At 43.4% G+C, this 72,089-nt stretch overlaps 1 protein-coding gene across 2 annotated transcripts; it reads left to right on the top strand.

The window, feature by feature from the left end:
- The first annotated feature begins 34,843 nt into the window (after positions 1-34,843).
- On the top strand, positions 34,844-56,439 carry LRPAP1 (LDL receptor related protein associated protein 1). Of its 2 annotated transcripts, none has more exons than XM_030564277.1 (8): positions 34,844-35,120; positions 44,782-44,926; positions 47,056-47,180; positions 48,613-48,733; positions 49,774-49,932; positions 51,282-51,370; positions 54,158-54,334; positions 55,648-56,439. In XM_030564277.1, the coding sequence occupies exons 1-8, from the start codon at positions 34,941-34,943 to the stop codon at positions 55,711-55,713; spliced, it is 1,062 nt and encodes a 353-aa protein (XP_030420137.1). In that variant the 5' UTR covers positions 34,844-34,940; the 3' UTR covers positions 55,714-56,439. The 2 variants fall into 2 exon arrangements, with proteins under 2 accessions (XP_030420137.1, XP_030420138.1); XM_030564278.1 differs by having other exon boundaries at positions 34,845-35,120; positions 51,288-51,370.
- The last annotated feature ends 15,650 nt before the right edge of the window (positions 56,440-72,089 follow it).

Genomic DNA, 72,089 nt, shown 5'->3' with positions numbered 1-72,089 from the left:
GAGATATTATACAATAACATTGTCACTAGTTACTCATATCGTGTAAAACTACAGGCCATTTACCAACCAGATCAGGATAGTGTGCTAATATGAACAGATAGTTTTCAGAAGTGTCAATACAAAGCTGATCCAAAGCCAACAGCTCCAAAAATAATGCTGCAAAAGCGCAAATGAACCCGAACACCTTTAGCCAAAATCAGCATCAATTCATTGCCATCATGTGCAACAATATAAGTAGTCACATCATTAATGAATGTTTGTGACTGATCAAAGTCTACATTTGAAGAAAAAAATGCTTGCCTAAAATCTCAATACTGATAATTTATCTAATTAATTAATCTTATGCCATCTAGGAGTGGGTGAAAGAATTTTTCTTATGTTTGTTGCTTTGTGTTTGTCTCGTAGTTTTGTGAGCTGGAAGTAAATGTTCATTCTAACAAATTTCAGCAATTCAATTTTCAGTGGCTTTTCAAAATTTTGGCCAAGATGTATATTTACTTTAATATGTTCTGCCAAGTGATGATCAGTTTAGTAGTTATTTCACTCTTTGCCCATTCAGTACATTAAAGTGAGACTTTTACAGCAGGGTAACCAACAAACATACATATATCCACATATACACATAGTATTATGCACACTTAATCCTCCATATATGTATTTTCCAGTTTTGCATTCCTCTTTCCCGTAATTATTAAAAGACACATATGATTCAGAAGTGCTTTCCTTCTTGCAGCCGATTTTCTCTTCCTCTGAAGTCCTGCAGGGATTACAGAGAACAACAATAATGATTAAAGGCCTTGTTAAGAAAGATTTAAAAACATAATTCAATCAATATACCTAGGTATACCAAAAGATGACTAAGGAGGATGTAACTGTCTGCAAGCTTGTCAGGCCCACTGACGGGCAGGTCAAAGGAGGCAAATGCCCTGGGGCGCTGGTGATTTAAAAGGGCCCAAGGGCCCTCGGCTGCTGCCGCTGCCACAGTAGCAGCTGGGAGCCCTGGGCCCTTTTAAATCTCCCGGGCAGGCAGCAGAGAACCTAGGCATGCAAGACCACTCCGGCCCCCGTGCACTGGCATGGATGGTCCCAGAAGTAATGGATTCGTCACTTCCGCCCCAGGACCCTCTTCCCCACCCCCTCTTCCCCCCAGGGATGGCCCTGGCCCTGACCCCGACCCCAGGGCCTGGAATTTCTGTCAGTGGGCCTGAAGGTTGTAAACACCAAGGAGAAAGTGTAATTATGTAGGGTGATCCCAGGGGTATAACTCAGAGTAAAGTAGGGAAATTAAGTAAAAGAAACTATAGGATGAAAATGGAGAAATTTTTCCAAAAGTAAATAATGGACTGTTTGAATAGCCCCCAAAAAAAGTGATAGAAAGCCCATCACTTAATGTCTCTCACAGGGATGTTGTGAGGATAAATAAATTAAAGATTGTTAGGTGCTTAGATACTACAGGAATGGGGGCCATATAAGTACCTAAGATAAATCATTGTTAAAGTTGTCAACTTGTCAACTGGGCCCATAAACAACATGACCAGCATGTCAGATAAGCTCCATACTCAACATCTTCCATTGTCCTCTTTCCTGGCATGTGGGCAGGACAAAATATCTACAGAATCATATGCTAGTTCCTTTCTCTTTCTAAAATTAAGAATTTGCTCTCTGTTGTAGCATTGCACCCCAGAATCAATGAGAGCTGAAGGTGTTCATCATCTTGTGGAATTAAATCGAGAAGCAAAAGACACAGGAGGAGAAGTTATTGGAGACAATAAATGAAAGCACTTGAAGATAGAGATGGGTCCAAGCTGCAAAGTTACAATCTAAATCTGAACATCCTCAAAGTTGCAAGATCTGGACTGAATTCAGAGTCACAGGGTATATCTACATTGCAGTGTAAACTCCGGGTTAGTGGAACTCAAGTTCTCTGACACTAGATTTATAAGCCCAGGTTTGAGTGTCTACATTCATTGGTGACCCTAAGTTTAGAAATTCTGGATCTAGGCCCCAAACCCAGGCTCCAGAGTCCACACTGCATTACACAGACCTGAGTCAAATCACCATATCCCAGTCTTCTTAGGCCTTCCCCAGCTGCAGCCACTCTAGCCCAAAATTTTAGGTACAGTGTGGGAAAACTGGACTGTCCACCCCACATGTTACAGAAGTGTGCAGCCCTCCAACACATCCTGCCAGACCATCTCTTGGGTCTGCACACTCCCAGCAACTGGAGCCAACAACATTAGGAGTCACCATTTGAAGAGCTTCTCCTGCTTGGCCTTTCACTCCTGTTTCAGGAAAAGGGAAGAGCATCCATGAGACATGGGTGGACATTTCGGCAGCTTTTTCTGACCTACTGAAGGAGACTGATGGAGGAGGAGGAGAATACAGACATGGAAGACTCAAACCGGCTGATGCCGTTCACAACTCTCGGTATAGCTACTGATGCCTACTACCTAGACCAGCACTTCAGGAGCAGGGCCAGAAGCACAAACTGGTGGGAACACATCATCATGCAGACCTGGAATGACCAGCAGTGGGTCCAGAACTTTTGCATGAAGAAAGCTGCATTTCTGGATCTTTGTGAGCAGTTGGCCCTGAACCTCCAGTGTCATGACACATTTATGAGTATGAACATGTCAGTCCAGAAGCAGGTGGTCACAACCATTTGAAAGCAGGCTACTCCAGACTGCTACAGCTCCGCTGCTAACCAGTTTGGTGTTGGAAAGTCAGCTGTAGGTAAATGGTGGCAGCAGGTTCTGAAGCAATGAGGTGTATGATTTCCCCTAAGGTGGTGAGTATAAAAATTTTCCTGAAATAATTGCTGGCTTTGAGAGAATTGGGTTTCCAGACTACCACAGCCATTGATGGGACTCATGTGCCCGTAATTCACCCTCCTCAAGGAGTAGATGAGTACATGAACAGCAAAGCTTACTACTGCATTGTTATGCAGGCCCTTGTTCATCACAAAGGCTGATTTATGGATGCCAATGTGGACTGAACTGGAAAAGAGTATGATGCCAGGGTTTTCCACTGATCAGGAGTCTACATTCATGGGTAGGCTGGGACACTATTCCCACTGAATGACATTGTTATAAATGGAGTTACTGTCCCCACCATTATTATCCCTAATTTCAGAGGGGCTGGCAAAAGAAGGTTTAATTCTACTCTTAGCAGGTATAGAATGATGGTTAAATGTGCATTAGATAGATTGGAATCACGCTGGCACGGTCTACAGACCCGTTTGGATGCTAGCAGCCACAGTGCTGCCTGCATTACTGTGGCTTCCAGTGCTCTTTTCAATCTCTCTGAAGCCTAACGTGAGTAATTTGCCCTTGAATGGACCTATGACAGTAATAGATGCTGAACTGGTACACGCATCCAGCTGGGGCAGGATGCACCTAGGGAACAGAAATCAGAGATGTTCTGTGCTTCCACATTATGGGCTTGTACGGGGCATGGAAGAGGGATAATATTACGTTTATAGATGTGTCCGTGCAACATTGACTGTAAATGAGGTTCTGTCATATCATGCATTGAAATGAAATGGGGTGTGGTTGATGAATTTTAATTATGGATGAGATGATTGCTTACGTACGGGGTGTTGAGGGAATAATAGTCATGCATTGTACTTATGGATGACATAACTGCTTCTGACATGGGGAAGGAGGCAGGTGGCAAGAGCTGTGGATTTACAAAATGGATTGATGTAGATAAAAAATTGAGTTTGGATACAACTTCCCAGTTGTCCCCTATCATGTGTATTTCTTTATTATTTGAAATACACAGTGTATGATGTGATGCAGGGATGGTAATAAACTTTCTTAATAAAATAAAAGCCTTTATTTGCAAGCATGGATCTATTACAAAAAACAATATTAAAGCATTGCCAGGCAGTCCAGCTGCCATTGGCACACTAAAACACCAGTAATAAACCAACATAAACACCATTAATAAAACAAAGTGCATAAACCAAACATTAAACAGTGAGACCAGTGCCAACAAATACATCCCCTAATATTGCATGTCCCCTGGTGCCCCCCCCTCTCCTTTCCCATTCTCGCATGTTTAGTGCATACTTGGCACCACTACACAGAACTGGAGACCTGCAGAGGGGGTACATCTGCCCTACCCATCTGCTGTTAAGTCCCAGCTGAATTGACCAATCAACCATGAGTGTTCCTGATCTGCATCATGTGTACCGTGGACTCCGGACACGGTGTGTGTGCAGCAGGAACCAGTGCCCTTGCAGTCCTAAGCAAAAGCAACCTCTTGAACTAGTATTGTGGCAGCACTCTAACTTCTTCCCTCAGCTGATGTTCCTGCTCCAGAAACTGCACTGCAAGTCTCTCCTCGTGCGCTGCAATTCTGTCTTCTCACTATGAAGCCTTTCTGTACCTTTCCACTTGTTGTGAATCCCTTTTCCCTCTGGTATTGCACCTGCTTGTTGGCCTTGTCCAGAGTGCCCACTATAAATGCATCACAGAAAAGCTTCCACTTGGAGTGGTCTGTGACAGATCTGAATCCCAGGAACCTCCTGGAGTGTGATCTCACTGCCAAGGTTGAAGGACTGAAAAGCAGACGTTAAACAGCTGCATATTGTCTCTGTACTTCAAAACAGGTTTAGTGCATCCGCAGAGAAAAGTGCCTTGTGGAATCTCAAGTCCAAAAACTTATACTTTATAAAATTGAGCTTCGTTATTTTGTGAGGAAATACTTCAGTCCCCAGAACTCTGTGGACACAACTGAGTCAGTCACAGTGAAAAGAGTGTGCAAATAATGGTGAGTTAAAAATTACAATTGCTTTTTCTTTAACAATTGCTGACTGTCTTGGCCTTTGATAATGAGGAGGAATGCTCCCTCAGGCATTCCACAGGCTGGAGGACATAATTCTGGAGATTTCTGAATGCCAAAGGGCCATTTTATTCCAAGCTGCTGGTTGCAAGCCAGCCATGTATGCCACATAGGTTTTTCAAACTCATAGCGACTGAGCAGCACATATATGAGTAGAGTGGGCTGATGACTTACAAAGGTGGGCCAGGAAAACACACACTTCCCCAAAACCTGACTACAATCTGGAGTTGCTATTGCAGGAAAAGTTTGCAGCACCCATTATTGGGTAAAAATTCACAGGGAAATCAACGGATGCTGCATATGATTTTGCATGGATTACTGCCTCTCTACAGCTTCTGATGCAGGCTGCTCTGACCGTACCTACCCATGGACTACATGCAAACATTCATGGTAATATGGACTCTCAAAGAACTGCACAGCTATCCCCTTCACTCCCCAGCACACTTCTGGAAACAGTATAACCCTGTTTATTCAAAACCCTATTAGCCAAACCTCCACATTGCCTGAACCCCTTTCTTGTCCCCAGTGTGAGATTCATGAGAGGCATGCTGCAGAGGGCATGGATCTCATGCTGGGGTACAAGAAAGGGATTTGGGTAATGCTGAAGTTCAGATAACAGAGAAGAGACCACCAAACCAGGACTCCAAGGACTCTGGCAGTGTGGGGAGGTCACCCTACAGCTGAATGGCTCCTGCAGCAAGCCCTCTGCAAGCCTGCTGTCAGGGGAGGGAGGGAGCAATTACATCTGCAATTATAACACTTTGAGAAGAGGTGTTCAGCAAGACACTGAGCCATATTGCATCCTTTACTGTGACCCCTTTATGCTGTTGCAGTGGTGTAAAATGGGGGAATTCTCCAAGATCAATCATCAATGTAATACACCAAAAAGAAGCATCATCTTCCTCCAAACTTACTGTGGCTGTGTTCCTGGCCCTGGAGGTTTCCGAATGGTTATGCATTGTGTTTCATGATACATTGGAGTTTAAGAGTAAACTTTCTCATACAGAGTAGGAATCTGCTGCAAAGTTACACAAATCATCTACAAAGGTCTCAGCTTTCTCCCATTCATTTCAGTGGGGCAGGAGCAGGCCTTAAGTGTATTTCATATTGCACTTCTACATTCTGACCAACAGGATAGATACTTGATGAATATAGGAGTTGTCAAATTCCAGTTATGTGACTGCATCAGTCACTGGAGTTGAATTTTCTACCAGAGATTTTGGCTGGCGCAAAGAAAACACTTCTCTTTAATTCTGACTTGATATGTTCCCTGAGGGATTCACAGTTCTTATTCCAGTCGCTTTCTTGCTCAGCACAAATGCAGTGAATAGGCACCAGATTGCCAGCAAAACTTCAGTGGCTTCAGTAAATGAGTGCTATCTACTTGGAAACTTGGTACCTAATGCCTTGGGATTAAAATTTAAACCAAGGCAAAGTAGCTGCACTTTAATTACCACGCATATTTGAATAAAACCCTTGAGTGCATGCTTAAATCAACCTGGTAATTGAACAGTAAGGAGCAGTTAAATGCATGTTTTGTAACACCACTTATCAAATAGCATGGGTTCTGAACAGCAAAAACTTCAAACTTTGGCTTAGTTTGGCTCAAATCTTCACAAGAAATTTTCTTGGAGGATGCTGAATCACTACAAATGCTAGCAATATTTTCCCAACTCCATGTGTTGGTATCTAACACTGCCTGCAAGAGAGAAGAAAATACATGCCTTCCCAACCTGCCATTGCTGTACATCTTGCACATCTGGAGCTAGTCAATTTTTGTCCCAATAAAAGTTTCTGCTGAAAAACATAACTCTGGCTCAACCAGCCAGATTGTTCTGTAATTTGAGTAAATTCATTAGTATGGTATATTGCAGTATATTATTCAGCAACTAAATTCATAGTATTCACTTTATTAAATTCAATTTATTATTCATGGTATATTGCAGTATATTATTTAGCAACTAAATGTCTCTGTGTGCTGTATTAAGTTCTAAAATGTGTGATCTCTGGTGACAAATCTGGAACCTGAGCTGTGTGGATACCAGTTTGTCTGTAGCTGTAGTTGTCTTCTATAATAAATAACCCCCATTTAAGATGGGCTGTGTGTCCACATATGATTATGAGCAGCTTTGTTTTCAATATCTTTCTTGTTTTTCTAATAGGTGATTATTCTAGCTAGAGCATTAGGTCCTATGGTGCTGACACTTGCTTTTTCAATGGATTTATGTAGCTATGTGTCACGTTCTGGGGTGCAATTCAGACCAGTGAGTGGTTGTGTCACCACCTGTTCTGTAACTCTGGGTGCCTGAAATGCTCTGTTACTGTCGCTCACAGGCTGGGCACCAACAACCAGCAGACAAGCAGGCACTGAGTGTTCATGTGTTAAGCAGCTATAGTTCAGCAATTCTGACTCCAGCAGCCTGCTTGTTTACACCCCAAACACACTCTGTTACTTCTTCCAGAGATCAGTGAGCCCCTGTTCTTTTGCACTGGGATCCTGCCAGGGTCACACTAATTGCTCAGAAATGGCTAAGCACCACAATATTAGTGAACTCATCCATAGATTCAGCAGTAGTCTTGGCTTCTGGTCTTTGATTTAGCTTACTGTAACAATGTAGCTATCAGTATGGCCAATTAGTATCTCTGAAGTATATGCAGAACACTTCCTAAGCTACTTACTGTAATTGGAGTTGGGATGTGTCTCGGGGGGTTGACCTTTTCAGGGGAGTTAGAGACTAGCCTATCTGTGACATTCTCCTGTAAGGGAGAATGAGCCAGTCGGACCCACCAGGAAGTCATTAAATTCCTATACAGTTGGTTGGCAGCTATTTAATTACTGAGCCTGATAAAGGGTTTCCAGGGCTAAGTTGAGAACAGAAAGGTGAGGAGGTTCTAGGAGAGCTCACTAGAAAGGGGCATGGAAGATATGTTCTGAGGGATGGGGAACAGAGGCAGGAAGCCTGGTCTGTCAGTAACTACATGCTGCCCCAGAGAAGACCTGCAGTGACAGATCTCAGTAGATCCCTGATAATCTCTGGAGCTAATGACACAAGGCCTGACTTATGGGAAGACTCCTGAACTCAGGGAACCCTGCTGAAGGGATGTGGTAGGCCCAGGTGGGAATGGATAAACTGAGATTAACTGTCTCCCACCTAAGAAGCTGGGGTGAAGGCTTACTTGTGTTTTCACTGGGTCTTTGGTTAATAAACTAGACCCCTCAGAAATGGCATTCCTTCCTAAGTACAACTTTGGTGAACTTCTTAATCTCAGAGTTGCTGTGTACTGTGCTCTCCCCTGAAGTCTTCTTTATTCTTTTTGTTTTCTTTAATCTGAAGTAAATCCCTTCAAATGGAAAGTGTGTGTCTACTCTGTATGGAAGGAAACAACACCACGCTGCTAAACAGTGGGACGCAGGAACCGGATTTATATAGATTATACATTATTCCTGTTCACACCATTTGCTGTAGTTCACAGTGCAGGCATACACGGGATGTGAAATCCATTGAAATAATTTTAAAGAGACTTTGCCATTTTCTGAGGGGTTTTTTCATATTTTTTAAATATTATTTTAAATATATATTGTTTTACCAGTTGATTGCTGATCCCTAGTTAGGAGACAGTGGGACAATTGATTTTTTCATACATGAAGAAACCAGCTTCTTCCTAGTGTTACACTTGCTTGTAAATTTGGGAAAACAGAGAATGCAACAAGCAGATTTGACCAATTAACTTGCTTTATTGGCTAGACAGCCTTTTATGCATGATAGTTTCCTCTGTGTTTACAATAAAAGTGATAGGATATCTTTCTTTATACCACCTTTTTATGGTCATAAACAAATTGGTCTGGTGTCTCTTAATTTGCTGAATTTTAATCAGGGGCACAAAAGAACGAACAAGATACAAGATTGCTAGTGCCTGTTGGTAATTAAATTGTGTTTTAAGAAAAAACAACTTGAAGCATTCAAAGAAGTTATAATAGGATAGCAAAGCAGCCAAGAACCAGCCCTGTGGCAGGGTATACCAGGCCCTTTGTGACCCCCTGCTGGAGGCCCTGTGGTCCTACCACACCCTGACCCAGGAAGGAGCAGCTAAGGTTGATCCTCTGGACCTGCCTAGAAAGGCCTCATGGAAGCAGCCAATCAGAGCCTAGCAGGCTCAAATAAAGGGAGCTTCGGGGCCTTAGTAGCTCAGTTCCTGGCTGGGAGCAGAAGGGTGATGTATGGTGCTCTGGTCAAAGGATCTTGGTGGGCTGCATTTACTGACCCTGGGAGAGTGAGGACCTGCCAACTGTAACCCGAAGGTAATGGATGAAGGTAAAGGGACCAGGTGTGAACAGGCCCTGGGAATGCAGAAGTAACCAATCAAAGGACTCAGTATGTGGCTGCTCTTTGTGCGTTGGAATCTGGAGTAGTGGGTGATCCTGCACTGGCAAAGTGGCCTAAGCCCCAAGAAGGAGAGAAGGCACCTTTAGATGCCTGAGTGAAGGTCTGGATTTAAACTGCCCTAGTGATGGGGCTGAAGACCCTGGAGGGGAGGCAACAGTTTGGTGAACTCTTTGATTCCATGGAAGAGGTCCAATTTTTTGGACTGTGTTTCTTGACTGAAGGGCTGAGCCACCAAAGACCATCCTAGCAAGAATGACAACCTATAGGGGTGCTAGGAGCAGGAAAAAGATTGCAGTACCATGCCCAGACACTAGGACACACTCAGGAGGTGAATGCCCCCAGTCACAAGCCCAAAGCCCAGGAGGGACAAAGTAGCTGACCTGGGATGTCCCAGGATGGGAGACAGAAGGAGTGCTGTGTCAGGAAGGAATCGCTTGAAAAGGACAAACCAGAATCAGACCCAATATCACTGTTACCCAGAACAGTATGGGGCTCTGAATACTGGGGTTTGTGACTTTGTCACAAAAGGACAAACCAGAATCAGACCCAATATCACTGTTACCCAGAACTGTATGGGGCTCTGAGTACTGGGGTTTGTGACTTTGTATGGAGAGTAACAAGGGAGGTTGAGCTAATTGAGTGGGGAGGTTGTTGATGTGTTTGTGAAGAGCAGCACAAGAGGGTTCCTGAGGGGTTTGTTGGGGAATGTATACTGGTGCCCAAGATGACCAAGAGCACTCAAGGCTTACAGACAGACTGTAACTCTGCCCAGGATTCCTGAACTCTGAGTCTAGATGCAGTGCTTCATGTTTATCCTCTTGTATTGTGGTGCCACTGGGCCTATTTGCCCTTGTGTTGGATGTAGCCCTGTTTTCCTGCTCCCCCTATTTTTCTGTCTATTCATCCCTTTGCAAATAAATATTTCTCTTTCCTTTGTTAATTGTAATATTCTGCTCTGTGTGTGTGGGTGTGGGGTTTTTACTCTGTGAAGTTTGGAACAGGTGACCCTGGAATGGAAGGCAGTTTCCAGCTGTGTTTCTGCATAGACCTTCTTCTTGCTCAGAGGCCCCCATCCCTTCCTCACAACATGGGCTCCATCTTGGCCATGAGGGTGCTACAATTACACAAAAATAGTATTCTTATTTATATTACAGTAGTGCTAAGGACCCACAATGGAGATCAGGACTCCATTGTAGTAGGTACAGTAAAATCACATGAGAGAGAGTTTATGTCCCAACAGAAAGGAAAAAGAGTGGGAGGGGAAAAAGCGGCACTGAAAGGTGAAGTGACTTGCCCATAGTCAAACAGTGCAGAGGTGGGACTGAATCCCAAGTCTTCAGAATTTTACCCCATTGCCACAGTGTCTGAATGTATTTTATGTCCACTGTATCTCATGTAATGAGGGTTCTGTGCCTTCCCTAGTAGGTTACTCCACAACCAATTGGTTCTCTCCATAAGGAAGGTCTTCCTGATCTTCAGTCTATAGTGGTTCTCTGTCATGTTACGGTGACAATGGTTGCCAACCACAGTAGCTTTGGGTATGAGCCGAGGACAAACCAAATTTATAGCTATATATATAAAACAGCAAAGTATGTAACTACTGTGTGAACGTTCAGTTTAACTACTGCTGAGATTGACATGAAGATATGAGAAGTTCTTACAAAATGTAAAATATCACAGGTTTTTGTAACATCATGAGCAAATAAAGTTGTGGCCTTCCACTGTGCTAGGGCTATGTATTTCTTGATAGCCCCATTGTTCAAACTCTCTCCCATTTCTTCTCAGGTGTGCTTTTGTGCTGAACAGTTCTCCTTCTATTCTGTCACAATGAAACTCTGCAACTAATTGGCCCTGTTCAGAAACAATATTTTCTCTAGATTCAATGTCACACTGGTTTATGTGCTGGGATTGAGCAGGTAGCAGTCATCTATCCAGACTTTAGGAGCAGCACATTGTGCTAATGGAGGTTTCTCATTACAAAGCATGACTGGAGCATGCTAGTACAAGTAAATAACAAACATGGCTATAAAATGTTAAAAATACAGAGGAAAACATTCATGAAGAAAAATGGCTTGAGGAGGGAGAAGCGAGGCCAGCATAAGTCTCTCCAGCTCAGGGCCAGAACTGGATTTCTTGGTTTAGTTTTATATAACATATTTTAAAAGGGAGCAGGGTTCTGTGTTTGACATATTAAAAGTGCAGTTGTACAAGCAACATTAAACCAAACAACCTCTCCATAATTAGAAAATAACCTGGTGGGAGTTGTGAAAACTAGCCCTGCCCCTTCATTTGTATAGTCCTTCCTGGATGAGGGGCTGCTTTTATAAAGGAAGTGCCCTCCATTTTAGATTTTCTTCTCAAACAGCCCAGAGGGCAGCCAGAGAACAGTTACGGTTTATACAGAAGAAAGAGGAAACGGGAACAAAGGAGAGATGAGGTGTTGGGACAAGACAAGGTAAATGCTGAAGCAAAGGGTTGACCATCCTTACATTAAAGGAGGGTAAGAACAGATAAAGAAGACAACATAAAATCTTTTATTCAGTGTCTCCTGAAGCAAAGTTACACTTCTAGTCTCTGTTACTTTTTTAAATAACAGCCACACATTTAGTGTTTTTAATTGAATGCATTGCTTTGGTCAAGAGAGACAATATGCTGGGCTATGTCTTTTTGGGGTCTTCAGGGCCTTAGAATGTGAGGAATTTCAGGTGCAGCTAGATAAGGGAATATCTTATGGTGTTTTCAAGCACTCTCTTCTAACCAGCCAAGAAGGTAAGATCACATCCAATACCAGGAAGCTGAAACTAGACAAATTCAGGCTAGAAATGAAGCATAAATTTTAATAGGCTAATTAATCACTGGAATGAATTACCTAGGGATGTAGTGGATTTTCTGTGACTTGACAGCTTTAAATCAAAACTGAATAGCTTTCTAGCTCGACCACAAGCTATAGAACTGATTCAGGAATCACTGGGTGAAATTCTGCAACCTGATTTGTGCAGGAGGTTAGACTAGATGATCGTAATGGTTCCTTCTGGCATTTAAATCCATGAATAATATGACTGCAAATATTTTGCATCCTTGCTCAAAAGAATAGGCTGATTTCCCTTTAAGGGGAAAAAATAAAAAGGAATGAGGGTGGACAGTTTTGTCAATAGAATCTTTCCACCAACCTCCAAAAATATTGTATCCTAAATCTTTCTTTTACAAAGAAAGATCTCTAAAAGATATTTAGAAATGGAGAAGAAACAAGTCACAATCTAAAAAAGGAAATAAAGCTGGAAAACCCTATCTGTACTTGGTCATCTAGTATATTCCTCTGCCTAAGCAGGATTATTTCCTACAGTATTTGTTGTTGTTGTTTCTTTGTCTAACTTAGTTTTAAGTCTCAAATTGAGGCTTTCATGTATTCTCTGTCAAGCTATCCCACAGTCAAATGGGTCTCATTGTAAGGGCATCTTCCCTGATATTCAACCTACATTTTCCTTTTCTTAATTTTAACCTATTATTCCCCCTTGTATCATACTAAGTAACTCCTCTCTCTCTCTCTCTCTCTCTCTCTCTCTCAAGTGTTTTATGGTTCAAATATTTGTAGAAAATAATCATTTCTCTGCCTTCTAAATCACTGCTTAGACTGCAATATGTTTAATATAGTAAACTTTCAGATCTGAGGAACTGTCCCAAACTGAGGTGTCATTAGAGGAGGGTTTGGAACAAATTCATAAACTAAACAGTAATAAGTCTCCAGGACCTGATGGTATTCACCCAAGAGTTCTGAAGGAACTCAAATGTGAAATTGCAGGACTACTAGCTGTCATCGGTAACCTATCATTTAAATAATCCTCTGTACCAAATGACTGGAGGATAGCTAATGTGACGCCAATTTTTAAAAAGGGCTCCAGAGGTGACCCTGGCAACTACAGGCCAGTAAGCCTAACGTCAGTACTGGGCAAATTGGTTGAAACTATCGTAAAGAACAAAATTGTCAGACACATAGATGAACATAATTTGTTGGGAAATAGTCAAGGTGTCTTTTGTAAAGGGAAATCATGCCTCACCAATCTACTAGAATTCTCTGAGGGGGTCAACAAGCATGTGGACAAAGGAGATCCAGTGGATATAGTGTATTTAGATTTTCAGAAATTTATATTCGACAGGGTCCCTCACCAAAGGCTCTCAAGTAAAATAATCAGTCATGGGAAAACATACTCCTAACTATACATATACAATGATGGGGTCTAAATTAGCTCTTACCACTCAAGAAAGAGATCTTGGAGTCATTGTGGATAGTTCTCCGAAATCATCCACTCAATGTGCAGTGGCAGTCAAAAAAGCAAACAGAATGTTGAGACTCATCATGAAAGGGATAGATAGTAAGGCAGAAAATATCATATTGCCTCTATATGAATCCATGGTACACCCACACCTTGAATACTGTGTGCAGATGTGGTCGCCTCATCTCAAAGATATATTGAATTTGGAAAAGGTTCAGAAAAGGGCAATAAAAATTATTAGGGGTATTAAACAGCATCTATATGAGGAGAGATTAATAAGACTAGGACTTTTCAGCTTGAAAAGAGGCAACTAAGGGGGTTTATGATAGAGGTCTATAAAATCGTGAGTGATATAGAGAAAGTAAATAAGGAAGTGTTATTTACTCCTCATAATACAAGAACAAGGGGCCACCAAATTAAATTAATAGGTAGCAGGTTTAAAACAAACACAAGAAAGTATTTTTTCATGCAATGCACTGTCAACCTCTGGAACTCCTTGCTAGAGGGTGTTGCGAAGGCCAATACCATAACAGGGCTCAAAAGGGAGCTAGATAGATTCATGGAAGATAGGTCCATCAATGGCTATTAGCCAGGATGGGCAGGAATGGTGTCCTAAGCCTCTGTTTGCCAGAAGCTGTGATTGGGTGACAGGGCATGGATCACTTGATGATAACCTGTCTGTTCATTTCCTTTGGGCACCTGCCATTGGCCACTGCCAGAGGACAGGATACTGGGCTTGATGGATCTTTGGTCTTACCCAGTATGGCCGTTCTTATGTTCTTAAGGGCATGCTACTTATTACTCTTGATAAGCAATTCCGTGCCCAGTATTTGCAGGTCTACCTAGGAGTAAGTTTTCTCTCTGAGTAAAGCTAGAAATAAAATTCAGGAAGAAATAGAACCAGAATGATTGCAGCATCAAGCGTTAGGAACCATGATACTATCAATGATGAGGAAAAGGAATGGTAATCTGGTGCCTCTAAAACTTTAAGGCAGAGCTTTCAAAGCTACATTGGGAATTTGACTATCCAAATCCCACTAATGTTAAGGAAAAAGTGGAAGGAAAGCCTGATCCAGCAGCAGTCAGAGTACATGAATGGAAGCTAGCAGCAGCGCCTGAATGGAGTCCCCACTCTAAACCTGATTGCTCCTCTGTCCTTTGCCAGATCACTTAACCTCTGGGTCTCAGTTTCCTCCTTGTTAAAAGGGAATACTATTCATGTGCCTCACCGAGATGTCATGATGATTACTTAGTTAATGTCTGTCGAAATCCATTTTGTGCCCAATATAATTATGATTGTTAATCGTAATCGATTGTATTCACCAGACAGCTCTGTGATGCACCTGTAATTTTGGTAATGAGCACCAAAATGTACACAATGCGATCAGTTCAAACTATATCCTTTCCAATGTACATGTTTATAAACCAGCTTTTAATGACTAAAGCATGTTGACTTTATTATAGAACAGTATTGCCCTCCTGTGGCCAAATACTTTTTTGTGTTCCAAAACTTGAGTGACATAGTGGTTTGCTATCCATTATTTATTTCTATTGCATGATTTTGAAGCACAATTACTCTCAAGTTCAAATGCAGGTTTTGGTTTGGACCATTCTAACCAGAGGAGCCAGAGAGAAAATTCAGATCTGGATACAATAGCATCTTTGAACCTCTTCTCCCTTAGGGTTCCCTCTCCCAACCAGATGTTAGAGGCACCAGGGTCTGATCTGGGTTCATCTTCAACTTTTCTTTTAAAAAGCTATTGTTCTATAAATATTCTTTTCAGACCATCAATTAACTACTATCTCTCTGGCTTGCCAGGCTCTCTGTTTATTAATTCAGATTTGGAGTCAGATCCTGCTCCCATTTAAAGTAATGGGAGTTTTGCCATTAAATCACTGGGAGTAGCATAGGGCCTTTCAGGCCCTATCAAAAGCCCTTTGAAGTCAGTGGGAGTCTTTCTAATGATTTCAGCTGGTTGTGAATCAGGTTAGATTCATAAAGGGACTCTAGGGGTACATCTACACTACAGGATTATTCCAATTTTACATAAACCGGTTTTGTAAAACAGACTGTATAAAGTTGAGTGCATGTGACCACAAAAGGACAATAATTCGGTGGTGTGCGTCCATGTACCGAGGCTAGTGTCGATTTTTGGAGCGTTGCACTGTGGGTAGCTATCCCATAGCTATCCCATAGTTCCCGCAGTCGCCTCCCCCCCCATTGGAATGCTGGGTTGAAATCCCAATGCACGATGGTGCAAAAACAGTGTCGCGGGTGATTCTGGGTAAATGTCATCACTCAGGACTCATGCCTATTTTTACCCAGGCGCCCCCGGACGACCTCACCTGAGGCCAGCTAGGAGCACTCACGGGCTGATGACGAGGACGGCTACCAGTCCTACTGCACTGTACCGTCTGCCACCGGGGAGGGGAGGGGAGAGGATGCTGCTGTTCATTGTCCCAGCACTGTGTTTACCAGCAGCATGCAGTAGACATATGGTGACACTGAAAAAAGTCAAGAAACGATTTTTTTCCCTTTTCTTTCATGGGGGGAAGGGGAGTAAATTGACGAGATATACCCAGAACCATCCCGGACAATGTGTTTGACCCTACAGGCACTGGAAGCTCAGCCAAGAAAGCAAATGCTTTTCGGAGACTGCGGGGACTGTGGAATAGCTGGAGTCCTCAGTCCCCCATCCCCCTCCCTTCCTCCATGAGCGTCCATTTGATTCTTTGGCTTTCCATTACGCTTGTCTCACAGCACTGTGCTGTGGACTCTGTATTATAGCCTGGAGATTTTTTTCAAATGCTTTGGCATTTTGTCTTCTGTAACGGAGTTCTGATAGAACAGATTTGTCTCTCCATACAGCGATCAGATCCAGTATCTCCCGTACGATCCATGCTGGAGCTCTTTTTGGATTTGGGACTGCATCGCAACCCGTGCTGATCAGAGCTCCACGCTGGGCAAACAGGAAATGAAATTCAAAAGTTCGCTGGACTTTTCCTGTCTACCTGGCCAGTGCATCCGAGTTCAGATTGCTTTCCAGAGCGGTCACAGTGGTGCACTGTGGGATACCACCCGGAGGCCAATACTGTCAATTTGCGGCCACACTAACCCTAATCCGATATGGTAATACCAGTTTCAGCGCAACTCCTCTCGTTGGGGAGGAGTACAGAAACCGGTTTAAAGAGCCTTTTATATAGATATAAAGGGCCTTGTTGTGTGGACGGGTGCAGCGTTAAATTGGTTTAACGCTGCTAAAATCAGTATAAACGCGTAGCGTAGACCAGGCCTAAACTTTGCAATGCCTAACTCCTGGGGTGCTCTGCTAGCCAGTGGAATTCACAGCCCTAAGTTAGGCCCCCAGATCTCCATGCATTGTATGAGGAGAGTTAGACACATAAAACAGGGATTCTCAAATCTAGTGATCTGAGTTGGGAGCTGCCTAAGCTAGTGAGGGGTGAAATGCATAGGAAAGGGGTTTAACTTGGGGCCCAGATTCACAAAGGGCCTTAAGCATCTAACTTACAGACCTGAGGGAGCTGCTTGTCTCTATTCAGGATGCTCATCCTTGAACCCTCTCCTGGAGTTAGATGCTTAAGACAGGCCAGCCTTTTCTTGTGAAAAACCAGAGAGAGAGAAGGACACCCCCACCTCAATAGCCCAGGATGTGGGAGAAGTGTTTTCAAAAAAACCTGCTCTGCCTGATTTGGAACAGGGACTTGCACCCAGGTCTTCTACCTCTCGGCTAAGTACACCAACCACCAGGCTATTGAATATCTAGGGGTGCTGTGCTGTCAATATTTCTCACTGGAGCTGTTCCACTCTGTATAAATACTCACTCTGCCAAAGACAAAGAGAGAGAGAAAGAAACAGAAAATGATTGACTCTGTTGCCCAATGGTTAGGGTATTCCCTTGGTAAGTAGTAAAGTCAGGTTCAAGGTCCTGCTCCAATAAATATTTCATTATTTATACAAACAGGAACAGCTCCAACAGGAGACCTTCACCCCAGACTACCTCATAACCCACTGATAGGGTACACAGCTGGGGTATGAGATATACCTATCTCATAGAACTTGAAGGGACCCTGAAATGCCATGAAGTTCAGTCCCCTGCCTTCACTAGCAGGACCAAGTACTGATTTTGCCCCGATCCCTAGGTGGCCCTCTTAGGGATTGAACTCACAACCCTCTGTAGAGCAGGCCAATGCTCAAACCACTGAGCTATCCCTCCAGAATAGGAATTTGAACTCAGATCTCCTGTGTCCATGCTGAGTGCCCCCAACAAGTGGGCTCTTAGGTGTGGTAGGATGCCTTCACATACATGTCCCAGAACAAAAAATTCCTGACCTGGTCACTCCCGGCTGACTTTTGTACAGGTTAGGTGTGCTACTGGATTGGGACTCAGAGAGGAAACAGACTGGGGGGACATCTATTTTGAGAATCTTACCAGGGCTTGGACATAAGTAAGGCTCCAAGCAGCTTATTAGCTGTGGGGCAGCTTTGTGCATGCCTAGTGGCAGAAACTTAGCTGCCTAATGGACTTTAGCTGGCAGTTGAGTAGTGGTTTTGAAAATGTCAGTGGAGCCTAAATGTTGAACTTACAGAGGCACCTATCACGTGCTCAGTAGGTCACAGCTGAGAACGCCAAATTTTAAGACAGACTGCTGAGAAACAGGGTAGATTCACTCCAAACTGGTGGTTATTCTATCACTAAATTATACCAAGCCAGTAACAAAAGCAAACTTCTGGCTCACCACACTGGTTAAAAAGAAGTCAAAAATGCAGTCTCCTTAGGCATCCCAGTCCTTGGCTCACCACCCAGCCATTGGACTTTATGATGAGTGGTTACCGAAAACCAATTTAATCAGATATAGGGTCCTTCTAACCCCAAAGGATCAACCACTTAGCCAGGAAAATATTACTCAGATCTTGCCTGATAATCATGCTGATGCCAGTTTTTAGTAACTAAAAACTAAAGATTTAATATAGAAAAAAGAAAAGCGTTATTGAATGGTTAAAAAAATCATATATATACAAGTGATTTTCAGTGTTCATAGATCAGGATCACAGGAATAATGGAATAAACTGCTATCTTGCAAAAGTCTCTCTGGAATCACCCAAACAGAAATGGAGGTCATTGGTCCTTGTTTAGAGCTTTCTGTTAGAAATCCAGTCCAGAGAAATGAAACAGAACATGAAGACAAAATGGAGATGTCTCTGGTGCCTTGTTATATCCTCTACCATGTGCATGGAAGTTTACAGTCCCAAACAAAGCTCACAGCCCCTCTTTGTGGAAAGTTACTGGCCCAAGATGGAGTCCAGGGACATATGACCATATCAGATCCTTACATGGTTTGTTGAATCAGAGGGAGTGGCCTTTGCCCCCCTCACTATCTGAGGCATCTTCAGGAAGCACTATCTGGACAGGATGAGTTTCTTCAATGAGAGTTAAGTGTCTTCGATGGGCCATCAACCCAAAGAATTTATTTTAGGGCTAGACAGCTATCTAGGGGATGTCACCCAGGAATACAACACAAGTTTAAGATACAAGTCCATAGCCAACATTCATAACTTCAGATACAAAGATTATCCTGTTTATATGCATGTATCATCATGCTTAGCAAATCATAACTTTCCATTGACACTTTACATGATATACTTTGTTCAAGATTTTTTGCAATTATATAACAGTGGTAGTCATCTTTCTTATACACAGCATTACAGCACCTAACTATCTTGGTGAAGCTAGCCCTTAGTGACTTACAACCACATGCAACCCAGGAGTGATCACACCCAGGTCCACTGAAGTTGTGAACACTGAAACATGGGGATAACAAGCATTGCAGTGCACTCCTCCAACCTCATCACCATACTAGCATTTCACAAAGTAAAGAACAAGGATATAATGTACTGGGAGAGAAGTATTGAACTGTTCAAAATTGGCCATACATATTGGATCAGCATATCACAATGATTCATATTGAAGGGGCAATTGATGCAATAACCATATTTGTATACAAATGGCAGTATTACATAAGGTTAAAGTGGTCTCAGTTCTTTACAGCCTTAGTCAACATTTCTAAAGACATAACTGCAGTTGAAAATAAAATCATAGCTTCTGTGCATATTGATTACATTGAACAGTCTGCGTGCAAGTTTCTAAACCTGATCAGTTTTGATTGTTGATGTTCAGCTGATGTGACTCAATTTTGTTTGCTTTCCAGTGTCAATAGCTGAACAAACATCCCTAACCTTGCAATGAGAAGTCCTTTCCTGCAAAGGGGTTAAATGCACAGACATAGTGGGGTGTTGTCTTTTACTGGTCACAGATGGTCTTTTTCTAGACCTAAGGGACAGTCTCGTACTGACAGGAAATATTCACAGAAGTAGCAAATTTTAAGTGAATATTCAAAATATTTGTGGAAAGTGAATTTTTAATTTACAAAAATGAGTATTTGTACTTGACTGAGTACCCATAGGGCCATGTGATCTATGTCCTCACTCTAGCAAACCATTTAGGGTGAAATCCTGTCCCCTGAACATCAAAGGAGCCAGGATTTCACTCTTATCATTTGATCAAGGATTAACGCTCCCACTGACTTCAGTGGTGCAGCATCACTCCCGTAATTACATGTGTGGCTATAATCACATAGGTTTAAAGTTATGTATATACTAAGGCCCCAAAGTACCTATCTGTTCAATTAAAAGCCACCCAGTGCAAATCTGAAAACCCACTCACAGATAATTTCTAAAACCAGAATAATTTGTAGAAATTAGTTAATGAATAAATGTGAATAAATTAAAGTAAATTGTAAGTTATTTGTAGACCATTTACAAACCAATGAGGAAGAGATTTGCTACATGAATTATTTGCTATGACTTATTCACTCAGTTTTTGTTGTAATTGATGTATACACTGGAATGTACATACAGTGCTTACTGCATGTTGTAAATTTGTTCTAATGAAGATAAAATGTATGAAGTGAAACTTTGCCCTGCTGCTCAATATTTATTTCAGATCATTAAATCGTAATGGTTCTCTTGAGGTGAGCATTATCTGTCTAATGTTAATTGGCAGAGCCTGATAGTAGAGGGAGGGCTGTATGTCTGATTGCTATTCTCACTACACTGGACGCATAAATTCTGACGTCAAACAGAATGATTAAGTAATGGTGCTTTCTGCTGGACATGGAGGCTCCATGGCTGAGGAAAGCTCACTGAACCTCCTAGGCTATATAGCCAGAGAGATTGTTCCCCATTCTGAGACAGGAATGGCCTGAGAGGCAGACTATTCCTTTCTTTGCCTACATACTTATAGGACCACCATATAGTACTGTGGGATCTGAGTGCCTATGCCTCCACTGGCTCCAAGTGGCCTTCAGAGACCCCTTCTTTTCCAACTGTTTCACAGTCTTCTTGGCCCCTTCTCCCTACCTGCAACTGCGTCCTCTCAGCAGATAAATAGGACTCAGCTGGCTCTGTCTGGCTCGAGGCTAGACCTGGCAGAGGGGGCTTCATCTGGATCAGTGTCCTCAGCTTGTCAAGCAAGCTTAGTAACTCTCTCCTTTTATAGAAGGAATAATGATCCTGCACTTATGGCTGTCACCCTGGTGACAGCCCACTCAGAGAGAGAGAGAGAGAGAGATGGGGAGTGTATATGAGGGATGGGCCAGTGTCACTTTGCAGGCCCTGAAGATGGCTAGGGGTCAAAATGTGTGACACTGCTATGAACATAACAATGCCTACACATGCAAGTGAAATGGAAAACATAAAATATTCTGTCTGGAAGGCTACAACATAATACTACTTTATTTCTTAAAATTCAAAACCTTAAGGCACAAGAACCCCAAAACAGATACAGCAGGTGACTCCCTAAAGCAGAGAGGCACAATTCAATCCACCTTGCTCTAGGCTGGCTCTTTGCAGACTGACTCTGATTGCATGCTTCCCTACACAGCACCCTACCCTGCAAGCAGGACCAGGAAACCCCTCACCAATTTAAAGCAATAGCTTGTCATTTTAACAGTTTTTCATACACCACAAGTATGAGGACAGTACCAACATAAGTCTGATATTTACTAGGACTGATATGTTTCAAACTTAGATGGTACAACTGAGCTGTTACAGATCCAGTGTCTAGTTAGCATTCATAGGCCCCAACCAACAGAGTAGTTGAGTGCTTTTAAAGTGCGTGAATAGTATGAATGACTTCAGAGTAACCAGTCACAGCTTAACATTTAGTACCAGTTTATGAGCTTTGAGATTTTGAAGCCTTAGTCCACACAACATGCCCTCCACAATTCCAATATGGATCCTTTCTCCCCCGCCCTCACCTGTGCCTTTTTGGTTCATTCAGCTCAGTTGACTGAGAATTTCTATTATGAGGTAAAGCAGATCTACGCAAATGCACATGGTCATCCATCTTTAAGGTTACCCCTTAAAGGTTAACACAACTTCTCACTCCATTTGCAGTGGGAAGTATTTGATTGTGTACAATGTTTGTCTTCTACACCCTGCATGGTTTTGCATACTTCCTAAAGCATTAGACTAAATATAGGTAAAACATTACATTTAATGTTTGAGTGAAGTCTCCCTGAAACAGAGAGAACATTTTTTGTTTTACAGTGGGGGAAAATATCCTTCATCTCATAAATGGCTTAAAGGATTTTCCTCATAGTTTCCATTCCTCCTGCCAAACAAAAAAAAAGTTTATCTTCAGTCAGAGACCAAGCATACAGAACTGCAGCCATGATGGTGATGATTTAGGAAAGTTATAAAAAGGGTTAAAGTGGAAAAAGCTTCTCTCCTTAACTATTACAGTTGCTACTGTTGAAAACCCATATACACAAAGATAACGGGTCAGTAATCATGGCAAACTCTTGAAGGACATAACACAAATATTTCACTAGCCATTTATTAATTCAGTTTAATAAACGTTTATAGCTGTAGGTCACCTAAGATGACACTAGAAAAGTCAGGATAGTTAATATCTGGCTTAGTTTGGCAGGTCACTAGTGTCCTGTGCATGGAGGTATTAAAGCAGCAGCATTTTTCCAGTACTGCTCAGGTTTCTGCTGGGAATTGCTTTTATAGCAAGGATTTTCAGCCACCATGTCCTCTAGAAACATGTCCTCTGGCACAGGCAAAAACACACAGGCATTTGGACCCCATTTTTGGAACCTTGCAGAAACTGTCCATTTGCTTTTGAGTATCTTCCTCCCATCCCTGTGGCAATGAACAGCAATGTTTGCATCTTGCTGTTTGTTCCCCTGCAGTGTATTCTTTGGATTATCTACTTTACTTCTCTTCCTTTTCTGATTTGTTTTCTTTCTGGATATTGCCTAGGAAAGACACACATAAGGATATGAATAAGAAGCGTGCATTTTAACTCTCCATTTTTTTTTTTTTGCTAGTAGGTTTGTCATTTACATTGTTTAATATTAATTATACCACATTTAATACTACACAGAATTATTCTTTGCATTCCAACCCTGTTCTTTCCCCCAGTAAACAACTTGAAAATCATGCTGCTTTCTTGTTTACTGGTAGCCAACCTCAAGCAACAACAGGGACATTCCTAGCAACAACCTGGAATAGTAGTGGTAAAGGGAGAGATCCGGAAGAGTCTCCTATCCCTAGCGAGACCCAGATTATAGCACTGAGATCAGGGCTGGCGCCAGGCACCAGGCCAGCAAGCAGGTGCTTGGCGCAGTCAACGGAGAGAGGCAGCATGTCCGACTCTTCCATGGCAATTTGGCGGCGGGTCCCTCACCCCCTCTCAGAGCGAAGGACCTGCAGCCGAATTGCCACCAAAGACTGAAGAGGCATCAGTGGAGCTGCAGATCGCAATCGTGGCTTTTATTTATTTATTTTTACTGCTTGGGGTGGCAAAAATCCTGGAGCCGGCCCTGACTGAGATCCACTGCTCCTAAGACATGCTTCTCCACAGGTATGTGGTTCCAGGGGCCTCCTCTCTCCACCAACTACATTGGATAGCAGAAACAGAGCAAGACTTGGTCACTAGCTTGTTATCCTCATAGACTTTAAGGTCAGAAAGGACCAGCGTGATCATCTAGTCAGACCACCTGCACATTGCAGGTCACAGAACCTCACCCACTCCTGAAATACACCCCTAACCTCTGGTCATCTGAGTTATTGAAGTCCTCAAATCATGGTTTGAAAACATCATGTTACAGGAAATCCACCATTTACACTAGTTTAAACCAGCAAGTGACCTGTGCCCCATGCTGCCAAGGAAAGTGGAATAAAACCCAGGGTCTCGACCAATCTGACCTGGGGAAAAATTCCTTCCCCATCCCAAAAGTGGTGATCAATTCAACCCTGAGCATGTAGGCAAGACCCAGGTAAACATTCTCTGTAGTAACTCAGAGCCCTCCCATCTAGTGTCCTGTCGCTGGCTGTTCGGGATTTTTGCTACTGGCAGTCGCCAGTGGGCCACATGCTGTTGTAAGGCAGTCCCATCATACCATCCCCTCCATAAACTTATCAAGCTCAGGCTTGAAGCCAGTTAGGTTTTTTGCCCCATTGCTCCCCTTGGAAGGCTGTTCCAGAACTTCACTCCTCTGATGGTTAGAAACCATCACCTAATTTCGAGCCTAAATTTGCTGATGGCCAGTTTATAGCCATTTATTCTTGTGTCTGCATCAGCACTTAACTTAAATAACTCCTCTCCCTCCCTGGTATTTATCCCTCTGATGTGTTTATAGAGAGCAATCATATCTCCCCTCAGCCTTCTTTTGGTTAGGCTAAACAAGACAAGTTCTTTGAGTCTTGTCTTATAAGGTAGACTTTCCATTCCTTGGATCATCCTCGTAGCCTCTCTCTGTCCCTATTCCAGTGTGAATTAATCTTTCTTAAACATGGGCGACCAGAACTGCACACAGTATTCCAGATAAGGTCTCACCAGTGCCTTGTATAAGGGTACTAACACTTCCCTGTCTCTGTAATCCCAGTACTTCTTCTCCAATGCATTTCTACCATTCCATTCCCTCATCTGCACCCCTTCACATCATGTCTGTAATTAGGCTGCAAGTTGTTCACGGCAGGGAGCACGTCGTCTTATTTTTACTGTGCGGCACGTGGTACACTGATTGCTGTAAAATTATAAAACTAACCATAGTTGTACTTTGCAATCAATGGTTTTGAGAACATACCCAGCTTAAATCTTCTTCACCAGAATCTCCCCTTTCCTATAACGGATATTAATAACAAAATACATGTTTTATCGCTGCAGAGAGGAGAATACAACATAAACTGGTAGAATGAGGCCTTTCCCTTGTTCAGAATTTTTCAGTGCAAGTCTGTCAGAAATGACAACCCAGATGGTAACAAAGGACTCCCATGATGGATAAATCTAGGTGTGACTCTTTTCCAGGAAAAGCAATTAGTTTGGTTAGGATTGATGATCCCACTTGTTTATCCATCTTGGGTTTTCTATAGCTCTCCATGCCATTGTATCTAACCCCCTCAGCTTTAGTTACAGTCATTTAGAAATAAACCAGTCTTCCTTTCACTCCAGAGTGTTCAACCTGCAGTTTGTAGAACCCTACATTTAGAGAGGCCAGCTCTTAAACCATTTTGAACCATTCCCCATACACTAGTAACTTGTAAAATATTCTTGTTCCTCTGTTGTGAGATTCTGATTACAACTACTTCAGCAAATAAAACGTATTTCAGTGTACATTCAGCACGGTCAATTGTACAGAGAACAGAGGAAGATGTTGTCCATGTTCAAAGGACTTTCCAACAGAGAGCTAAATATGTAACTCGTACCATCATGGCTAATCCCACTGAGTTAATGTTTATTTGCCTAACAAAAGAAGTGAGTGTTAAGATTCAATTAGAGTAAGAGAAAGAGTTCCCCGTGCAAGGAGAGGCATGGAAGAAGGTGCTGAAGGTTACAAATGGGATATTCAGGAGGGGGGTTGGAAAGGAGCATAGGCAGAATGAAAGGATGGGAGAAATAAAGAGATAGGCACGCATTGTGGATGAGAACTTGAAGTTGATGTGGACGGTAAGGGAAACCAGTGAAAGGACTCAAAGAGAGGGCGATGCGGTCAAGAGCATATTTTGTAGACAAAAGAGAGATGTGATGCAAGGAGGCAGCATAGCAAACTTGTACATATCGCCACAGTTGTAAAATCCTGCAAGATTCTTATTGTCAGGTCTAATAGAGAAAACCTTCAGTCCAGAAATCACTAGAGTGTTACCACATGTTTTGTATGAGCAAGAGCTCCAATTAAAGAAACACATTTAAGGAGTCCTTAGCTAAAATCTTGACAAAATGGAGCACAATTATTCTGAGACGTGATGCCCAGGAAACCAAGAATGGAACAAATCTGTCAAACTGGCTTCTCCATTTCATGGCTGAGGTTCCACCCCCAAGGATTTTCAGGATGAACAGTTTCAAGCAGTTATCTTTAACAGCTGTATGAGAGAAAATTCAGCTTATCAGACAGAGTCCTACCAGCTAAGGTACACGTGTGTGTCACTTGCCAGTTTTCAGAACCTCTTCTCTTGTTACTTTATTAATCTTGGTATCATGGCCAAATTCCAACATAGGTAATTACATACTACTTACCTAAACTGACTCTACATTTTTAATTAGGACTTCTTGTCCTAAATTGTCACTTAGTGTTACTGTGCACTTTTAATCATTGTCATGTCCAGTCCCAGATCTGGTGGCATTTCAGTGATATATAAGACACTTGTGTGCAGTTTGTATATCAGTTTAAGGCCACAACCCTGAAAATACTTATCAGCATACTTAATATTAAACATGAGCATTCCCAATGATGTTCTGCACATCTTGAAACCAATAAGACTACTCGATGCTTCACATTTAGCCCATAGAATCATAGAAAAGTAGGGCTGGAAGGGACCTTGAGAGGTCATCTAGTCCAGCCCCCTACGCTGAGGCAGGATCATCCGATAGGTGTTGGTCTCACCTGTTCTTTAAAACTTCCAGTGATGGGGATTCCACAACCACCTTAAACGCTATTCCATTAGTTAATTATACATCTAGTTAGAAAGATTTTCCTAACATATAACCTTATGTATAATCTCCCTTCTGCAGATTAAGCCCATTACTTTTTGTCCTACCTTCAGAGCACATGAAGATCAGTAGTCACTGCCAACTTTATATGAGCCCTTAAAATATTTGAAGACTATTATCATATCTGCCCACCCCACACTGTCTTCTTTTTTCAAGAGTAAACATGCCCAGTTTTTTAAACCTTTCCTCACATCCACAAGTGTTTGCAGGCCAGGACCTAAGCACTATATAAATGTAAGACTGTTCTACCTTCAGGAGGATTATCACTTGAATACCTCTGCTCTCACTTAAACAACTGAGGTGAAAGCTTGGCCCCACTGATGTCAATGGCTAAACTCCCATGGATTTCAATAAGCCCAGTATTTCACCCCAGGAATCTTTATCATCCCTTCTGCAATTATGAAGAGAGAAAGAGACCTTATAAAACATTTGCCAAGTGGGGATGAGGGGGAGGATTATATAGAAATGAGTGTTGGATGCACTAAGGGATGCAGCAGCTAGATCTGGAACTGCTGGCAGCAAAACACAGCAAACAACTAGGTAGAGTGGTTTTTTTTTACTTTATGCCTTTATTATATATAAAACAAGGCCTGGTTTAATTACATCAGCCATTTTGATCACCTTTATGTAAGGGCCACCACCACTTATCAGAGGGTTTTGAACCTAGGACCTTCAGCACTTAAGCACAGACCTCTACCTCTGGAACTAAAGGAATAATTCCAGTAAGCTAATAGTAATACAAGTTTGTTATCCTCTATGTGTACTAGAGGGGGTGATGACAGGCTTTGCAAGAGTATTGCCCTAATATTTGATTTTTCTTTCACTAAGGATAAAAATACATAGATCATCAGAAGATCTTCTCCCACACTCCCCCCATGAGGATGCATTTTTTAAACCAAAATTGAAGTTGGCTACTTTGCCTTGCTGCTTCAGTAGTCAGCCTCCAGAGGCTAACCAAGTACTTTGTTATCCTTAATGCTATGCACTGGAAAGTCTGAATGAAACCTGAAGAACTGGTAATTAATTTGGGTTACATACGAATCTAACGAATTGTAAATCTCTTTTAAGAAGATAAGGTCCAATATGATGATTTTTCTTCCATTAAAAAAAGAGATTTATGCATTCTTTCATGTTTACAAAGCTTACCGATACAACCATCATCACAAAGGAAAAGCTTAAAAAGCTTTGTGTCACCTGGCTGAACAATTACAACCAAGTAGGACTGAAAGACATCATGGGCTTAGAGGATGTCTGTGCTATGGATTCCAGGTATTAATGCAAGAATGTGTAACTACCTTTCACAGCAGTGTTTGGTAGGGTTGCCATGCACCTGGTTGAAAAGGGATCGTGGTGGCTCTGGTCAGCACTGCTGACAGGGCCACTAAAAGTCCAGTCGGCAGCACAGCAGGGCTAAGGCAGGCTCCCTGCCTGCCCTGGCTCCATGCGGCTCCCAGAAGCAATTGGCATGTGTGACTCCTAGGCGCACAGGCAGCCACCGGAGCTCCATGTAGGATTGCCAACTTTCCACTCACAGAAAACCAAACATCCTTGCCCCACCCCTGCCCCACTTCTTCTCTGAGCCCCCCTCCCCACTCACCCCATCCCACCCTCCCTCTATCACTTGCTCTCCCCACCCTCACTCACTCATTTTCACTGGGCTGGCTCAGAGAATTGGGGTGCGGGAAGGGGTGAGGGCTCCAGCTGGGGGAGTGGGCTCTGGGGTGGAACCAGAAATAAGAAGGGAGCTCCATCTGGGGGAGGGGTCTCCAGGCTGAGGCAGAGGGTTGGGATGCAAGAGGAGGTGATGGCTCTGGCTGGGGATGTGGGCTCTGGGGTGGGGCCAGGGATGAAGGGTTTGGGGTGCAGGAGGGGGCTCCAGGCTCAGGGGCGGAGCCAAGGGGGTTGGAATATGGGAGGGGGCTCCGGGCTGAGGTAGGGGGTTGGAGTGTGGGGGGGGGTACCGGCTCTGGCCTGGGGGTGAGAGTTCCAGGTGGGGCCAGAAATGAGGGGTTCAGGGTGCAGGAGGGGGTTCCGGGCTGAGACAAAGGGATTTGGAGGGCGGGAGGAGGATCAGGGCTGGGGCAGGGGGTTGGGGTATGGGAGGGGGACAGGGATGCAGGCTCCAGGCAGAGCTTACCTCAAGCTGTGCCACCAACCATACTTTTAATGGCCCAGTCAGCAGTGCTTACTGGAGCAGCCAGACACCTGGCAACCGTAGTTCCATGCACTGCGCCTGCCCCGAGCAGCGGCTCCGCAACTCACATTGGCCAGGAACCAATTCACTAGTGTTTGTAAAGAGCGATGGAATTCACAAAGTTTGTCATTCTTCGTATTTCCACTAAGGTTTGTAAAGCACATTGGAGCAATGGTGCTATACCAACGTATAAAGTATTTTATTACTGCTATCGCAGTTTGGACATCCTGACCCTATCTGACAGGGTAAAACATTTTAGTGTCATCTAAGTCGAGTTTGCCTAACACAAATGAAAAGCCTTGTCAAGACGTAGGTTGATTAGTCTGAATCCATATTAGCTGGCGATGTTTCAGCTTAGGGGCAACACTGCCTTAAACACAGCCCCTTAAACACACCTGGCTAATGGCTTCAAATGTGTTGGCCGGCACCTTAGCAGGACTTTCCAATCATGTTAAGCAAGCTCAACTGAGCTAATACAATTGAGAAATACACCCTTTTTGGTTGTCAAGATGGGGCTTTGTGGGATCAGAAAGAGACAGATATCACTGTAGATTATACTGCTGAAATGAGAAGGCACTTGTAATGTGTAGGAGGCACATTTTTCACTGAGTGAGGGGTTAGTCAGCCTCCAGCCTGTCCTGCATACCTTTCTGATCAGCTGGTGAGGCTTGCTGCTCCATCTCTTCCCTTCAAGTGAGTGAGGGTATAAGGCACTAAAATCGTCCTCAATCTCTTCCTTTCCTCTTACATCTTCCTGTCCTTCCACAACCTTAGAGAAACTGCTGCTTCCTCTTTTTTTATCCTGTCTCTCCATAGGCTATAGGTCCACCTTTACATCTACCCTCTTAACTTCTCCTCACTTTCAACTGAACAATTAAGGAAAACTTGGCTTTGTTCTAATGGTATCATGAAGTGAGCTGTTAAACAGAGAAAGCAACAGAGAACAAATGCAAAGTGATTATGGATGGTTGCTGCTGTCAGTGGGAGGGGTTGAGAGGAAGGAGAATAAATATAGGATTTTCTTGTTTTCTTACTTGTGAACCTCTCTCTCTAATTCCTGTTGCTACAACAACTTCAAAATTCCATGGCAACAAAATTCATACAATCTAGAACACAGGAACCATTCAAGAGAAATGATCTAGAAAAGGTTTCAACATCAATGGCTTTATTCCCAGTTTGCACCAATTTGTAAATGAGATCAGGATCAGGGCCCCAGTGAGTTCCTGAGCACTGGTGCAGAGTTTCTAAGCACTCTCAACCCTCACGCATGTCAATGGGAGCTGAGGGCATTCTGTTTCAAGAAGTGCTCAGTAACTTGCAGGATCAGTTATAACTTCTCTTATAACTGACTGAGAAGAGACTTTGTTGCACTCAAGGTTTTTTTTTGTCTGTAACTTTTACCTGTGAAAATCAAAAGTAGCTCTTCTGAAGTTGATAAGTGTAAAGCGAATGTGTAGGTGACAGGAATCATCCCCTGGGAATCTATAGAACTGCTGATGGATCTCTGGCGTAAACAAAAAGCCACACTAATTTCAAGCATTAGAAACAGTTTTTTAAAAAATCGTCTATGGATGCATCTGAAACTATGGAAAGGATCAAAATTAAAAGTCAAAACACTTAACTGTATATGTTTAAATATAAGCATCATGAAGACAAGAGAGATTCTCCCCAACCCAAATATTCTGAATCTTGATATGTGGACACCACATACTGAAACTCATCAAATATCACACAGAGCATATATGCATATGCAATATCGCTCACACTGCTGAACGCGAAAATGATCTCAGATGCCACAGTGATGAGCACAATGTAAAGATAGACATCTAAGGTGTTTAAGGCCTTAGTCCTAATTTCAAAGCCATTAACAGGCCAGATATCAGCTACAATAAAGACTTCATCATCTATAAATTGCCAAGACAATAGCTGTCCTCTGTTCTAATGAAGATCAATACACACAGGACAAAGTGCAAGAGAGTCAGAGATAAAAGATTCTTGGCCAAAAGTAACAGGTTATGGAAATGAACTTTCCAGAGGAGATTAAACTAATCCAGATTCTGGTTATCTATCGGTCACATTGAAACAGCTTCCTTTTTGATACAGGTTTTCCATCAGAACCAGATGGATGTTTTCAACAAGCAACACATCCCTGCTGCTCCCCAACACCCGCTGCCCACACAAAAACAAACCAACAAAAAAAAACCCTACCCCAAATTAAGATTTCTGTAATTGGAAAAGGGAGAAAAAAGCTAAAGATTCCATGAAGTTCACTAGGGACTTTTATTAACCTGCAAAGTGTTCAGACACTGTACAGAGACATGCCAGTACATTAGCCCAAGAGAAAGTAGACAGTGGCTATATCATGAATATCTCTATCTCTATAATCCGTCTAAACAGATGATAGATATGCTGCTAATAAACAGTGATCATATTACCTTTGTGTCTCCAGCCTCACCCATACACACGACATATGCTGAAGAAATTCTCCTAAGGTATTTGACAACATTTGGCTCTGCTGCTCTTTTGACATGTTCCCAAATGGCACATTTCTCTTGGGTGTGTAAATGCCATTGATGTGTGTGTTTATGAAGAGGATCAGGTGTGGGCATGTGCTGCAGTCTTTCTAAGCAGTTTTGTACTGTGAGTTTCACATTTGGAATTTTTAATTTCATACCTCACAATTTCACTGTCTGTTCAGAAAAACAGCTAGAGCATTTAATAATGTTTTGCCAGATCTATTAAGGAACTGATGAAAATTCTGTGTATAAATATTTACTAGTTATAGACTGGCTAGTGTCTTTAAAAATCAGCACAGCACCACAGGTCTTGCAGACTATACTGTAACTGCAAAGTATGGGTGCTGAAAATGCCACAAGCTCTTTTGCATGGCTTTACAAAAGAAAAGTTGAAATGAAGGACAATTTATTAGCTCCTGTGAAAAATTTGAGACATGCAAGAACTACTTGAAGAGGAGGCAGATTCAAGGGTGAACCAAACTTGCTAAAATAGAAACCAGTCTGTACCCATCCATCCCTTCTACTGAACCGAAAATGAATATTGTTATTATTGCTAAAAGAAAAGTTCCATTGACACTGTCCTGAAAAAGATCTGCTTGAAAATATTATTCAAGTCTCTGTACATAAGCTTCAAAGTCTTCCTCTTTTTCATTAAACTGGAACCCTTCCATTGATCGTTAAGTACCGGTAGACTTTCTTCTTCCTTTCTTTTAACCAGGAAATTTATTCACTTTCTCTGACCTCTTTGCTGTTTTGCAATCCTATTTTCCTTACAGATTTCTCTGATATGTAACTTTCTGTGTGTAAACTGAAACACAAAAAGATAACTGCCCCAACAGCAGCCAGAGAGTTGCCTATGCATTTAAAGGCACAGAACGACACCTTCTGCTAACCCTAACATTGTCCTGTTCTCATTTTAACGGGAGAGTCCAGTGAGATCTTCAGACGGCTGATAGGCCTTATCAACCTCCACTTTGCAGATGAGACATAGTTGCCAACATTTTTAAACACAAATACAAGGGATACATTGGGGGTTTAAGGCCTGCTTAACTCTCAGGCACCTGTGATTTTAAGTGCATCCTGATGAGCTATACATGCTAACTATTTGAATAATCAGTTGTCAAGGCCTGCAAACTGATGCAGTTTTCAACCCATTCTTGCTGTCATGTAGTTTTGCCCCTTATAGCAGCATATTCCTACGTTAGTTACTCGTAGTCATCCTTCTCCCAGCCAACCAGAGGTCATCAACATGTCTGTACATGGACACAAGTGTCTGTGGTAAAAATTTGATGTCTGGTAATTTTGCAAAAAACTGAATGAATGAATGACATCCTCCCTTCCTCTCCCCCCGCAAATGTCCATCACTAAGTACAGTAATTTTGTCAAGTGTCCATCATGCAACATGGTGGTGCCAACCCCTGCAGCCAACCCAGACTCTTTCCACAGAGTGTCTGGGTAAAGGCCCTAGCCCCCACTGGTATTTTCAGGAGGCGACAGCAACCCTGCTGCCCCACCTCTGGAATTTTCAGGGTTAGGATGGAAGGCCTCCAACCTCTCTTCCCCACCCTTTCTAGCTGCTTTCCCCAAGCCCTTTGTCGCCTCACTTTGTACTCACCCTGAGATCCCCATTTACCCATGTGTGGCTGTCAGGGTGGCTAAGGAACCCAGAAAACCTTGCTGGATAAGAAGGGGCAGTGCTCAGATCTGATATTTCCCCTCCTTCCCTGCACAGGGAATGATACGGCTAATGCCTCTCTGAATAGTCAAGGAGGGGTTTGAAGGCCCTTAGACTCCCCTCTCGTGAGGCAGCAAATGGTAAGTGGGGACTTTGGGAAGGAAGGAGCTTGCTGTACCCAAAGAGTATTGGAGGGTGCAGAACTGAAGCAGCAATAACAGCACAGCCATACGAACAGATATTTCCACCCGATTTCTGCCATTTCTGTTGGGGTGCTAGAATCAAGAGAAGACAGCACAGGCTAGAGAGTCATTATTTATGGATTTTAAGGGCAGATTGGAACATTTTGATCACCTAGTCTGACCTGTGTAACAGGCTAGAGCACCTTTCTCATTAGGTTGTGCAATAGGTAATATGTATTTTGTTTTCATTTATTGATATAATGACCCAGGTTCTACATGAAAGTTTTGACCACGTTTAAAAACCCAAATCTAAATGCTGACACACAGATCAGGAGGTGGATACTGCTCAACCCAACCCCCTGGTCAAGAATTGGATCTTGCCTTACACTTTGTGTATGATGCTTTTAGAATCATATAATATTAGGGCTGGAAGAGTCCTCAGGAGGTCAACTAGTCCAATCCCCTGCTCAAAGCAGGACCAATCCCAACTAAATCATCCCAGCCAGGGCTTTGTCCAGCCGGGCCTTAAAAACCTCTAAGAATGGAGATTTCACCACCTCCCTAGGTAACCCATTCCAGTGCTTCACCACCCTCTTAGTGAAATAGTGTTTCCTAATATCCAACCTAGACCTCCCCCACTGCAGCTTGAGACCATTGCTCCTTATTCTGTCATCTGCCACCACTGAGAACAGCCTAGTTCCATCCTCTTTGGAACCACCCCGCCCCCCCCCCCCCAGGTAGTTGAAAGTTGCTATCAAATCCCTCCTCACTCTTCTCTTCTGCAGACTAAATAACCCCAGTTCCCTCAGCCTCTCCTCGTAAGTCATGTGCCCCAGCCCTTAATAATTTCCATTGCCCTCCACTGGACTCTCTCCAATTTGTCCACATCCCTTCTATAGTGTGAGGGACTAAAACTGGATGCAATACTCCAGATGTGGCCACACCAGTGCTGAATAGAGGGGAATAATCACTTCCTTTGATCTGCTGGCAATGCTCCTACTAATACAGCCCAATATGCCGTTGGACTTCTTGGCAAAGAGGGCACACTGCTAACTCATATCCAGCTTCTAGTCCACGGTAAGCCCCAAGTCCTTTTCTGCAGAACAGCTGCTTAGCCAGTCGGTCCCCAGCCTGTAGCAGTTCGTGGGATTCTTCCTTCCTAAGTGCAGGACTCTGCTTTTGTCCTTGTTCAACCTCATCAGATTTCTTTTGGCCCAATCCTCTAATTTGTCTAGGTCACGCTGGATCCTATTCATACCCTCCAATCTACAACTCCAAGCTGATTACTTAAGATACTTAAAAAGATGCTCTCAGTAGAACTGCAGCCTGCATTTTCCTGCTATAATTCCGGCTCTCCATACAAAATTAGTTCAACAGTGAAAAGCAAAAATTTTTATTCTTATTTTTTGGCTTGTATGTTCTATATTTAAGCTGCTGCCTGATACTCAAATAGCAAACACCATTGCACAATGAAAGCTGTGCCGGCAGACAGCTGCATTATCAACTCACTCACAAGATCGCTGGTTGAATAATTAGGTCCTTCCTAGGTTTCTTTAAGCCTCCCATCAGCCCCGTTGGTTTTCGAGTGTGCAGTGCAGTCTGGGTCTTGTAGTAGGGGGTTGTAAGGATTCCCTGGGGCTGGATTATTTGTCTTCACGGCGAACTACAACGACCACGGTGCATTGTGGAGCACTGCAGCGTGGGGATTGTAGTTTTCCTCTTCTCCAGGCCGGCTGCTTGCTCGGGTGATTCCGCAGCGGCTGCCGCAGCAAGAGGAGGCGGGGGGGACGATGTCTGCCGTTTGGGAGCTGCTGGCTCTGAGCGCCTCTCTGCTGGTGGTTGTCTTGGCGCAGGGGGGCAAATACTCCAGGGAGGCGAACGAGGCTGCTACAGCCAGCAGCCCGAAGCGCCAGGAGGCCGGGGAGTTCAGGGTTGTGAAGCTGAACCAGATCTGGGAGAAAGCGCAGCGGGTGAGTCGCTAATTCGCTTCCTTGCAGCTGCATCCCTTGCGCGCTGGGGTCAGGGTGCCCGTGCCTGGCTGCAGAGCGCAGCATTTTCAAACCTCCCTGTCTGAAGCTGGGCCCCTGCCCCCCGACTTTAGGAAGCTGAACACAAGTGGCCTGATCTTCAGAGGGGCTGAACCCCGGTAGCGCCCATTAAGTGGGATTTGCGGGTGCGCTTCTGCCAATCGGGAGATTTAGATGCCTGATAGTGGGGCCTACCTTTAAGCACCCAGCTTTAAAAATATTTTCCCAAATGCAGGAAGAAGCTTAATTGTAAGGTATGGTGGGCCCCAGTATATTTGGTGGTGGTATGAACATGTACCACTGCCTCTGAGTCTTTCTCTGGGATTGCTGAAATGTGGAGCAAACTGCGCCTGATGTTGACTTAATATATGATGTGGGATATGAGGTACTAGATAAAGGCCCAAGCTGTCTCCCCTGTGCACCCCCCCCCCGGGAGGTTTCAGTCATTATGTGAGAGCCGTGTACAATTTTCATCTGGGACACACCAGCCTCTGCAGGCAATTCTGTAAGTGAGTTTGTAGGAGAGATCTGGCAACGCCCACATGTTCTTCTACTAACAAGCAACCGCATCCAGTGTGTAACATCATCTGAAAAAAGGTGGAGGTCTTTTATGATCTGGGAGCAGGAGCTTTGGTGCAACAGTCCTTACAGCGCACCTCAGCAATCCAGCCCAAGTTTGATTGACTGACTGCTAGGTCTGTGACCCCTTCCTGCACTGGCCCTACCCTTCCTCAATTTAGCGCAAAAGGTGACTATCAGATGTGTGTGGTGGATCTTGACCGAAGCTTCACGTGCCCTTATGTGCCAATTGCAATCCCTGTAACTGCCCTTCCAGCTCCCAGGTTGGGCCTTCCCTTAGGCACTCACCATGATTCCCTCCCCCACGAGCTATGCCATTCTTCTTACTTCTGTGTGTCTGTGGTGATCCCTATCCCTTGGCCTTGATGTTAGATCATCTGTATCTTAGGTACTTGCATGGCCCCCTGTACTATAATATCTGAGCGCCTCACACTGTTTAAATGTTTTTTACCTCTATGGGGTAGGGAAGTGCTATTATCCCCTCTCAACTCCTTTGTTGTTGTTTTTTTAACAGATTAGACAAGTCACTTTAACCTCGGTTCTCAAAGTCAGGCAGGCAGTCCCTGGTGGGGCAGAGATTTCAACTCAGGTCTCCTAAGTCCTAGCCTAGTGCTGTAACCTCCATGTTTCAGTAAACACCTACACACTCACCCTCAATTCCAATACTGTACCCTCATTATGTACATGGGGCTATGGGATCCCCTTCTATGTTCTGGCAGAGAACTTTCACAGGCCCTGGGCTCAGATACTATGCCCTCTTCTCATGCCCACAGGAGTCTGCTACCCTCCCCGTAACTCCAAGTGTTCTGCCCTCCCTGCGTGGCAAATAAAATAGCCTTGCCTCCAAAATTCTGCACACACAGCGAGAGTGGGTGTCTTAAATCTCTCTCCCCTCACCTGTACATATGGGGAGGAAGTGCCATGTTAGGAAAAGCCAACAGGTGGGGAAAACAGAATACCAGAATATAGATGCGAAAGCACTCATGACAATGCTGAGATTGTCACTTAAAATCAATTTTGCAAAACTGGAATATCTTGTGAATTTCTGATTAGAGGAGCTCGGTAGCACATTATTATACAGATATTACACTGAAATGTGAGCTTAGGTAACGAATTGAGCTATAGTACATGCTAGAGGATGTCCTCTTTAGACAGGCAATACATTGTTTAGACTAAATGTGCCTTTAATAAGCAGCAGTTCTCACTTCCTGAATTTTACTTTCAGGTTCAAATTAACCAAAAATCTCCATTCACCTGTTTTTTTTGGGGGGGTTTCGCATAAGCCTACATGATCCTTTCAGCAAATCTTCACTAAGATTTTTAAGCTGGTAAAGAAATCCCAAACCAGCTTCACTGCAGGGTTTCCTGTGAAAGGTTTGTATGAGCCTTCTTCCTACATTGAGCTCTGTATTGTGAGCTTTGGTGACCATCGTCTTCTGACCATTTATTAGAAGTAGCTGAAAATAAAGAGCGCTGTGGTTTTGCATCAGGGGTGGGTGTTGCAATTCAGTACTGCATCACAGCCATGTGTTGTATTCAGCTGAGCAGTGCTGCATTATTCAGTGGTAACCCAGTTCCTCCCAATTTCCCAGACATAAGGTTGATCTCTCTGTCCATGACTAACTCTAGTTCTCCCTAGAACTGATACATACTTGACCTGTAATACCTATCAGAGAGATCTCAGTGCAAGGGCTCCCTTTATCGAGGGCCTCATTCTATCCTTGGGTGGGCAAAATACGGCCTGTGGGCTGTATTCGGCCCATCTAACAGTTCTGTCCTGCCCACCATGATTAACATTTCTGTCCAGCCTCCTCTGCCCCCTCACGATCTCCGAGTCCGGGCTGCTAAAAGTCCCGCAGTGCAGCATGGCTCAGGCAGGCTACCTGCCTGCCATGACCCCACGCTGCTCCCAGAAGCAGCCAGCTGCTGCTGGTATGTCTCTGTGCACCCCAGGCAGGAAACCCGCTAATGGGAGCTGCGAGAGTAGTGCTTGTGGGGGTGAACAGCGCACTGAGACTCGCTGCCCCCCTCCCCTCAAGGGGTGCACAGAGATATGCCAGCAGCTGCTGGCCGCACCCACTTCTGAGAGCGGCGTGGGGCCACGACAGGCAGGCAGCCTGCCTCAGCCCTACTGTCCCAACAACCAGGAGTCACCTGTGGTAAGCGCCTCCCAGCCAGAGCCTGCACATCACACGCCCTCCAGCACCCTAATCCCCTGCCCCAGCCCGAAGACCCCTCCTGCACCCAAACTCTCTCCCAGACCCTGCACCACCTCCTGCACCCCAATCCCCTGCACTAGCCTGGAGCCCCCTCCTGCACCAAACTCCCTCCCAGACCTCGCACCCCCTCCATTAATATAGTAGAAATATGCAGCCTGTGGCAACTTAACAAAATTTGTGAAGTGCCTCCCCCCATGAAAATTGTTGCCCACCCCTATTCTATACCAACTGAAGTTAATGACAAATTTTCCATTGACTGTAATTAATTTTTAAGGAACCCTTTGTGCTTTTGTTTTTGCAGCTCAAATAGGTCTAATATCATCTGCTACCGGACGGGGTCCCATCATGAGCTTTAAATCCTGAGAAACAATAGGTTCCAAAGTCTAGCACGATATTGTGTTGTCAAGTCCATTGAGTTCCATTCTTTAATCAGAACTGCCCTGCTTTTGCTGCTGTGGGTAATGATTACAGCTGAGCCTAGCAATCTTTGCTATGACATTGTAATGTTTCACAGGGTCTCTGGTGCTAGTTCCCAATGTTGTCAATTAACAATATTAAACGTTAGGCAAGGAGCAAATAATTTGGCACTTAACAGCTTAATTATAAACCTCTTCTGATCAACTTTCTTTGCTAGCTACACACAACTCTTGGTACCATTTGCCAGTGTTACAGTCCAGTAAGGTTCCACGTATGTGCACCTTACCCCTTACAATGTTTTAGGTGATATCACCCTGAGGCCTGTGTGAGATGAACTTCAAATAGGAGCAGTGCTTTGAGTACTAGTTTTATCTGCTCTCTTTTCAGTATCCAACACTGATATTAGAACAGACAAGGCAAAAGAATTCTACAGAAGTTTTGGCAAATTTGAAAGGCTTTACCCTCCTCTTATGTTTTGTAATGTTCCAGGTATCCTTTTCTGAATTTCCCATTGAATTATGTTCTAAATTGGATTTCTGTTCTGAAATGGGAATATTTCAGAAACAAAACATTACAATTTTGGAAAAAAAACCAGTGTCGTTGGGTTTGATGATAATCAAAAGTTACTCAGCACCAATACAAGACATGAAAAATGGACACCACAAACTTGTTTGTTTGCTGTTTACAGGAAAAAACAGGTTTAAATATTGTATGTAAAGGTTCCATTAAAAAAAAAAAAAAACCTTGAAAAGGAAGTCTTTAAAAAAAAGTTTGCAGGAAAAATTCAGTGTTTGAAATAATATCTGATTTCTGTGAAACTTCTTCATTTGAAAATTCCACTTTTCTCTCTCCTTAAGTTTAAAGTTTGTAACATGTTTACCAGCCATGTGCCATATGTAGTGGCGATAAATCAGGCATTTAACTGTGGACAATGCAGTTGATCCTTTCTTAACTAGAAAATGTGTGCCTAACGACAAGGTAGGTGTTTAAAGGTTTTATTGCAACAATATTGAGAATCCTTAAGAATTAAATCAGTTTGCTGTGTGAATTATTTCTAGTGTATTTCTGTGTTCTGTTAGTTCTGCATGAAAGAAAGCTTAACTGATCCCAGTGTAAGGTTAAATATTAGTGGAGTGTGCTGAAACTCAGTCACCCACTTTACCTTTACAGCCAATTGTATGGAAGCTGTGGAGAAGCCTGTGGATGAGACTGAAGTAATGACTGAGCTGTCAAGGTCCAGTCCTAACTGAGCGAGCTGCTAAGCAATGTGACCCCAAACCATCAGAGCACCTAGGCTGTGATGTGCCTCCCTCTTCAAAAAAGTGTATAAGCACGTGCTAAAGTCTCGCTGACTGCATGTGCTGACATGCTTTGCTGAACAGAGGCAGGCCACACGCTTAAGAACTCTGCCAAATTTAAGCCAGTGAATAATCCCACTGAAGTGAATGGAATAGAAGTCAATGTTCTTAACTCTGGGATCGGGGCCAGAGAGCTCAGTATCTTGCAGGATCAAGACCTTAAGGCTTAGCTGTTTTTCTAACTACTCTAGGTTTTACCTGATTTCAGCAAAGCACTTGCGCAAGTTAGTAGTCCTTCTGTGCCATTGAATTCAAAAGGGCAATTCATGCTTAAATTGAAAAATGTGCTTTGCTGTGTTGGAATCTAACTTAATGGTATATTAAAATAGGCAATTCAGAACAGTCCTAAATGGTGTGAGCTGCCTCTTTGAAGTTACCCTTGGCTAACCTATATACTCCAAAGTGAATTTCTGTGTCTTATCAGTACCATTTGCTTGTTTGTTTGTTTGTAAAAACATGTTTCATTTCGTTAATGAGTAGTCAGAGAATATTTCTGAAACACACTGATTGATATCTTGAGGTTCTGAAATAGTTTCTCACTGTCTGTGGAACAAACCAGTTTCTGAGTGTCGATTTGGTGCATCTCTTTTTCATTTATCATTGTATAGTCATCTGTCTGATTGTGTTAGCAAATAACTTTCACTCTCACTACGTTATTTTATAACAGATGGGTCCAAGCTTCCAAGTTCAGAAGTGGATCCAAACTTTCCTAAAGATGGGGTGCTAGATTAGCAGAGGTAAAATGATGTAGAAAACTCAGATGGGACCTTGCTAAAGCCAGGCTGCTAAAGTGTTTTTTTCTGACCTCACTTCCCCATTGTCTTTCACATCCCCTTCTTGCACAATGCCCCTCTTCCCCCAAGACTATTAAATAAATGCAAAAATTAATGCTAGTGTATTATTTTATTACTCCAATTTAAAGTGACAGAAATCGGGAATTTTAAAAGCTGTGTTTCCTATTATAGCAACCTGGATTCAGTGATAATGCACATCAGTAATTATTCCTATTCCTGGGTGTGGGACTGTTTTTGTTTTTATTAAATATATACAACAACATTTTCAAGTTAATCAAACACTCCTCTAGAAGCCTTACATTTTTAATATCTTCGTGGTTATAGACTTTAGAGTCAGAAGGGACCAATATGATCATCTAGTCTGACCTCCTGCTGATAATCAAAGATCAGTTGCCAAAATTGAGCTATCCCATCATACCATCCCTTCCATAAACTTATCAAGCTTAGTCTTAAAGCCAGATATGTCTTTTGCCCCCACTACTCCCCTTGGAAGGCTGTTCCAGAACTTCACTCCTCTAATGGTTAGAAACCTTCGTCTAATTTCAAGTCTAAACTTCCTAGTGTCCAGTTTATACCCATTTGTTCTTGTGTCTACATTGGTACTAAGCTTAAATAATTCCTCTCCCTCCCTAATATTAATCCCTCTGATATATTTATAAAGAGCAAGCATATCCCCCCCTCAGCCTTCTTTTGGTTAGGCTAAACAAGCCAAGCTCTTTGAGTCTCCTTTCATAAGACAAGTTTTCCATTCCTCGGATCATCCTAGTAGCTCGTCTCTGAACCTGTTCCAGTTTGAATTCATCCTTCTTAAACATGGGAGACCAGAACTGCACACAGTATTCCAGATGAGGTCTCACCAGTGCCATATATAATGGTACTAACACCTCCTTATCTTTGCTGGAAATACCTCGCCTGATGCATCCTAAAACTGCATTAGCTTTTTTAACGGCCATATCACATTGGCGGCTCATAGTCATCCTGTGATCACCCAATACTCTGAGGTCCTTCTCCTCCTCTGTTGCTTCCAACTGATGTGTCCCCAATTTATAACTAAAATTCTTATTATTAATCCCTAAATGCATGACCTTGCACGTTTCACTATTAAATTTCATCCTATTACTATTACTCCAGTTTACAAGGTCGTCCAGATCTTCCTGTATGATATCCCGATCCTTCTCTCTGTTAGCAATACCTCCCAGCTTTGTGTCATCCGCAAACTTTATTAGCACATTCCCGCTTTTTGTGCCAAGGTCAGCAATAAAAAGGTTAAATAAGATTGGTCCCAAAACTGATCCTTGAGGAACTCCACTAGTAACCTCCTTCCAGCCTGACAGTTCACCCTTCAGTACGACCCGTTGTAGTCTCCCCTTTAACCAGTTCCTTATCCACCTTTCAGTTTTCATATTGATCCCCATCTTTTCCAATTTAATTAATAATTCCCCATGTGGAACCGTGTCAAATGCTTACTGAAATCGAGGTAAATTAGATCTACTGCATTTCCTTTGTCTAAATAGTCTGTCACCTTCTCAAAGAAGGAGATCAGGTTGGTTTGGCACGATCTACCTTTTGTAAAACCATGTTGTAATTTGTCCCAATTACCATTGACCTCAATGTCCTTAACTACTTTCTCCTTCAAAATTTTTTCCAAGACCTTACATACTACAGATGTCAAACTAACAGGCCTATAGTTACTCGGATCACTTTTTTTCTCTTTCTTAAAGATAGGAACTACGTTAGCAATTCTCCAGTCGTACGGTACAGCCCCTGAGTTTACCGATTCATTAAAAATTCTTGCTAATGGGCTTGCAATTTCATGTGCCAATTCCTTTAATATTCTTGGATGAAGATTATCTGGGCCTTCCGATTTTGTCCCATTAAGCTGTTCAAGTTTGGTTCTACCTCGGATGTGGTAATATCTACCTCCATATCCTCATTCCCATTTGCCATCCTTCCATTATCCCTAAGCTCCTCATTAGCCTTATTAAAGACTGAGGCAAAGTATTTATTTAGATATTGGGCCATGCCTAGGTTATCCTTAACCTCCATTCCATCCTCAGTGTTTAGCGGTCCCACTTCTTCTTGCTTTGTTTTCTTCTTATTTATATGTCTATAGAACCTTTTACTATTGGTTTTAATTCCCTTTGCAAGGTCCAGCTCTACATGACTTTTGGCCTTTCTCACTTTATCCCTACATGTTCTGACCTCACTAAGGTAGCGTTCCTTGCTAATTCCACCCATCTTCCACTCCCTTGTAGGCTTTCTGCTTTTTCTTAATCACCTTGATAGCTCATCCTTTCACAGATCCAAGGCCAGAAAAGACCTTTGTGATCATCTATTCTGATCCCCGTATGGCACAGACCATAGAACTTCCCGAAAAGAATTTCTAGAGTGTATCTTCTATAAAAACATACAATATTGATTTTAAAATCGTCATTGATGGAGAATCCACATTTCTTGGTAAATTGTTCCAATGGTTAATTTCTCTCACCATTCAAAAATGTATGACTTGTTTCCAGACTGAATTTGTCTAGCTCTAACATCCAGCCACCGGATCATGTTACAGTGTTCTTGACTAGATTGAAGAGCCTATGATTAAATATTTGTTCCTCATCTAAATACTTATAAACTGTAATCAAGTCACCCCTTCACCTTCTCTTTGTTCCGCTAAGCAGATTGAGCTCTCTGAGTCTGTCACTATAAGGGAGGTTTTCTAATCCTTTAATCATTCTGTTGGCTCTTCTCTGAACCCCCTCCAATTTATCAACATCCTTCTTGAATTGTGGGCCACAGTAGTCCAGTAGTGCTCACACTAGTCCCAAATAGAGAGGTAAAATAACCTCTCTCTGCCTACTCAGGATTCCCCTGTTTATACATCCCAGGATTGCATTAGCTCTTTGGCCACAGAGTCACACGGGGAGCTCATGTTCAGCTGATTATCCACCATGATCCCCAAATCTTTTTCAGAGTCACTGCTTTCCAGGATAGAATCCCCTATCCTGCAAAGCGTGACCTACATTCTTTGTTCCTAGAGGTATACATTTAGCCATAATAAAACACATACTGTTTGCTTTTGCCCAGTGTTCAAAGCAATCCAGATCACTTGGAATCAGTGATCAGTCTCCTCATTTATTTATCACTCCCCCAGTGTTTGTCATCTGAAAACTTTATCAGTGATTATGTTTTCTTCCAGGTCACCGATAAAAATGTTCAGTAGCATAGTGACGATATCAGGTTAGTTTGACAGGATCTATTTTCCACAAACCCATATTGATTTACATTAATTACGTTACCATCCTTTAATTCTTTATTAATCGAGTCCCATATCAGCCACTGCATTATCTTGCCCAGTATCAATTACAGGCCTGTAATTACTTAGCTCATCTTGTTTATCCTTTTAAATATTGGCACAACATCAGCTTTCTTCCATTCTTCTGGAACTTCCCCAGGTCTCCAAGCCTTACTGAAAATCAACATGAATGGTCCAGCAAGCTCCTTATCCAGCTCTTTTAAAACTCTTGGATGTGAGTTATCTGGACCTACTGATTTAAAAATCTATATGTTCTATTAATGCAGTATCTGGAGAACTTCCATAGCTGCTCGTAATTATTATGTTGAATATTAACCATATTTTGTTGGGATAGAAACATTTTCCTGGAGTATTTTGCAACTCAGTAACTGTAGAAATCTCTTAGTGCATTAAAACCAGAAAATGAAATTTGACTAATTTTCCAAGATGAAGAAATAGGGTCAGATTAAAGGAACAATAAATGAAATTAGCTATTTCAAAATCTTTGTTTTAATAATCTTCAGTATCAGTAACAGATAAAGATTTTTTTTTCAATATTATGATGTCCCATTAAAAGTTCACCTGCTTTCCTTCCCTCCCCAACCAAAGCTGAAGAGTTAATTTCTCATTCCAGCTTATTTAAAGCTTAATGCCAGCAGGAGATACTTTTTTTTACCCACGCATGGCTGTTACAGAAATGACTGAGGGCCTGAGGAACAGAGGCAGCTTTAGCATATGGATGTTAAGGACCAATGGGAGCATCATACAAGGAGTTTATTTGTACAATGTCTTGCACGCTGAGGTCCCTGTGCTCTGACTGTGGAATATTTCAGTGGAATATGAAATATTGTTTTCTATGCCAGTCTAGCTTCAGAGGTAACTTTGCAGCTGTGTATGCGCATGCATGTTATTACAAGGCAACTAACCAAAGCATTTCTCCATTCTCATTAGCTTCATCTATCGGCTGTAAAACTGGCAGAGCTACATAGTGACCTCAAAATACAAGAAAAGGATGAGTTGAGCTGGAAAAAGCTGAAGGCTGAAGGGCTTGATGAAGATGGAGAAAAAGAAGCCAAACTTAGACGCAATTTACATGGTAAGGAATAACTTCGCTGAAGAGGCCAGAATTGTCATTCAGTACCTAAAGTTAGGTGTCAACATTTATTTTTAGGTCATTAAATAAATGGCCTGACTTTCAGAGGCAGTAAACACTCAAAACTCATATTGAAGACAGTGGGAGCTGCCAGGGCTGGGCACAGTTCCTACAGTGGAATGAGGCTCCTAGCTTTAGGCACCTAGGGCTTGAAAACTTTGTCTCAGAAAAAGTATGGAACAAAATCAAACAGCATTGCACCTTCATTGATAACTTGCTTTTCATCCTGGTGATGATTGAATTTGTTCTACTTATTTTTAGACACTTTTTAAAAATAGAAGTTCTCTTGACTTCTGAAATATTGTGTATAAAATCTTCATCTCGATTTTGTGCCTGCAGAAATTGAGGCCAGCGTCTGAAAATATGGCACTGTGACTTGCCTGAGGTCACTTGGAGAGTCAGTTGCAGCGCCTTGGTTAGACTCAAAGTTGCCTAATTCCCAGTTCTGTCACTAAACCGCGAGGCCATCCTTCCTCCCCAATATGCCCACTCTGGAGCTATCCCTCAGGCTGTTCTGGTGACAGTGATGGCTTCCAGAGAGGGTGCTGCTCAGTGCCCTTCTCCTAAAGGGGTTGTAATGGTGACTCGGAGGAGTACAATTTGCAGAGGAGTACAATGTGCATCATGTGAAGACACAGGGCCAGGACTCGGGAGGCCTGACCTTGCAACTGACTAGCTGTGCGAGGACGGACTCTATCCCTATTTTGCAAATAGGGAGCTGTGCCACAATTATTCCTCATTAACAGTGTGTTGAACATTGATTAATGTTGCAGAACTCTTGGAGGGTCTCTGTAGATGGCATAGAAGTGCTGATGGTATTGGTGGTATTCACATGTTCCATCCTACCCCAAAATCATCCTCCATTCCATGAAGCTTTTATTTTATAGTAATTTAAGATTTGTACTCCGTGTGCCTTGAGGTCAAATAAACTATTTTAGCTATTCTGTCTGGACATGCACAGTATAATTGCTATCGCTGTTAAGGATAGTTGGAATGAGCTCTTCAGAGCAAAGGAGTCTGTCCCCTTAGTAGCCTGAACAATCTTTAACCTTAGAAATCTGAATACTTTAGCGGTGTCCCTTTGTCACCATTTCAATAGTTCAGTGCCACTGCAAATTTCTGACAAACTGATCAGCAAAGAAGGACATTGACCAGGATGTTTATAAGAATGTTATGTTTTCCTTAGCTCTCTTTGAAATCATATGGCTTAGTTGATCATCAGTTGCATACTGAACAAACCTACAGAAATGTATTTTATAATGAAGGAAAAATATTAATAATGTCTTACAGTGGTTGCTATTAAAGTCAATACTTGCCACTAGCTGCTATATGGTTAATAGCTATTTCCTGTTCTAACGATTGCTATGGGAGGTCTGTGGCAGATGCTGCGCTTTTGGTAGTGACTACTGTAAGCGCTATGTCTCCTTTTTAACTGGGACACACCAGGGAGTGAATGTCTGTATCGCATTTCAGTATGTGCTGAATGAAAGTGACTTTGCAACTTCAAAGCACTGTGTGAAATTGACATTTCTGTGGACAAAACGGGGTAAGTGCTTTGCAGAAAATTTAGATGACAAACACCTTGCCTTGAAGAGAGTGCTTTTTTTTTTTAATGTATAGACTCATGGAAAAAAAAAGGTGAAAGTGGAGCTGTTTAGCCAGTATCTTGTTCCATGCTTTTTCTTTGATCTGGTTTGTATGGTATTTTATTTTTGTTAGCTTTCTTCAGGGAGGATCCAAGGTTGATGGGCCTCATGGTAGATGCGAGTCTTAAGGAGAGGGCAGAGATGTAACGCCATGCTCTTGGGTGCGTCATCAGCAAGGGGATCAAACCTGGGACCTCTGGATCTTAAAGCATGATTCTCTGCTGCCTAACCTAAAAGACCCAGCTCTGCTAGCCAAAGCTATAGCTGGCTCATCCACTTCTATATGTGGCCCTGCTACCAATAGAAGAAGATAGAACACCTCACCGAGTGGGCATGGATTCCACAGACTCTCAGGAAAGCAGTTTCAGGGGGGTTAAGGGGAACCATCTGCTATTGGTTCTAATGTTTCTTGTTTTTCACTTACAGTAATTATGACTAAATATGGAATGAATGGAAAGAAAGATGCCCAACTAGTAGATACCAATTACATCAAAGATGGCACAGAAAGTGATGTGCTAGATGATCCAAGACTGGAGAAATTATGGAGCAAGGTGTGTTTAATTTCTGGATATTTCAGTGTAAGAAGTAAATGTTCATTCATGTGTGTGTTTTAAGTTTTCTAGAGACCCCAGCTTGAACTGAGAAGCTTTAGAACTCTGTTTCCAAACACTGGGCCAGGTGCTATGACATGTTGAGTGCCCTCACCTTCCACCAAAATCATTGGGTGTTGTGGGTACTTCTCTTCTCAGAGGATCTGGTCCATTGTACCTGTCACACCCACTATATGTGGGTGAAATCTTGATTACAGTGAAGTCAATTGGAGTTTTGCTAATGACTTTACAGGGACCAGGATTTCACTTTGTATGAACATTCAGGGATGCAGCCGTGTATCTTGGCTTTGGTTTTGTTTAAATGGCTAAACTTACTTAGAAATATTTCATAGAATTATTTAAAAATAAAACGATTTTAAGGGATTTTTTTTTTAACTTGAAAATCCCACCCTATAGTGTTTGTGAGTGCAGCCTTCCAGAGTTCATGCTAGTGCCTGAAAACAAGAACTGTTCCAGTTTGGGCAGTAACAACAGATTGGAAGAACCTGCAAAAGGGAAATAATTAGTAAAAAGTAGATTTGTTTTTTAAATTCTTCGCTTTATCAATCTACGGTGGTGTAAGTAAAAGAGCAAAGGAAGGGGGGGTGGGTTTGTTTGTTTGATTTTGTTTAAAAAAAAAATGGAACCTGACAGTGCCCTTCTTTGAGAAATGGCAACAACAAAAAAATCACTTGGAAGTATTCCCCAAACAAAATTTGAGCCTCTGGCTCTGTACAAATACCAAAAGATTTCACTTTTAACCTGTGGGAAGAAAAACAGAGCAACATCCGTCCCTCTACCGGGGAAGCACATCAAGTGCCTCTCTAACTGCGAATCGCTAGTACAGTGGGAAACAGCTTGGTGCAGAGCAGAGACATGACACAATAGGATATTTACTTGCCAATAGAATGAGAGCTCTTGAATAGATATTCTCCATATGTGTCAGTCTAAATCCCTAGTGGAAACAAACCCTATACATTCAGGTGTGCAGTTCATTCTCATGCATCAACAACTGACTGATTGCTTCCCAATGTGTGTGTGTGACAGGATATTGGGCTCTACAATAATACAAATAATAATAAATAACAATTTTCATCATGTCTCTGGATATTTGGTAGGTGAGATCCTGGCCCCATTACAGTTAACGGTAAAGCTCCTGTTGAATTCAGCAAGGCCAGGATTTCAGCCTATGTCTACGTTCTGCCCTAATATTGAGACACAATGAGACCTAAAACAAAGAAATTTGGAAGGGAAGCTTGACCTAACTTTTTTTTTTTTTTTTTTTTTTTTAAATGTGAAGGGAATTTTATTTGGCAAGTGAGTGTATGTAGCATTGCTTGGCCTGGGAAATGAAAAAGGATTATAGTTTCTGTCTCGTTCATATTTCTTTCAGGCCAAGACCTCTGGGAAGTTTTCTGATCAGGAGCTGGATAAGCTGTGGCGGGAATTTAAGCATCACAAAGAAAAGATTCATGAATATAATATCCTGCTAGAGACTGTGAGCAGAACAGAAGGTGCCTGAATGTTTGTCTGATGTTTCCAATGCAGTGCAGCCCTCTCTCTGCTGATCGCTCAGTTGTTTTAAAGTATCTTTAAAATCCTAAAGATGGATTGTTAGGTTTATATTAGGATTGCTTTGCAGATGCTGTCATTCACAGATACTTGCAGGGCACAAGTCTGTATCCTCTGCCAAGAATCTCTATAGCTAATGGAAATGTTGCTGTTCTTTGTTTTATAACACCTGCATGTGTTTCAGTGAGCAAGGAGATTGTCAGCTTAGCAAAATAAATTCATTATGGCTTTTGAGAAAATATCAGCAAGTGCTGAGCCCCTGTTTTAGCAGTTGGGCCCTGATCCAGTGGAAAATAGATCCGTGGAGGCACCCAATGTGCAGGCGGGGGTTGGGGAGGATCAGATCTGGGTTCTAGCTGAGGAGGAAGGATGGAGTTATGGCTAGAGCAGCAAGAAGCCAGCTTCTTCGCAGATAAGGTCTGTGCTGAGCCCAAGAGAATGAGAGCAAAGGGGGCTTTATGCCACCTTGTGCTACCTCCAGCTAAGGCTACCAGAGGTTAGTTTGCTGCCTGGCATGCCACACCTGGCACAGCTTAGGACACCACCGGAGGCTGCTCTAACTTATGCCTGGCTGCTAACAGCCCGTCTGGGGCATTCCAGCAGCTTTTTTAGCAAGGACACAGAAGTGTTCCACCCATATTCCTGTTCCCTAGGGCAATGCTGTTGTGCTGCTGTAGGGATTTTTCAGGAAATAGGCCAATAGAATTCTGGATCTTCTTATTTACATTGTTGACCTGATTTATGTATTATGCATGATAAAATATGCCTGCACCACTCCTGTCCAAATCACGTATATTGAGAAGCAAACACTCTTAAAAATCAGTGTTATTAAAGTGCACTATTTATCCTAATTTACTAGTGGATCAAGTGCTGATAAGGTCTGAGCATCAACTGCTCCCATCCAACTTGGTGGAATTTGCAGGTACTTCTGTCCTCTCAGAATTTGGCCTATTATGAGTTAATGTTTATATTTTGATAACAGAAATCCACAAAAATATGATCAACCCATCTGAAGACGACCAGTTCAAAGAGGAAATCTTGCATGGCAAACACACAGAACTCAAAGACAAAATGCGAAGCATCAATCAAGGGTTTGATCGTTTACGTAAAATCAGCCACCAGGGATATGACACAGCCAGTGGTATGGTTCACTCTGTTCCACATTCATTTATAATCAGTTTTATGAGAAATCAGTAGACAAATAACCAGTTATAGTCCAAAGGAGCCTTGTAGAAGTGCTGACAAACAGACATGAGGCATTTAAAGGGACGAATTAGCCTACTCTGTTTAAGTTCCGATTTTACAGTCCAAGTACCCTGTTTGTCATCTACAGCAATGGTTCTCAACCAGGGGTCCGGGGCCCCCTGCATGGGCTCGCGAGTAGGTTCCAGGGGGTCCACCAAGCATGGCCAGTGTTAGACTCACTGGGGCCCATGGCAGAAAGCCAAAGCCCCACTGTATGGGGCTGAAGCCTGGGGCCCTGAGCCCTGCCACCCGGGGCTGAAACCAAGCATGAGCAACTTAGCTTCTCTGGCATGGGGCCCCAAGCAATTGCCTTGCTTGCTGTCCCCTAATGCCACCCTGGCTTTTATATGCAGAAAACCAGTTATTGTGGCACAGGTGGGCTGTGGAGTTTTTATAGCATGTCGGAGGGGGCTTAGAAAGAAAAAGGTTGAGAACACCTGGTCTGCAGAGGCCTTTCATATAGGACAGGAAACAAGTTCTCATGGCGCTTCCATTCCTTGTGCCTCTTGGTTGAGTGGGAAAGCGGAACAAACCATTGTCCCTGAAAATGACCAGGAGGTTTGCCTCTGATTCTCTCCAAATCTGCATGTTTCTCAGAGATCTACAGAGGCTCAGGGCCAACTGTGCAGAGACCCTGTGGGTGTTCATTCCCTTTGGCTACTCAGAGCCTTTCTGCAGCATGGCTCCTGTAGATGCCATGTTGCCAGAGTTGCCCCAGTGGCTGCTGCCGCTGGAACTTCCCCTTATGGGGAAGGATTTTTTTTCACAGTGGAGCGACGATTCTGATTGGACCCTCTAGGTGTTGTTACAATACAAAAAATAAATCCTAATAATCATTAGGGGAAACCATCACCATTTCTGGATACCCAGGAGGGTTAAATACAGGGAATAAGATTAATACTTTATAGAGGGGATGCTCCTGTGTTCCAAGCCCATCCAACAAAAATCAGCTGGGATTTCATTTCCTTTACCATGAAGGCAGAGAGGGTAATGGAGACCATACACAGGGTTTGTGTATCCCTTTGGTTTTGTTTTTTAAAGGTCCAATATCTACCATACTAAACATCTAAGTAAAATATTAGGATTTGTCCTCCATCTAGGTAGACCTGTTCAGTAATGCAGGGCTGGTGTGTGCGTGTTTCTCATGTAAAGCTATGTGGGTGTTGCTGTTAATTAGTCATGTTAACATGGCATCAAATATTAACAACTTAAACATTAAAATAATTTTATATTTTGTGTCTGTTGGTTTAGAATTTGAAGAACCCAGAGTAATTGACTTATGGGACATGGCCAAATCAGCCAACTTTACTGAGAAAGAACTCGAATCATTTCGGGTAAGATAGAATTTAGATAAGCGTTTTCTCTTCAAAATTAAGAAAGGCTATGTACACTACTTCATCAGACACATAGGTATTCACCCACGAAAGCTTATGCTCCAATACGTCTGTTAGTCTATAAGGTGCCACAGGACTGTTTGCTGCTTTTACAGATCCAGACTAACACGGCTACCCCTCTGATATATGTACACTATGTTCAGGATGTCGTAATGCACCCTTTTCCCTTCTGTTCTTAACTCACCATGATCAAGAGACAAACTTGGGACCCAGTCTTGCAAACACTGAAGCATATGTGTAACTTTACTTATGTGAGTAGCTCCATGGTCTGTCGTGGAACCTCATAGGAGTAAAGTTATGCATGCACCTAATTGTTGGTAAGAGTGGGCCCTTATTTTGTGCAAACAGATCACCTCTCCACTCATCATCTTCTAATTCCCAATTGTAATTAATGCTTTGGGAAATTTAAAACCAAGAAACACCAGCTAGCTAACCAGGCTGTTGTTTTGCCCCTTGTCAGAGGGTTACTTGTTGGTCATTTCCTGGGAAGGAGCAGTGCACAGCTAACCCAGAGAGGCACAGCGATCCTGTTTAGTGTGAATGCCTTTTTTGAGAAATGAATTACTGTGGTGTTCATGCTTGCATTTTTTTTGGCTTTTTTAATGATGAAATTAAAAATATCTCTAGTTTATACCATGCCTGCTTGTCCTGTTTCCCTGACTGCTTGGGGATAGCAATATCTTCCATTCGTGGCTGGGGGAGCTGTGCCCTCAAGTCTGCTTCTGAATGTTTATCTGTGTATTTATAAGGTCCCATCATTACTCCTCCAGGAAGTATTACTGTGCCCACTTTACAGATGAGTAAGTGAGGCACAGAGAGATTAAACTACCTGCCTAAAATCATGTGCAAAATCTGGCAGAGCCTGTAACTGAACCTAGATCTCCAGAGTGGTCCTGTGGGCTGGATGGTGATTCTTCCTTAGAAACATGAAGTCTGATTCCACGCTCAGTTAAACGTGTTTTAATTACATTGACCTCTGTGAGCTGTGGATCAGGCATACACAAGAGTGGGATAGGTAGATCAGGCCCATCACATCTGTCCCTGGAATAAGGAAAACGTCCTTTTCCACCAGTAGGACCTAAAATAAGAATATGAAACAGTTTAGAAACAGACTGAATGTTTGGGCAGAAATCTTCCTTTAGGGAAATGCCATGCACCAATGCTGAGATCTGCTGCTGTCAGCAGCACAGCACATGCTGGGATATCGTCCTAGAAAGAGGAAGGTAAGGATTACAGGGTGCACTTCACTGACTTATAATGTGGGAAGAAGAGAGCTAAAGGTAGAAATTTGCTGAAATTCTTGTTTGAGTACTGAAAGCTAATGCTAAGGTCAGGCCTTCATATTTGTTTTGGCTGATCTCCTGTAAAGCAAACCGCACAAGGTTTTATAAGGAAAGGTGCTGCATTGGCACATCATGCAAGGAAAATAGCTTGAACAGATTAGCAACTGCAGGCAAACTCAGTGCTAAAATATAGTGGCACGTAGTGTGTAAAACAGAATAGAATGTTATAACAGGCAAATCATTTCCCTCTGCAGTCGAACTGTTGACAGGAGAGCGAGACCTTTGCTTCTAAAGCTTGAGGAAACCCATTAGAATGGCAAAGTTTTGTTATGTTTTTTTTTTCCCACCAGCTCAGAGTGAAAACTCTGCCAAGCTAGACCCAAGACAAACTAGTGCCAAACATTGTTTAAGGGTTTGTCTACAGTACATCTGGGAGCAAGCGTCACAGCCCTGGTAGACAAACTTGTGTTAGCAGGGCTCATACCAGCATGCTAAAAATAGCAGCGTGGAAGCTGCAGCAGCAGCCGAGGCTTGGGCTTGCCACCTGCGCTTGGGGGTTAGATTGATCCCAGCTTGAGTGACTAGCCTGGGCTTCCGCCGATGCCGCAACATCCACACGGTTATTTTTAGCGTACTAGCACAGGTCTGTTTAGCCAGACTGGCAGGCTCACTCCTAGCTACAGTGTAGGCATACCCTACGTGAAATAAGTGAGGTGGATTTCAGTCCGGTTATTTGTGCGCAGGTGTTACATCGCAGAGGGAACCATCATCATAATTGGCATAATGGTTGGTATTGCTGGTAGTGAGGGCCAGCCCCAAAAGTACATGGAGACTAAAGTTACTCTCGAACAGTGGTCCAACAAGAGCCTAACTGGGTGTTTAGGGAAGTTTGCATTTTTGCTGCCTGTGCCACATTATACAGGAGATCTTTTCTGTGCATAAATTCAAGATGTTACTGATGTCAACCTGGCCCCTTTCAGCACTAGTCAAAGAGGTTGTCACTTTGTTCTATTCCAGGCACATCACAGCTTGCAGTAAAACAATACAGCAAATCGGGATGGCTGGGCTGCCAATCAGAAAAGAGCTAATTCTGAGCATTAAGGGCCTGATATTGAAAAGTGACCTCTGTAAGAAATATGTCCGCAAAAAACGCATTGTAGAAACTTACAGGCTTTTCTGTGGTGCTTGTCACCATAGTGTCATTGCGCCTCTCAGATGTTAGTAGCCTCTATGAAGCTTGTGCAGTAGATTGATGTTTGGACACTTTCCTCCAAAGCTGAATTTCTGGATGGTTATGATGCTCCGTTACCCCAGAGAGCTGGAAGGGCTTTCAGTGTGTGACGCTCATTAAAATAGCATTAGGAGTGAGCTGCAGGGAAAGAGAGGGAGGAAACCTCGGAAAGAAGACCAAATTTAGCCCTGAAATGTGTATTCATTGTTCTAGGAGGAGCTGAAACACTTTGAAGCAAAAATTGAAAAGCATCATCATTATCAGAAACAGTTAGAGATTTCCCATCAGAAACTGAAGCATGTGGAGGGAACGGGAGATAAAGATCATCTGAGCAGAAACAAAGAGAAATACGTCATGCTAGAAGAAAAGACTAAAGAATTGGGATACAAGGTCTGTACAAATACGATGTGTTGTGAAGTGTCTATATGCCCCCAGTGTAGGTTTAACTCTGATAGAGGGAATTTGGATTTTCCTGTGCTTATTATCCATGCTATTGACTTATTCATTATTAGTCATAATTTGTATTACAATAGTGATTTGAGGCCCTGTCATGGGAGCCGGCCCTTTATGGGGAGTCAGGGACCAGCCCACCTGAGACAGGTTCTTGAGAAGGAGCCAACTCAGGCCCAGGTGGAAGTAATTAAATCCCATGGTGGCTGGTTGGCAGCTAATTAGCTAATGAGCCTGATAATGGATTATGAGAGCTCACCTGGAGTGGTTCCCAGAAACAAGAAGCTCTTGGGAAGAGGAGCTCGCAGGAGAGGCTTGGAGCAAGAGGCCTGGAAGGTATTCTCCTGTTACAAGGAACTCTCAGACTGTGGCAGGAACCCTACCTGGTCTGTCAGGAACTATATGCTGCCCCAGAGGAGATGCAGCTGACCGATCTCTACAGGCCTCTGACTCCAGAGAAGAATTCTTCCCAGCTAATGGTAATAGGCATGACTTCAGCATAGGGGGATGCAAGCCAAGAGAACCCTGCTGGAGCTGGATTGGAATGGATAAACTAAGACTGACTCTGTCTCCCAGCTAAGATGCTGAGGTGAAGACTTGCTTGTATTTTCATTGGGTCTTTGGTTAATAAACTAGACCTCTCAGAATGGGCATTATTCCTTATGTAGTGTTAGTGAATTTATTGATGATATTAGGGGAAATCCAGGCAGATGGCATTTATAGTGCCACACTTGGCCAGAAGGGGGTGCTATAGGGCAGGTACATCCTGTGAGAGATCCCATTTGATATTGAGATACCATTGTGCTGGGCACTGTACAAACGCATAGTAAGGGACAGTCTCAGTCCTGCAGAATTTACAATCTGAATAGACAAAATAAAAGGTGATAAGAGGGAATTAGTATTGTTCCCATTTTAACTGAGGCATCTTTGTCCAGGGTTATGCACAAGAAACCTGTAAGAGAACTGGGCATGGAAGCCTGAGTCCCAGTCCAACACCTTAACCACAAACCATCCTTCTTGTCATATCAGGAAACCCTGATTCCAAATATCAAAGAAGTTCACAATTGCTATGACTGGGTAATAGGTTTGGCTTTCAAGAATAGTCTCTTTCAATTGGGCCTTAAAATTCTCAGTCATCAGGGAATGACCTTGTCTGTCTACAGGTCTGTCAAGTGCCATATACACCAATGGTACAATGTCAATATGTAACAGCATTTCCTGATCACTTAGTGAATATGTTTTTGCCCTTTTAGGTAAAGAAGCACCTACAAGACTTAACCAGCAGACTCTCAAGAGGTCTTCAACACAACGAACTCTGAACATATTTTCCATGTTGTGAGATCAATATACCCAACAGACCACATTTCCTGGGACTTATCAAATACCTAGAGAACAGATAATTAAATATTAAGCACCCAACAGGATTGTCCTTTTGTAAGGAATATGTTTTCGGTCCTTTTACATTTTAGTCACTGAACTGATACTGTGATAGTCAAATTAAATGAATCAGTTATAAATATACATTTAATTTGAACATCTTTTATCATTTAAACTTTGCATCTGCATCACATCAGCCTTTCAAATAATCCATTCCAAAAAAAAGTAGGTACTGTATGTGAGAGCTCCACTGGTGTGTACTATTGGGGAAACTACATTTTGTTACCAATAAATCCATCCTGATCCATGAAACTAAAATTGAAGTCAGTGGGACTACTGACCGGTGTAACCCAAAGTATGTGTTTAAGACATTGATGCTGCAAAGGCTTAATAGAAAGTTACAATAATCTAAATATACAGCCTAATCTAGTGCCCACAGAAATAAACTGAAAGACTTTCACTGAATTCAGTAGACATTGGATCAGATCTTCACTGCAGATAATCTTATAGTGGATGAGTAAGGAGGGAAGAAGGGTTGGGGCCAATTCTTCCCGGATAGTTATAGATTAATGAATATTTCAGAAGCCCCTGGTTTTTTATGTTTTTTCACATTTGTTCAAAGGGTTTTTGTGACACTGAAATCATTAAAAAACAAAAATGAGACATCAGTGAATTGTCTTTTCCTCTCTCTTTTGGTTAAAGATAATTCCAGCACTTTTGCTAGAGGCTGGAATTCATTTTGAGCATGCACATCATAATCCTTGTGGCAGTGGGTATTTTTTGCAGCAGAAGAATGTGTTTATTTTGTATTTTGAATGTTTGGAAAGAGCTCTATATCAAAGTCACTGACTGGATATTATAAGCGATGCCTATAGTTAAGGTTACCCAAACGTTCCAATATAAGACCCTGTTTTCCATTTTTATAACTTTACCAAACTTCAACTATTTGGGTTTAAATTGTCATGCTGCATGTCTGCCTCTGCTTGAAAAATTTTGAAGTTTCAGCTAAAACTGTTCCAAGAACAAGAGCAAAGGAAAATATGGATGCTAATAAAGTCATGCAGCCATTTTGCTGAGAAGCTCTAGCACTTATATGTTTCAGAGCGGGGATTTTACTTGTGAGGAAATAAATAATTTTGTTTGAATGATGTGCCGAAAGTAAAGAATAGGGACACACGTTGAATGATGAGGACAAAAAGAAATTATTCGCTAGGTACCTATTCAGTGAGCACCATCTATCCCTGTGCGCGGAATGAGTCCAATGGAAAGAACAGCGGATGATGATGCATACACACAAGGGGGCTGAATTAAAGTGCCTGGGCATTCTCCATTTTAGCATTTTGCGTGTTTGACTTTGCAACCTTAATGTTCTTTTAACATAGTAGAAGTGAGACCAAAAGAAATATTCTAAAGAAATACAATTGACCAATATAAACACAGACTCTCCCATCAAATACCTAGCATAAGCTACTACAGGGAGAAGCCTGAGAAAGAGGTCTTTCACCCTATCCTGAAAAATCAACGGACAAAGAGGGGAAAGGATGACTCTTAAGGATCATCTTTTTAAAAAAACATTCCCTCTGTAGCATCCAGTTGCGGGGGAGGGGTGAGCAGGGGAGAAGAAATCAGGTCAGTCAGAGCTAACACAGATGATCAAGCTCTGTTGGTCAAAAAGGGCAATGATCTTGGAAATGGCAATAAATTGTCCACTTGATAGATCACGTTTTCCAGTGGACTGTGGACTCATCAGGCTCCTTAAGGACTTTCATTGATGGCATAGAGCCAGATTTGGTTAGCATTGTGGCAGAATGGCCTGTAGTCTACACACACACACACATTTCACTTAGCAGTCCACTTCCAACATGCGGGGCCTGATTCACCTCTCACATTGGGGTAAATCAGTGCAGTAACAGCAGGGAAGGTGAGATCAGAATGAACCTTGCAGTGTAGACCTTGGCACGTCTGGTGCTCCATTGTCCAGGAATATTAAAATAGATATATTTTTACTGAAGGGATGGCTGGTCCATTTGTTTTATATGTGCTACAGCTCAGTTCTGTAGAACCTAGCTGACTTGGTTGGAAATCAAAATATAAGTGCTTTCATCTGCTGAGACAGATGAACTGAGCACCATGCAGTTCACTCCCTATGGCTCTTTCAGATAACTTAAAAAGGAAGTTTAGTCAGCTCTGCTAAATAGCACTTCTTGGAAAGAGAATCAGTTTGTCCTGATTTCTATGGTTGCAAGCTACACTGTTTTCCAGAGTGCTGTTAATGGCTCATCACTATTCTCCATCCCAGAGGTGGCTGTGTTACCATAATAGTGTATGTGATTGTGCAGTGAGGATGTAGAAATACAAGCCATTACAATATACAGCTGAAACACTATATGCTATCTCCTGTGGTCTTTGCTACTCTGTAAGTGGTAAACTTCTGTACCATGCACCCATTTGGCATTGTAACACCGACAGACCCCTGGTTGTCGGTAGGTGGGATCAAACCGGGGACCGCTGGAGCTTAGAGCATAAGCCTCTACTGCAGGAACTAAAAGCCAACCAGCTCTTAGCTAAGGCTGTGGAGCAGACATATTTTCTCTCTCTCACTAAGTGGTCTCGGGGCCATTAGATGGGACAGAACATCACACCCAGAAGGTGTGTGGGTTACACTTGCAGACTTGTTTTATAGCTTGCATTCTGCATAGCCCACTTTATTGTCCACTGAGAAAAGAATTTCATCCAGTGTGCAGAACAAAAAGCAGCAAAGGTGTGGAATAAAAAATATGCACCAAAAGATTTAGGAAATCCCAGTGTTCAGAGCCAAGTGCTGCTTTTCTCTGAATCAGATTATCAAGCCTCAGTTGGATTACACAGAATGGGATGACTGTACATTGATGTCTACTTTAGCCAATTTGTAGTATTTTGGTGAGAATGGGCAGTAGCTGGTCCTAGTGATTAAAAGCTTTTCCAGAGAGAGAAGGATAGGTGGTATCTTATCGCACAAAAAGGCAGAAATAATAGTGGTAGCTCAGTGTAGAGGCTGCAACATGTGCATGCTGACAATAATTAGAACACAATTCCCTGGCATATTCCTGAAATTGAATGTCCATTTATGTACCTGCCCAAACTGACAGCAATGCTGCATGTAGTGATGGGGTTCCCATGCTGTGGTACAACTAGTTGGAAGCGGCATGTCAAAAAATCTCTCGGAGGGGGGTGTCAATTTCTAGCAAACAGTTGTCACATGCTCTTCAGCAAGCCAGGAACCAAAATGCTTCCTGTCCTGGCTGCTTTGAGCCCTTATGGTAAATAACACACACCAACCAAGTCAGCATGGTAGTAGTATATAGACCTGGGCTGTGGCTATGCAGATGATTGCTGTACTCTCAGCGGTGGCACACAGGTGCCTGGCTGTCTTCTAGCCATTAGCTTGCACTGTTCAAACCACTGAGGTGACGTTCCAGATCATGCCAGAGGAGCAAGTCTCACCCCAAAAAAAAGACACATGCATAAGACCAGGAATGGGGCATGAACCACCTGTTGGGGAAGGCTAGCCCCACCCCCAGCCCCATCCCTTCTGCTTGCGGCCCCCCCACTCCACCCTCCTTCCCTGCCAGAGCCCTGAGCTCCCCACTGCAGCCGGAGGAGCCCCCACCCTAATCAACCCACCCCCCAGGCCCCGGCTGGCCCAGGTCGCTGGCCAGCCTGCCTTAACCCCAGCCCCAGCCCACTTCAGGGAAGAGGAGCAGCCTGGCCTGGGGGCATGTGGGAAGAGCAGGAGTGGGAAGGAGCATAGGGTAGGGCCATGCCCAGCTGACTGGGGAAACTTAGCCCATGCATACAATGGCCAGTTCCAAGCTGTTGCAAAGCCTCTAGTCACAAGGAACTGCGGGACCAAACAACAACCTCTACACCTGCTGCAGCTCAGGCTTTCCCTATGTCCTTCCTGTCCTTCAGAAGTTGCTGCCAGGCACAGCAGGTGCATAGCTGAGTTGAAAAGTCTGGCAGCAGAGGTCAGTGGCTAAAAGTCTGGCAGTAGGCTGCAGGAGAGCCTGCCACCTGGCTTTTGAGCGGCAGCTGGCTGCAATTTGAGTGGCTCCCCAGCAAAGGGTGACCTTGTGCAGTTGATCCAGTGTTGTGCGTGACTGTGGGCCCTGCCTGGGAGAGGGGTGGAGCTGATGAGGCACAAGATGACTTTTGTCGCTGAAGCTGCCAGCCACCCAGCTAAAGGTCTCACCGCCAACTCAACCTGCCGAGCCCTCTGCCTTTACATAGGGCTAGCCTTAGAGAAAACTTGTATTTTGGTACCCAGCCCCGCTGGGCACAGTCTCAGCCCCTACTGCTCCTGGTCCCCATGGATGCCTCCCAATTGTCCCAGGCCACTGTGGGCTCACCAGGCTTAAGGATGGCCCTGTCCCTAGGGGCACAGAAGAATGTTGAGGGGGGGGCAAGCAATAGCTGTGCGTCACCACTCGCCCCGTTTCCACCAGGAAGAAGTCTGGGCACCCCTCCCTCACACATGACACTCCCCTGCCAGCACCAAGTAGTCGCTGTGTATACATAAGAATGGCCATTTTGGTTCGCAAACTGTGGCATGGGACCTCAAAGTGAGATATGGGGTCATCAGGGCTGGCAAACTTGCTGGTGCCTGAGGCTGAAGCCCAAGCCCCACTGCCTGAGCCCGAAGTCCAAAGGCTTCATCCCTGGGTGGCAGGGCTCAGGTTACAGGCCCCACGCCCGCCAGGGCTGAAGCCCTTAGGCTTCATCTTTGCCTCCCACACACACACACCCTGGGCAGTGGGGCTCAGGCTTTGCCTTTGCCCCACCCCTACCTCCCCCCCGAGCGGGGCGTGGCAGGGGTATCTCAGGCCAGTGCAGGCTTTGGTTCCCCTCGCCTGGGGTTATGTAGTAATGTTTGTTGTCAGACGAGGGTCATAGTGCAATGAAGTTTGAGAACCCCTGGGTCAGACCAACGGTCCATCTAGCCCAGTATCCTGTCTTCCAACAGTGGCCAATGCCAGGTGACTACACCGGCAGCGTGCATGTCTGCGCTGCCACATGGCACCATCTCCCCAGACTATGACATCCCATGTGGTTGCCCAGATGGCCGACCTCTAAGCCCAGCCCTGCCGTTACACACACCTACCAGACCCACCCCGCCCCCACCCATCCCTTTTGCACACGTCCAAGAACATAAGAATGGCGCTAATGAGTCAGACCAGTATAGGGTTGCCACCTTTCCAACTGCAGAAAACTAACTTCCTCCACTTCCCCGCCCATGCCCCACCCCTTTTCTGAGGCTCCGTTCACACCATTCCCCCTCCCTCCATCACTAATGCTCCCCTACTCTTGCTGATTTTCCCCAGGCTGGGCAGGTGTTGGGGTACAGGAAGGAATGAGGGCTTCAGCGTGGGACCAGAAATGAGTGGTTCGGGTATGGGGGGGGGGGGTTCCAGGCTGGGGCAGGGAGTTGGAGTGGGGGGAGAGGAGGGCTTTGGCTATGGGTGTGGGGTTCAAAGTGCAGGAGGGGAAATGGGCTCTGGGAGGGAGTTTGGATGTGAGAGAAGGCTCAGGCCTTGGACGGGGGTTGAGGATGCAGGAATGGTGCCAGATGTGGACACTGGGAGGCAATTTGAGTGCGGGAGGGGGCTCAGGGCTGGGACCAGATGTGGGATTGCAGGAGGGAGTTCGGGGCATGGGCTCCAGGTGGTGCTTATCTCAGGGGGCTCCTGGAAGTAGCTGGCATTTGGTGCCATCTCCTAAGTGGAGACACGACCAGGTGTCTCTGTGTGCTGCCCCCATCTGCAGGTGCCACCCCCGCAGCTCTCATTGGCCGTAATTCCCAGCCAATGAGAGCGGCAGATCCAGTGCACGGGACAGGGACAGTGCACAGAGCCCCACTGGCCGTGCCTCTTCCTAGGAGTCAGAGGGAAAAGACAGCCACTTCCAGGCGCTGCATGGAGCCAGGGCAGGCAGGGAGCCTGTCTTAGCCCCACTGCGCTGCTGACTAGACATTTAATGGCCCAGTCCCATCAAAAACCAGAGGCCTGGCAATCCAAGACCAGTGATCATAGCCACTGATTCCGTGAGTGCTCTGCACCCACTGGCAGCCAAGCGTCCCACCGCAGCTCACCTCACCTCCGCCCCTGAGCGCGCTGCATCCCCGCTTCTCCACCCAGTGCTTGCCACCCTGAAACAGCTGTTTCATGGCGTAACAAGCTCGGGGAGGAGTGGGAACATGGCATGCTCGGGGGAAGAGGCGGGGCTGGGGTGGGGATTTGGGGAAGGAGTCCAATGGGGCAGGGGGGTGGAGTTGGGGTGGAGACTTTGGGGAAGAGGTTGGAATGGGACTGGGCCAGGTGGGACGGGGTGGGGCAGAGGTGGAGTCAGGCAGGGCCGGGGGCAAGCACCCACCAGCGCCAGGAGAAGTTGGCGCCTATGCCAATGGTCCAGCTAGCCCAGTATCCTGTTTTCTGCCAGTGACCAATGCCAGGTGCTTCAGAGGGAATGAACAAATAATCCTCAAGTGATCCATTCCCAGCTTCTAGCCAACAAAGGCTAGAGACTCCATCCCTGCTCATCCTGGCTAATAGCCATTAATGGACCTATCCGCTATGAACTTATCTAGTTCTTTTTTAACCCTGTTATAGTCTTGGCCTTCACAAGATCCTCTGGGAAAGAGTTCCACAGGCTGACTGTGCGTTGTGTAAAGAAATACTTCTGTTTGTTTGTTTTAAACCTGCTGCCTATTAATTTCATTTGGGGACCCTGAGGACTTGTATTATGTGAAGAGGTAAATAACACGTCCTTATTTACTTTCTCCACACTAGTCATGATTTTTAGACCTCAGTCATATCTCTCCTTAGTCTCTTTTCCAAGCTGAAATGTCCCAGTCTTATTAATCGTTCTTTATGTGGAAGCTGTTTTGTTGCCCTTTTCTGTAACTTTTGCAATTTCAATAGCTCTTTTTTTAGCTGGGGCTAGCAGATCTGCGTGCAGTATTCAAGATGTGGGTGTACCCTGGATTTATATAGTGAGCGATATTATATTTTCTGTCTTATCTAGCCCTTTCCTAATTATTCCCAACATACTGCACACATCTACCGTTCTCATTAATGCACCGGGGTGGGAAGGTTGGTTTGTTTTTCTGCGAGCTGCTCACAATATTCTGTATTTTTCTCAATTTAAATTTTGTCAAAGGAAAGCAGCATGAGCTTTGTTCAATCATAACCCAGAGCTGAATGAGCAGAAACTTCAAGCTAATTAGGCAAGTTAAAAAGGCAAGCCCATGAACATAGTTCAGTCACCCACTATATCACAACATCACTTATGATATATTTGTTTCATGTAGTTTGAGTAACCCAAAAGGCTTTGAGCAGGGGGTTGGACTAGATGACCACCTGAGGGCCCTTCCAACCCTGATATTCTATGATTCTAATAATGGCTGCTTCACTGCATATCTCCTGTGATTTACTGAGATGTTGACGAAGGCTAGCCTAATTGAACATTTTAGGCAGTTGTTTTACTACACTCTGGAAATAAGTGTGTTGACTAAGGCCTACAATAAATGTATAGAAAATTTGCATGTGGCTTCAATCTGCATTTTTCCTAAGCAAGTTGTCACTGAACATAGACAATTTGGGAAACCTTGAACCAATGACCGGTGCATAATTGAAGCTCAAAGGAGAATTCATATGAAAAAGTATGTTTGAACAGGAGCCCCCCTGGGTGACAAAGCTATTATTTTTCACCTCTTTTGTCCCTTGTTAATTCATACACTTATCTGATTTTTTGTGTCATTAGTCAGATTGTCGACAGTTTACTCCTGGGGGAATTCTGTGTTACTACTCAGGCACCAGAGGTGAAAGTGAGCAGGTACGGGCCGGTACGGAGGACCGGTAAGAAAAGGAATCTGCTTGAGGGAGGGAGAAGTCTGCCCCCTGCATAAGAATAGTTTAAACTCAGCTGTTCCCTGAGTGGTACAGCCCTTGGGGTTAGGAGTGATTTCTGGCATCCTTGTTAATTTCACTCACAGTAGCTGCGGGGGAGTGGGGAGGGTGTGTTTGACCATGGCAGGGGCAGTCCTTGTCTGCCCCTGGGATGAGGGGCTCTTGTCTCCAATATTAATATACACAACAAAATACAAGCATTTGGCTGCACTGCTTAAATCCAGAGCTAATAAAAGTAGGTGGAAGGAGAAAATTCACTGCCACATTGGTTTCTCATCTCCTCCCTAACCCTCCTCCAGCCAGGCTGCAGACAAGGCTCTGCATTCCCCCTCTTACCCCTACAGGGGTTCTCCTCTAGGCTCTAGCTTACAGTAGGGACACTGGCTGAGATGCCTGCTGCTGCTTCCTGCATAATAACAGTTTAAACTCAGCTGTTCCCTGCGCAGTTCAGCCCCCAGGGTTAGAAGCCGTTTCTGGCATCCTTGTTAATTTCACTCCCAGTTGTTGTTGATGGGGAGGGAAGGAGGGTGTGTGACCATGGCAGGGGCAGTTCTTTTCTGCCCCCGGGATGAGGGGATCTCCTATACAAAAAAAACACAATTAAAATCTGGAACCATTTCCAAGTTCAAATCTATCCCATTCCCTCCCCAGCAGAGGATCATGGTTATGATGTCCCAAGTGCTTGCAGATACTCTTTGAAATGTTACTGAACCACACAGGGAACAGCTGAGTTTAAACTGTTCTTATACAGGAGGCAGGCTTCTCCCTCCTTCAGCCAGTCTCCCTGCTGGAAGCTAGAGGGAAGCCCCTGCAACTGCTGCCTAATGCCAGGCAGGGAGAAAGCATGGAGCCTAGTGTCCACAGCCTGGGTGGAGGAGGAGGAAAGACACGGAGAAAAATGTGAAAGTGAGTTTTCACTTTTTCAGGCTTATTCCAATAGTAAAGTTTTATTTCAGGCAGTACTGGTAGTAGTAATAGTAGCTTTATTTTCTCTATCTATGTCATGCAATGGGAGGGATCCATGAAGTACGTAGGAGAGGTGGGTTGCTTGCGATTGGACCATATGGGTAAGAAATGTAAATTACTTTCACCTCTGCCCAAACCCCAGGGCTCCCAGCCGCCTCTGCAGCTGGTAGCTCGGGGGATGATTTAAAGGGTCCGGCTCCTAGCTTCAGTTGAATCCCTGAGCCCTTTAAATCCTGATTTAAAAACCCTAGGATTTAAAGGCCCCACCTCTTCTGCTAGAGACCACGCCTTTTCTGATTGAGGCCCCTCCCCCTATGCAGGACTTTGGAGTACCAGCAAGTCATTTAAGTTACTTTCACTCCTGTCAGGCACAGAATTCATGTCCCCCCACAGATTTTTTTTCTCTGCAGAAAATACATTCTGCTGGAACAGCACTGCAGTTACACCTTTTGCCCACCAGGAGCTGCTGTGGCACCAGAAAAGCGAGCAGCCAGTTCCACTGTAGCAACCGATAGGGAGGAGAGGCTATGTTCCTCACAGCATCCTGCCTGTGGGCACTAGATGAGGAGGCCTGGGATATGAGGGCGGGAGTGGACACATGGGATATGGGGGGTGAGGTCACAGACAGGTTCAGAAGGGCCACTGGCGGGGAAATACAGGGGCAAGTTCTGAATGGGAGTGGAGGTGCAGGGACACTCGGGGGGCAGTGAAAGGGCCACATGGGGACAGGGCTGGAGTGGCTGAGTGGGGGGGTGCAGGGACACATGAGGACAGAGGGGAAGCGGTGAATGGGCTGCATGGGGCAGGGAGAAGGGGTTCAGGGACACATGGGGATCGGGGGAGGAGGGGTGGCTGACTGAGGGTGCAGGGACATATGGGGACATGGCAGATATTCCTGACTGGTTGGGAGAGGCTAGGGCCACTCACGATCTGCATGTGGCAGGTTCCCCAACTCCCTAAGAATCCTTCCTCCCCCACCAGAAAAAACAAACCTGTTCCATACTTCTCCCACCCATACCCAACACCTCTCCAGGTTCACTCCCAGGGTCCTTCCCAGCAATTATTTCCCTGTCCCTCAGCTCCTCCATTACCCCTTACTCCCCAAAGCCTTTGCACTGCTTCTGAGGGGTGTAGGAAATATGTTTCTGTGTTGCAGTTTAAATGAATTATTACTCAAAGTTCTGTATTAATATGCCTGGTATGGAATCTATTTGTTAAAAAAACATTTCCTGAGTCTTTTTTGCTGACTGTATTGTTACAGATAGACTTGTTGACAGGTATTTTGAGATACCATAATCATTAAAACTGGTGTGATTATATTGTGTTATTTTGACAAATAAAATAGGCATAATTTTAAAATACTGTGCACAGAATTTTTAGGGTTTTGGTGCGGAATTCTCCCAAGAGTGCTAGTTGCAGTGCATTGGGGGGAAACAACTTAAAATGCCACTGGAGAGAGTAGAATGTGTTGTGTTTGGTATAAGAAAGTGATCTGAATCCTCTTCAGCTTTCTGCATAGTCTGATCAAAGTTGGGACACTTACATGAAATAAATTTGTCACTGGTTTCACATAAGGCAGATTTTATTTATTGGGCACAGGTTGGGGGAGAGGGGAAGAAATAGCACACAATCCTTTAAATATAAGAAAAAAAAACAAAATAAATCAGGATACTTAAAATAAACCAGGTAAGTCAATGGGCCTGCTTGCATGCTTGCATTTAAGTACACGCTTAATGCTTTGCCGGACTAAGGCCTCAGTACGCTGGACAATGTCATCACACATGATGCCTCCCGAAAGGCACAAAGCTACCATTGTGGGGTTTCTCTTCAAATTAAAAAAAAGAAAATCACTCATTCTCTAGCATGGTCCCCCCCAGCATAACTAAGCCTTAAAACAATTGAGCTACTTTACATGAAAATATCTACAAGTATTACAGGGTCAGTTCTAAAGCTGTTTTAAAAATATAAATGTCCCCCATGCTGTTTACTTAAGACAGAAGAAATAAATAAAATATGCATAAAATAAAACTCAATATGTTATACCTCACTTTGAATACAAAGAGAATAGTTTGTACATTAGAAAACCGGAAAGTTGCAGTTTAGCTACAAGAGACGTAGACTGCATTTTATAGTATACAGTACCTCATTGTAACAAACAACATCAAGACTCAGAATCAACATTCCCCATTATTAATTATATAGTTAACATCTATTACAAGACACTCATGCACCGATCATTGGGGAATAGCTTATTTATCTGTAGAAAAATATGTATATTTGTTTATTTGCGTAATACCAATAGATAGGAAATAAAACATTCATTAAAATCTGTCCTTGTCACACAAGAACATACCTATAAATAGCCACATCAAAATGTGCTATTCCTAGTAAATATTTCAAGTGTGAGCCATATTCAGTACAGTAGATCTTGTAAACCAAATGCATGCCCCCATTAATATCCATATCTATAATAGATCGGTCTCATATATGCAAATCTGTGTATATATTATTATTTACAGGTCATTCCAACCCATCACAAATGCACAACCACCTATCCCAATAGGAAAAAAGTACCACAGACTAATGCTTAACATTCAAACATATAATTTTATGACAGACATATTAAAGTAGAACATAGACACATTGCTCCTTCATCAGTTTGCTTACCAGAAACCTGCAGAGGTTAGTTTAAATACAATTCTAACAGTCTAAACTCAAAACGATGATCAGGGGTGGCCTAAAATGACTCTAAATCTGCTGACTCCTCCCAGGGAACTACAAGCACTCACTTTGAAATAGATCTTTGAATTAAAAAAGTAATGTTCTGCAATTATGTTTCCATGCTAATCAAGTTTACAGGAGATATTTAAATGATTGATTTTCAACAGAGATGGGTCAGCACTCAAACAGATCCAGATCCAAATTTCACATCTAGGACCTCAACCCTGTAATGTTACTGAACCAGAACACCAAATCCAAACACCTCCAAATGTGAGTGGAGTGCAGCTTCTAATCCAAACCCCTAACCAAATTCTATAGGTAAGGCCCATCTCTAGCTTTTAAGCCATGTAGGATCTAAAATGCTTCAAATCCAATCAAGATGAAAATAGCCTTCACAGATGTTGGCCCATGAAATTGCTTCTTGAACTCACATTTGCTCCATTTCAAAGGCCAGACAGAGAAAGCAGGAAAGGGGACCACTGTTTGTTACAAGAGGCCACTTTCATAGCAAGAGTCTAAAAACCAAAGGTGGAGATCCTCCCAATCCAGCAGCAGATCATTGACAGAGAGGAAAACAGGTGAAATCAGTCCTGCCCTTCATCCACCTGCCCCCACCAATTTCCAAGGCTTGGTTTTTTTAAGTCCAATCAGCTGGAGTCTGGTCCAGGATCTGGTATTTTCCCTCGTTTTATAGGAAAGAGAGCACTAGGGCTGGCAGCAACTCCTATGACAGAAGATAGAGTATTCTCTAACCAGGAAGAATGTACAGCCACAACACTGGAGTTTGGCAGGAGGTTTAGTTCTTTCTCCAGACTGACAATCACCACTGAATAGCTTCTGAGCCAGCATCCATGGCCTACTTAACCTGGCATGACTATGAAGACCATGGCCATTTTCAAGATCAATCTGTACCAAACTCAAATCCAGTCTGACTGAAAGCCATATTCCAGCAGTTCGAATAACTTCAGCTCAACTAAATATGCACTGAAACACTCAAGTTACTCTGCTCTAAGCCAAACAAGTAAAAACTATACAAAAGGCATGTGTCATAGCTGATGCTTATCCTAGTCTCAGTTTGGTGTGGTGACAACCTTAATCCTGGTTAATTATTTCGGATCTTGCCAGATATTGACCATTTTTCATGTGTGGAGTGTGTGGAGACCCAAAACAGGTTAGACCTAAAAAGACATCTCTTATTCTGGTATAGGTTCACATAGACAACTAAGTAGCCCCCAACTTGAAACATTTCCTCACACATCCACCCCACCCCAATGGAGCATGCTCAGTACAGCATTAGCGCTTCTAACAGTTAATAGCTATTCTCACACTGGGCACCAGGTGGCAATAAGCATAAGAAAAATACCTACAACATTACACTCCTTCTCCTTTAAATTATTAGTAATAAACTTACAACAATAAAACAAAACATCCTAAGTAAGAGGCTGAGGTAGACTATCCTAATCCTCAAGCAATTACAAGGGATTATTCTGCTCCGTAGTAGAATTGTTTTACTATTACCAGTCCAGTCTGTCTCTAGGTTTGGGAGATCTTCTGGAATGGTGCCATTGAAAGACCCGTGGTCTTTGATCCATAGCAGGTGCAGAAAGGTTTTCTGATAATACAATCATCTCTGCAGGTTTAACTTCCAAGTCTGCTGTAGTCATTGGCATGGGGTCCTCACCAATATCACTATTTCTGGATGTAGCAGTTGGATAGTTTAATGACTCCGTAATACCTGGTACCTCAACATCTGAATAAGAAGCCTCTGTAGGTAACTCCTCATGGTAGTGCAGATGAATCTGTTCGTGATATCTATGAATATGCTTCACATTTGGTAACTGAGTCACCCAACAAGAAAGTGGTCCCATATGTGCTATGATGCAATCTGCTAACCAGCAAGGGCCATTGCAAAAATTAAGAGCATTAGGTTCACTACCTACACCGCATGTTCTTGGTGAAGCTTTTACATCATAATATAACTTCTGTGCTGCCTGCCTTTCCTTCATTGTAACAGCTTCATCAAGGTGTTGAGAGTCCAAATGAGTTCTTAGTTTCTTTCCCATTAAGAGTTCTGCAGGTGATTTTTCTGTTGTGGCTCGTGGTGTCATGTGATACTGGAACAGAAGCCTGGCCAGCTTGGCTTATGTGCTACCATATGCCATCTTCTTCATACCCTCTTTTATGATTTGCACAGCCCTCTCTACTGGGCCATTTAGAGAAGGGTGGCATGGTGCAGTTCTAATGTGTTCAAGGCTGATTTTTTCAAATAAATTCCTGAAATCCAGCACCAGTGAACCAGGCACCATTGTCACTCACCACTGGCTCAGGCACTCCAAAAATGGAGGAGGTAAGTCAAAGTTTATCAATTGTAGCCTCAGCTGTAGACAAGGGAATTATGTGCCTCACTCCATTTTTAATGAGGATCAGTTATTATTAAAAACAAATTTTCCCCATAAATGGACCAGCATAGTCTACATGAAGCTTCATCCAGGGTCACTGAGGCCACTCCCATGGGTACAAAGGAACTTTCAGTGGAGAATGGCAGCTGGCTTGGCAAACCACACACTCAATAGCCTGATTCTTTCCCAGTCACTATAGATTACTGCACGCAAGCTTCATGTGTAAAAAGCCAGGATGCACTTCATGTAATGACTTTAGCACCACCAGTCTACTTACTAGAGGTACGATCACGCGGGACCCTAATAATAAGCACCCATCCTGGACACAAAGACTCTTTTCAGGAATAATGAGATTGGAGCTCTGTGATTACCATCTCTGTCCAGCCATTTGTAACCATTCTCTGCACTCGAGCCAATAACGGGTCTCTCTTTTTAGCTGTGCAGCATTGATAAGTACTTCAATAAGGAAGATGGTTTCTGCAGGCTGGGGTGCTTTCAGTGGGTTATCCCATAAAGGATGTTGTCTCAGAGCATCTGCATTATCCAGTACTTATCCAGTACTTTTATAATCAAACTCGTATTCATTAGCTGATAAGAGAAGAGCCCCTATCTGAATTCTGGCAAATGCCACAGAAGGTACAGGTGTGCTCCCACCAGACTGTTCAGTAGTTTATGGTCTGAATGTATAACAAAATGCCTGCCACATAGATAAGAGTGGAACTTCTTTATCCCAAAAACCATGGCTAGCACTTCTTGTTCTAATTGGGAATGATATTTTTCTGTTGGAGCTAGTGACCTTTGTGCCTAACTGATGGGCTGCTCAGATCCATCTCACATTCAGTGGGCTAGTACCGCTCCCACTCCCATGTGACTAGGCATCACATGACAGTACTAGTTCTTTCTGGCTATCAGAATGAACTAAAAGATGTGATAACTTTAGCAATTTCTTTGCTTCTGCAAAATCTATTTTTTGTTTTTAATCCCAGGAGGATTTTATCCTTTTCTGTAACAGTTTGTGTAATGGAGCCAATAAAGATGCCAGGCTGGATTAAAAATTTACTAAAATAGTTTAGCAGGCCTAGAAAGGATTTAAATTCAGACTCTGGTGATGTTGCCTCAGTAATGGGCCTTATGTTCTCCTCTACTGCAAGTAAGCTAGTTGCAGCAATTTTGTGTCCCAGGTAAATGACTTCAGCAGCCCGAAAAATACACTCAAGAGAAGATGCGTACCTGTGTCAGCCAGGTTTTTTCAGGACCAGTTAAAGTTTTGTAAATGTTCTGATTCAGATCCCCTGTAATCAAGATATCATTAGGATATACGTAGACACGTGGCATGGCTTGAAATAAAATTTGTCCATTGCCCTTTGAAAAATACCCAAAGTTGCTGACACTAGAAATAGGAGGCAGTTGTAATGAAACAACCCTTTAGGAGTATTGATCATTACACAGGGTTTAGATCTGTTGTCCAGTGGGATCCAGTGGTACACATTATTTAAATCGATTTTTGTGAAAGTTTTCCCCCCTAGATAAGGTGGCATACATGTCTTCTATCCTGGGGAGCAGATATGTAGCTAACACAGTTGACCTTGTAGACTTCATTCCAGTATCTGATTTCGCTCCTGGAACAAAAGGAGCAGTCCAGTCTGAGAATTGGACAGGCTCAATACCACCAGCTGCTTGTAATCAATCCACTTCTTGGTCTACCTTAGGGCACATGGCACAGGAAACTGGCCTTGACTTAAAGAAACATGGTTTAGCATCTGGATCCATGTAAATTCTACCAGGAACTCCTTTCCGAGTACCAAGACCCTCACTGAACAGCTCCGAGTGTGTTTCAAGAAGTGCTTGTATACTTAATATGTGAACATGGTTGATGTCTGCCCAGTTAAGTTTTACCCCTTTGCCAGTCCCAACAGTTGTATATTGTCCCTTGGCCACAACTGGTGATAAGAATCCTCACTGATTACAGAGAGAGAAGCTCCTGTATCCATCTCCGTGGTTGGTCTTTGTCCATTAATTGTAACATCTGTTCGCGGTAGCTTTTCCCTTTAGGTTTTGCTGGTAACATTAAACATGGAATATATTAAGTCCTCAGCTTCTGGCTCTTTCTTGTGACCTACATTTTCCCTTCCACTTGTCCATTTTTTACAGCACACTTTTGCAAAATGACCTGTTTCCGGCAAACCTGGCATTCTGTTTCTCCCCAAATCTAAAGTAATAGTGTGTGTTCTTAAGGAGATACCCCTGTGTGCTTAAAGATTCATTTGCTTGGTGTAGAATGCTGGGCAA

Source organism: Gopherus evgoodei, chromosome 5 (genome assembly GCF_007399415.2).
Source record: "Gopherus evgoodei ecotype Sinaloan lineage chromosome 5, rGopEvg1_v1.p, whole genome shotgun sequence".
Lineage (NCBI taxonomy): Eukaryota > Metazoa > Chordata > Testudines > Testudinidae > Gopherus > Gopherus evgoodei.
Note: the sequence above shows the minus strand (reverse complement) of the source record. Positions and strands in the feature narration are given on the sequence as shown.

Bases quoted from the DNA above. Each gene is read 5' to 3' on its own strand.
- LRPAP1 (XM_030564277.1), top strand. From the start codon at position 34,941: ATGTCTGCCGTTTGGGAGCTGCTGGCTCTGAGCGCCTCTCTGCTGGTG. The intron at 47,181-48,612 runs GTGTGTTTAATT...TATTTCTTTCAG, and splicing joins TGGAGAAATTATGGAGCAAG to GCCAAGACCTCTGGGAAGTT. The intron at 54,335-55,647 runs GTCTGTACAAAT...TTGCCCTTTTAG, and splicing joins CTAAAGAATTGGGATACAAG to GTAAAGAAGCACCTACAAGA.